Source organism: Macaca nemestrina, chromosome 15 (genome assembly GCF_043159975.1).
Source record: "Macaca nemestrina isolate mMacNem1 chromosome 15, mMacNem.hap1, whole genome shotgun sequence".
Classification (NCBI taxonomy): Eukaryota; Metazoa; Chordata; class Mammalia; order Primates; family Cercopithecidae; genus Macaca; species Macaca nemestrina.
In genome coordinates, this window is record NC_092139.1 from 64,678,577 (window position 1) to 64,750,665 (window position 72,089).

The 72,089-nt window shown below is 39.9% G+C and overlaps 1 protein-coding gene, 1 non-coding gene and 1 pseudogene across 2 annotated transcripts; 2 read left to right on the top strand and 1 right to left on the bottom strand.

Moving 5' to 3' along the window:
• Positions 1 to 21,905: 21,905 nt before the first annotated feature.
• Positions 21,906 to 22,652, bottom strand: LOC139358886 (cyclin-dependent kinase 2-associated protein 2 pseudogene; annotated as a pseudogene).
• Positions 22,653 to 26,527: 3,875 nt separating this feature from the next.
• LOC139358581 (POTE ankyrin domain family member G-like) lies at positions 26,528 to 56,705 on the top strand. Its single transcript, XM_071079812.1, has 11 exons — positions 26,528 to 27,336; positions 32,084 to 32,198; positions 32,358 to 32,531; positions 35,423 to 35,529; positions 36,859 to 36,996; positions 39,432 to 39,502; positions 45,364 to 45,434; positions 46,803 to 46,847; positions 47,870 to 48,036; positions 54,928 to 55,048; positions 55,704 to 56,705. The coding sequence occupies exons 1-11, from the start codon at positions 26,600 to 26,602 to the stop codon at positions 55,905 to 55,907; spliced, it is 1,950 nt and encodes a 649-aa protein (XP_070935913.1). The 5' UTR covers positions 26,528 to 26,599; the 3' UTR covers positions 55,908 to 56,705.
• LOC139358993 (U6 spliceosomal RNA) lies at positions 38,222 to 38,328 on the top strand. The gene has a single exon (XR_011614492.1). It is a non-coding gene; the product is annotated as a U6 spliceosomal RNA (small nuclear RNA).
• Positions 56,706 to 72,089: the final 15,384 nt, after the last annotated feature.

The following is a 72,089-nucleotide window of genomic DNA, read 5'->3' on the forward strand; positions in this document are numbered from 1 at the left end:
ATTTCTTGTTTTTCTCAGGTTTGTCAAAGATCAGATGGCTGTAGATGTGTGGTATTATTTCTGAGGACTCTGTTCTGTTCCATTGGTCTATATCTCTGTTTTGGTACCAGTACCATGCTGTTTTGGTTACTGTAGCCTTGTAGTATAGTTTGAAGTCAGGTAGCGTGATGCCTCCAGCTTTGTTCTTTTGACTTAGGATTGTCTTGGCAATGTGGGCTCTTTTTTGGTTCCATATGAACTTTAAAGCAGTTTTTTCCAATTCTGTGATGAAACTCATTGGTAGCTTGATGGGGATGGCATTGAATCTGTAAATTACCTTGGGCAGTATGGCCATTTTCACGATATTGATTCTTCCTATCCATGAGCATGGATTGTTCTTCCATTTGTTTGTGTCCTCTTATTTCACTGAGCAGTGGTTTGTAGTTCTCCTTGAAGAGGTCCTTTACATCCCTTGTAAGTTGGATTCCTAGGTATTTCATTCTCTTTGAAGCAATTGTGAATGGAAGTTCATTCATGATTTGGCTCTCTGTTTGTCTGTTACTGGTATATAAGAATGCTTGTGATTTTTGCACATTTATTTTGTATCCTGAGACTTTGCTGAAGTTTCTTATCAGCTTAAGGAGATTTTGGGCTGAGACAATGGGGTTTTCTAAATATACAATCATGTCATCTGCAAACAGGGACAATTTGACTTCTTTTTTTCCTAACTGAATACCCTCTATTTCTTTCTGTTTCCTGATTGCCCTAGCCAGAACTTCCAACACTATGTTGAATAGGAGTGGTGAGAGAGGGCATCCCTGTCTTGTGCCAGTTTTCAAAGGGAATTTTTCCAGTTTTTGCCCATTCAGTATGATATTGGCTGTGGGTTTGTCATAAATAGCTCTTATTATTTCGAGATACGTTCCATCAATAACGAGTACTTTTTTTAAATTTTGCTACATCATTGAACTTTGATACTTTGTCTTTTTAAATAAAACTTAGACTTGGCATAACAAACATTTTGCAATAATACTGTTCTTTATTTGCTTTTTGGTTTTCAACTTATAGCAATTTATTCTTAATATTTAGAGAATAAGTAGTAAAATAATTAACTTATTAAAAATGTTCTTCCTATAAAATATTACTGTACACATCCAATAAATTTTTATGTGCAATGATCTCACTCCCAGAGAGAAGATTTTCTAGTCCAATATCCAGGTCTAAGAAGGTTTCACGTATGCTCTACTTACTGCCTAATTCTCTGGAAGTATAAAGAATGAAGCATACAATATATTCTAAATTCCAAACTGCATTATCATCATATTTGTTTTACTTAAACTCTAATAATAAGTTTCACTTTTGATGCCTGAAATTATTACAATGGGCTTCCATCATGCCATCTCAACCTCTCAATATTTCTGGCATTTGCAGTATTTTTCTGAGATATTTGAGAAGAATCATCTGAATAGTATTTTGTTTATCAGAGCCTCAATTAATATATACATAAATTTTTGGTTAATACAGGCCCTTAATCTCTAAATACAAGTACTAAAGTATGTTTTTATTTTTTTGGCTCAACTTTTATAGTTCAGATAGCCCAGGATTGGAAAGACCTGTTGATGCTTATTACTGTTTTATTCTCTCAGTTCTTGCTTACTTGTTGTTTTTTTTTTTCTCCAAACTGAACCTATGTTCTAAAATTCTGAAATGAATTTTTTTCATGCTAGTATGAAGAGGGTTTAATTTGAACTTTTTTTTGCATCTGATTAGGATATGTAAATACACACTTAGAGTTTGTACATATAATCTCCAGCTAAAAATAAAAAATAAATATTAATAGTTTTAGTATTATTATGTTAAATTTTCTGAAAGTATATATATCATCAATGTCTTCTATAAATCCATGATTTTTTTATTTCCTCTTGTTTTTATTTCTATCAGCCACAATATATATTAGTAAGTTAGTCTATATCTCTAACCTATTATCATATTCTGTTTTCCTTTTCTCCAAATAAATCATTAGTAAGTATATTTTTGCTTGCTATTAAAAATGTTGGCCAGGCTCAGTGGCTCATGCCTATAATCCCAGCACTTAGGGAGGCCGAGGAGGACAGATCATGAGGTCAGGAGTTCGAGTCGAGACCAGCCTGACCAACATGGTGAAACACCGTCTCTACTAAAAATACAAAAATTAGCCGGGCATGGTGGCACCTGCCTGTAATCCCAGCTACTCAGGAGGCTGAGGCAGGAGAATCACTTGAACCCAGGAGGTAGTGGTTGCAGTGAGGCAAGATTGTGCCACTGCACTCCAGTCTGGGTGACAGAGCAAGACTTCATCTCAAAAAAATAAACAAACAAACAAAAAAGTAAATAGTTTATCAGTTGTCCATTTTTACAATATTTCCCACTCTATATGTTACCAGTAGAAGACATGTTTACAAGGATTTTAGAGAATCTTTTTATTTTAATTGTCAATTTGAGGTATTATTTATTGGCTTTTTTTTCAAGTGGTTATGGATTTTGTATTTGTCCATGTTTAATGAGCCTTACAACACTGGTATCAGAGAACATGAATTATTTAATTTTTCTTTTTATTTTTTACATTGACACCTAAAACATGTTTTTCTCATTTATAACATTATCAATATATATTCTTTTCATTTACTTTATTAATTTTATTACTGATAACTTTACAAATTCTTATTTATACATATTTTATAATATATATACAAACCTTTTCAGTTTTCCCAAAGTAAATATATATTGAATATATATTAACTATTACACCATTTTCTATTATTAAATAAATATTTTGGAAACAACTGAATAGTAAACACATTTTCATTCTAAATTATATATCTCAGTGTTACAAATAAACGAAATCAGGGCATTCTTAGATAGACATAAAGAACAGTACAGTGTTTACTACTATAGCAAACAAGGAGATATTTAAAAACAACAGGCCGGGCACGGTGCTCAAGCCTGTAATCCCAGCACTTTGGGAGGCCGAGACGGGCGGATCACGAGGTCAGGAGATCGAGACCATCCTGGCTGACACGGTGAAACCCCGTCTCTACTAAAAAATACAAAAAACTAGCCGGGCGTGGTGGCGGGCACCTGTAGTCCCAGCTACTTGGGAGGCTGAGGCAGGAGAATGGCGTGAACCCGGGAGGCGGAGCTTGCAGTGAGCTGAGATCCGGCCACTGCACTCCAGCCTGGGTGGCAGAGCGACACTCCGTCTAAAAAAAAAAAAAAAAAAAAAAAAAAAAATTTACATTAATTATAATATCAAAATATTTTTTAAAAGTATTTGCTTTAAGCAACAACTGTTGAAGATAAAACACAGTTTGTTACATATGTTATCAGGATGTTGTTGGACCATCTAATAATTGCTGCATTAATTTAAGAGTAGTCATTTTAGTTTTTAACCTTATAAATTGTATTCTTAATTCAAAATTTAGGTAAATATGTTTTCATGGAAATTACCTAGAAATTTTATGACAGATTATTTTCAAAATAGCATGGAATTGTTCTTCATTAAATGTATAAACTTTACATGTGTAATTGAAATTAGACCAGAGTTCAGTAAAAATCAGTGACAAATTATTAAAACATCAAGAATATTATTTTTAAAATTTCACTTTAAGATGAAATTAAACTACTGCCATAATTTTTAGGAATTAGTTTTTTATTTATTGTTTCTATAAGCATAGATTTGTTGGACATCAATTTGTAACATGAATACATTAAATGTTTCTTTCCACCTCTGCAAATTAAAGAGAAAATAATATAGATAAATTATGCCAATAAAGTTAAATTAATATGCTAGTTGAATTTTAAAGAATATAAGAAGGTGATTAAAATGTAAAATGAGATATATTATGTTAACATAAAAAATATAAGTGCAATGCATGAATACTATAGAATATTGATATACCAAAGTAAACACTAAGAAAGAGAGCTAAATTATTGATAACACTATAAAGTTATATTGGGCTCAAATATACAATGGAAAAATAATACTGTAATCAGTTATTGTGGAATTAAATGTCAGTGAAAACCATTAGATTGTAGCTTAATTTTTCTAGGTCATAATTCAAAACACAACCATTTTTCATATTAAGCCTACATAAATAACACTGTAGTTATTGGTCTGAAAATTATACTGTGTTACTAAATAGGTTTGATATTAAATTACCTACATAGAATGACCGCACAAAACTAATCTACCACAAAAACTCAAGTTGCTATGATTCAGAGAAACTGAAAGGAAAAAGGTACTTTTAAAGTCCTTTTTGGCTCATTTTACAAACAAAGGAATAAAAAATCCACAAAAATATTTGATTAACATATATTGTAACTTGTTTGTAAAGATAACCTGATTTCTGCTTTTGTCCCTATTCTGGGAAAAAAAAAAAAAAGACAAGATTTACTTATTATGCTGGTGCTCTCCAGTGAGGCCTCTTTTGTAAAAGTTTTACAACTTTTGGTCCTGATTTCCTCCCCTCAAAAAAGAAAGCAATGGGGCTAAACCTCCATTGCATGGAAATCCACACAAGAATGGCTAATCTAGTGAAAGTACCAGCCTGTGGCTCAGTATCTACCCTCTAATAATATTATTTAATTATTACTCCTATGTGAACAAGGCTAGTCCTTAATTTTTCTTCCACAAGAAAGCCTCAATGGAGAACATTAGCATAGGATGCAGCCATTCAGAGAAAGCAGACCATACAGTCTCTACGGATACAGAGAGATTACAAAGGTGTCCTGTTTGTGCTGTTATAACAAAATATCTGAGACCGGATAATTTATAAAAAGCAGAAATTAGTTTTCTTACAGTTCTGGAGGCTGCAAAGGTCAAATTCAAGGCACTGGCATGTTTGATTGTCTGGTCAGGACTGCTGTCTGATCCCAAGATGTTTGGTTGGTGCGTTCTTTGTAGGGAAAGGGTACTGTGTCCCCACAAAGCAGAGATAGAAGGACAAGAAAGCTGAGTGCAGAGTGAAGCCTCTTTCATAAGAACCTTCCCATTCACAAGGGTGAAGTGCCCAAGACTGAATTAAAAAATAAGGAGCATATTGAAGTTCAATTTAAAAATTATTTAAAAACATAGTGTTAAGTGTGAGTAAACATGCCTATTCCTGTACCAATAATAGAAAACCTAAGGCTTCATGCTTACAGAAATTCATCAGATGAGGCCGTGATCCTAGGTAAGAAAGATGAAGCTTAAAAATAAATGCCACCGAAAGGCCAAACGTATGTTTACAACTACCACAGAGAGAGTACAATGGGGTATTTTTTGTTTGTTTCTTTGTTTGTGTCTGTGTGTGTGTGTGTGTGTGTGTGTGTGTGTGTGTGTGTGTGTGTGTATTTTCTTACTGTCTAGTTCCTTGCTTTAAAAGTTTGGGTAGGGACAAGAGGGGAAAAAAAAGAAAAAAAGAAAGAAACTCAACTAAACATTTGTGGCAAAACCCTATGTTTAAGCAAACTTAGCAATTTACACTCACATTATATCTTTGATTCAGCAGCTTCAACCTAGAATATGTGTATGAACTGATAATATCTCTGGTTCACCTAGTAGAACTGAAACAAAAATAAACGTAGAATATAGAGACAATGTCTCGTATCATTTCAAAAATTCATTTTTTTTTTTTAGGATCCATTGCTAGAGAATTACTGTGTTTCTTTTGAAGATGTCATAACATTTTGCTTTTTCATAGTTCTAGTATTATTACACTGATTTCTTCACACCTGAAGAAGCAGTCACTTCTTATTTTTCAATTTACTTTTATTGGGGCAGGACTTTTTTTTTCAGGCTGTGAATAGGACGTACGTTGATGGAGGTCATTTGGCTTCGCCTCTGGGGTGCTTCAGTGGCGAATATTCAGTGTGGTTTTCTTGATGATAAATAGCCTTAGGGCCACGGCATTCTCAAATGCCAGTTGTAGTAGTCGAGTACTGGGCAGGTGAGGGGGCTCACAGCTTCCTGTGTAGCTGGGATGATGTGGGTGATGATAGTAGCAGGGAGCAGAGGTAGTAAGAAGCTTGTCTTTTTCCCAGGCACTGTGCACTTCTGTCAACAGATGTGATGGACTGTGCAGGCTGACTTCCAGGCCTGTAGGTAGCACTTGCAGGTGACAGCCAACTGCAGCAGTGACAGTGAGTTTATGCTTGACCTTTGTTAACCAGGTGGGGTACTTGGGTGTCCCAGGTGATAGGTTGACCCATGGAATACTCAGTGGTTCAGAGGTCCTATGCTCAGCCTGTGAAGTGTAGGGCAAGGGTGGGAATCAATGAAGCTGGCAGGGCTAAGCCAGACAAGCTTGCACTTGGAACCTGCGATAACAGAAGCAAGTGCCAACCCAGAGGGGTGTGAGGCTCCACAGGCAAGTGAGCAAGAGTTGGACCCATTTGACTCTCACACTCTGGAGCAAGTGAAGCTCCCTTCCACAGCACAACCGCAAAATTCATGTCAAACCTCACTCAGTTAGCACGGATAATAGTGCTCTAAAGATAAATAAATCATCCCAAGTCAGAACACAGGAAAAGCTTATCCTCAGTAAATAAGACTGCCAACACAATCAACAGCCAAATTATTCACAGTAACACATTTCAAATTAAAGTAGTTTAGACAGGTTAAAAAATAAATATATATGCATACATAAAAAATCCATTATGGGGGCCACATTATGAACAAAAGCATTGAAACATTTAGAAATAAGAAAAATAGAACTTAAATAACATAATTTTATATCCGTATATATTTATGTTGAGTAGATTAGCCATTGAGATTAAAATGAAATGGCTATATAAAGTAGAAAGTTAGGTTAATCTATAAATAATTAGTAAAAAGAAAGATATGAAGAAGTCATTCATAATAAAGCACCAAGTGATTAAACAGCTGCAATATATAAAACAGAGGTAATTCAAAATAGAATCCAAAATGATACAGGTCAACATATTTCAGATTTCCCAGAAAATGATACTGCTTTGGGAACACAATATTCAAACGAACAACGACCATTTTCTGGAATTGCAAATGGGCAGAAATGCTCAATTCAGGGAGCATAAGAAAGATAATTCACTCAGAGATTTTACAGCACCCCAGCAAATGCAAATTAGTACATCTGTAGATAAAACATATCTAAAATGTAGATTTCTCAGCCTCTGTTTCAGTCATGGGTGTTTATGTGATTAGATTTCAGTTTAATTCGACGTAAGCATATCTGATGTGGTCACTTTTCAGAGTATCTGGAAATTAAAGAAAAGCTGCTTGCTCATGAGTTCTTCTTTGCTCCCTTTCTATGGTCTGCAGTGTGTTTGCGGCAGTGAGTACCTTTCACCTTGAATGCAGAAATTAGAGTAAAAATGAGATCAATGTCCTAGGGGATAACACAGCAACAAGAAAATAGGGACCAAGGTCCCTGCATAACCAAATAGAACAGAGCTTTCCTATTAGCCTGGGTGAGCGTGGAAACAGATTACCACACATAAGCCAAAACTGTGAGATCTTTTTGTAATAACATCTTGGTATTTACTATCATGCAGATATTTAGGTACTCATATTGTTTCATCATTTGAGGAGAAAACAATAGCGAAAGGCAGAGAAAGAGAGAGAGGGTAATGAGTGGGTAAAGTCATAGGAGAGGGGAGAGATAAAAGTTTAGACTTTGTAAAATTGTCTCATGAAATTGTTTTATTTATAATAAAAAATAAAGTGAGAGAATATCAGCTTAGGGAATCCAAATACATTGCAGCTATGTGAAATTTATAAGTTACTCCCAGAAAACTTAAAGACTAAAAACATTAAAATTAAAGGTTGGAAAAATACACAACCAACAAGCAAAATTACTGCTAGCCAAAAAAAAAATTGTGAAAATGATATGAAAAAAATTGGCTGAAACAAGCAAACCTAAATGGCTAGCAAACATAAAAAGTGTCAAATTTGCTAGTAGTTATTGGGAAATAAAATTGACATATATGTATATGTGTGTGTATTATATATATGCATAAATGTATATATTCATAGATGTATATATCAACTTTTAATAATTAAACTAGTAGAAATCTTAAGAAGAGAAAGCCTTGGCAAATAAACATTTATAGTACATATTGTTACAAACATTATAGAAAGAAATCTGCCAGTGTCTATTTAAATAAAAGTCTATAAACATACTAACCCAACAACTCCACTATTAAAGCTTAGCTGTGTAGAAATATCCATATAGCAAAATAATAAATGTGTCTTGTTAAAAAACAGGATTCAGGTACATAAGTTGCTAGGGCTGCCATAACAAATATCACAGACTGAGTGGCTTAAAGAATGGTCTTTTAGCCGATAGCGGTGTCTCACGCGTGTAATCCTAGCACTTTGGGAGGCCAAGGTGGGCAGATCATGAGGTCAGGAGATCAAGACCATGCTGGCCAATATGTTGAAATTCCATCTCTACTAAAAATACAGAAAAATTAGCTGGGCGTGGTGGCGTGTGCCTGTAGTCCTAGCTACTCAGGGAGGCTGAGGCAGAAGAATTTCCTGAACCTGGGAGGCAGGGCTGCAGTGAGCCGAGATCACGCCACTGCACTCCAGCCGGGTGACAGAGCAAGACAACGTCTCAAAATAAAATAATAAATAATTAAAAAATGAATAAAAAATAAAAAGAATGGCCTTTTATTTTCTCACAGTTCAGGAGGCTACAAGATCAAGATGTCAGCAGAGCTGGTTTCTTTTTGAGACTTCTGTCCTTGGCTGGTAGATGGCTCTCATTTTACGTGGTCTGCCCTGTGTACACAACTGTGTCCTAATCTTTCCTTTGTATCAGGATACCAGTCATTAAATTAGAACTCACTCGAATGACTTCATTTAACTTAATTACTCTTTGAAAAGCTCTTTCTCCAACTACAGTCACATCTTGAGGTAGTGAGGGTAAGAACTCCAACACATAAACTTTGAGGGGACATAATTTAATGCATAACAATATAGCTGGCTATTCTACTGTATTTTTAGTAATAAAAATGCAGAAAAATTCTGAATTACCATTAATAGAGAAATCATTGTGTAATATTGTAAGTCATCTATAATATAATAATTATACAAATTTAAAATATGATTTTATTAATTTATATTAATGTGTATGGATATTCATAATATGGTATGCTATGGTTTGGATATTTTTGCCCTCCAAATCTTATGTTGGAATGGAATATCCAGTTTTGGAGGTGGCTTGATGGGAGGTGATTGGATCATGGGGCAGTTTCTCATGGTTTAACACCATCCCCCTTGGTGTTGTCAGGGAGAAAGTGAGTTCTTGTGAGATGTGGTGGTTTGAAATTGTGTGGCACCTCCTCCCTTTCTTCCTTGTTCCGACTCTCACTATGTGACGTGCTGGCTTTCCCATTTCCCTCTCCCATCATTAGAGGACTTTTCCAGAAGTAGATGCTGACACTGTGCTTCCTGTTTAGCCTGCAGAGCTTTGAGCCAATTAAGCCTCTTTTTCTTCTTTTTTAATAAATTGGCCAGTCTCAAGTTTTTCTTTACAGCAATTCAAAATTGGCCTAATATATCTGGTCAGGAGTAGAATGTAATGATGCTATTTTCCTAGAAGGGGACATTTTTCCATTTTGCTTGCTAGAACTTAATTTGATTATTTCTTTTTTTTTTTTTTTGCTATTGAGTTGAGTTCCTTTTATACTTTGGGTATTACCTCCTTCTTAGATGCATATTTTGCAAATGCTTTTCTAGAAGGGGAATCTGTGGATTGTCTATTATGTCAATTGAACTTTTTGATGTACAGAAGCTTCTCAGTTTGATGCAATCTCCTTTATCCTTTTTTTTTTTTTTAATTTGGTTACCTGTGGTTTTGGGGACATAGTGAAAGAAAAAAGTCATTACTTGGTCTAGTGTCGTAAAGCTTTTTTCCCTATGTTTTCATCCAGCAGTTTTACTGTTTCAGGTTCTACATTTAAGTTTTTATTCCTGTTTGACTTAATTTTTTTGTATAGAGTAAGATAAGGGTATACTTTTAATCCTCTGCATGTAGACATTCAGTTTTTCCAACACCATTTATTGAAGAGACTATGTTTTTCCTATTGTGTGCTCTTGCCTTTGTTTGAGGAAAATTAGTTGACCTTAAATGCATGGATTTATTTCTGGGTTGTCTATCCTGTTCTGTTGGCTGATATGTCGGTTTTTATGCCAGTATCATGCTATTTTGATTACTATAGTTTTGTAACATACTTTAAAATCATTTATTGTAATGCCTCTAGCTTTGCTTTTTAAAGAGTTAAAATTATCACAGGATTTAGTTATTGAAGATCAAAGAACTGTGATGAAATTGACAATGGCATATAGTTATACTGTGGTATAAATGTATCTAACTTAAGGCATGAAGAAACAAAGCATAGTGCATGTCTTCTTGGAAATAAGGTCCTGTAGTGGGAGGAAAGAAAATGAAAACAACATCCAAGGCAAGAGTGAACTACTCACGGTCAGTATCTTATTGAAAACTCACCAATTAGGTAAATGTTTATATATCAACTATTACATCATGAGTGAGGACAAAGTAGAAGCCAGGATTCTCAGGCAGTGAGATTCTGCCAAAAATTAAGGTAACATCAGGAGTAAAAAAGAGGTAATCACTTTCATCAACATTTACTTATGAAAGATCATGAATCAAGAGTCATTTATGAGATTTATGTGCATGTGAACATATCTGCATTATTGAAGAATAGCACATTTTAAAATATAGTAATATCAAATATTTGAATACTCAATTGAATGCATTCTTCTTGATTTTAGATATATATTCTATATTTTGGATCAATATTTTCTGTCACTTTAGGTATAGTTATAGAAAGCTACACTCTTTGGAAATATAGAGCAATCAATATCATTCTATGCTAACAAAACAGTTATGAAAAAGCTTAAGGATGTTTTGAAATGATAATAAACTAAAAAGTAATGCTACAAGAAAATAAAAGCATCGCGTATAGGGCAAAATCATTGATTTTCACTAGTTTTTTTCAGGTTCTTTTATCTACTACAATTCAGGGTAGTATAATTTTAATACTTAATAAATCATCTATATTAATATCAAGAAAATAAAGTTAAGCAACCATGTTAAATTTTTTCTGCATTTTTTTTTTAATTTGTAAGATTTTATTTTTCAATACACCAACCACTTTCTGTTGATTCCAGTAGTGGTAACTTGAGGCAAATTATTATATTAGCAGACTAACAAAATAGTTATATTGAAGTTCCAAGACACATGCTTTTTTTTTTCTTAATGTGCTACTAGCTAAATCTATGAATTTTGAAAACGTACAGAATATCCTTGTTTAGACGATGTTTGATGAATTATTAATTTATCCTCCTTCTTCTTTTTGTATGTACATATCAATTTGAAAATGCCAATTCTCAATATCTCAGGATTCCTGTAAATTAGAACTCATCATGTGAGAAGTAAGGAAAGGTCTCTTGGAAACCTTTGAGAACATTATGTTTTCCTTGATAAAAGTGGTTGGCAAAGCTTCTTTCCTGATATTGCCTAGACTTTAAAGACTGAAGTGATGACAGACATCTTGTTACAATGAGAAAAATGCTAAGAATGTTTCAGAGAAAATGGCTTTGCTCTAGTTATTTTATTATGTGACACAAATGAATTTCCTTTAAATTTGCTTTTCGGCCATCTGTTGGGATTTTCCATTACTTATAATCAAAGCCATTTCTGATTTACATATAAAGCTTCATTTTTCATTTGAAGCATGTATAGGAAGTACAATAAAAGAGAAGAAAGATTTTTAAGATTTAGCATAATATAAATTATGGTATATGGGTTTTATTGTCTCAGTTATTCATATTAAACTGATTTTCATAAATTTCTAAAAAAAGTGTTTATAACAAAACAAACCATTGCATATTTCCTACAGCTATTACTGAATAAATGCTCAAGAAAAGATAAATCCTGGAATCTAAATCTTCTAGGCATGACAACAAAAAATTTTGAAAGATACATAAAGGATACATTTTTTAGCATGTGTCTACAGTTCCTTTAATTTTCTTATTATAGAATAGCATTGTGTGTCCAAAATGTGTTCTTCATCTTGAAGGATCTTTCTTGAAACAAAAACAGAGACTGAACAATACTAAGCCAAGCAAGTTACAACTTATTGATTACTCTTCATCCTCCCTATCAATCAATTAAAAATTAATTTTCTCTCTCATTTCTTTTCTTCTATATAAAATTTTTGCAATCTAGGAGACAGAATATAGATACATACCCTGATGATGGTTAGAAAATTAGGAATATAGCTACATAGATATTATAAAGTATCACTTAATGCTACCAGTTCTTATTATAGTTCAAACAGGGTTTCACACTCATATTTTTTCTATGTTCTTTCTTAATATCAATATATTATTAATATTAAGTTGGTCATTAAAAAAATACCTATTGGGTAGATACATTTTCTAGCTATTTGAATGACTTAAGATGTAAATATCATGTTAAGAAACATTTATAGGTGTTTAATGTATGTCTTGAGCTGTACAAATCATCATCTTATTTCACAAAACCTCTATGTAAGAACATTTGCTATACTAATTTTTTCAATGAGTAATTGAGGCACAAATAGCATAATAATTTATTTAAGTTCACACAATAATTGACACAGATAAGACTTGAACTCAGACGATCTCACTTCAGAAATTAACTTTATCCTATAAAGTTTTACTTTTTTTTTTTTAAATGTTAAAGTCTAAAGCAAGTACCCTTTTTAATACTGACATTCTTGCTTAGAAATAAAAAATTATTTGAAGTTTTTCTGGTCAACAAAATAAAGTATTTCTGTACTTCTGCTTTTATTTTTTGGCAGGGCATTTTTAGAGTTTTCTGTCATTATAACACATGAACAATATGTTGTAAATAAGATGTCATTTTAATATAACACACATTGTTTTACATTTTAATAACAATTATGTTACATGGATCAGTAAAGGAAAACAGACTTTTTTTTTCCTGAGACAAAGTCTTGCTCTATTGCCTAGACTGGAGTGCAGTGATGTTATTATGGTTGACTGCAGCCTAGACCTTCTGGGCTCGAGCAATCCTCCTCCTTCAGCCTCCTGAGTAGCTGGGACTACAGGCGTGTGCCACCACATCTGGCTAATTTTTTGTTATTTTATTTTAATTTTTCTAAAAACAAAGTCTTCTTATGTTGCCCAAGCTGGTCTTCAACTACTGGGCTCAAGGGATCCTCCCAACTTTGCCGCCGTAAGTGCTGCAATTACAAGCATGAGCCACCATGCCTGGCCCTAAAAAATACTTTTAAAGTTTTTATGAAACTTAATTTCAGGCTACAACTGAAATCTCAAAATTAGTGTGTAAAGTTGATCATATTTTCTGAAAAGTATTTTAGTTTATACTGGGTTTATAAGCAAATATACTAGTTACTTAGTCTAGTATTCTTTATAAAAAATGCACTAATGTAATGAGCTTAAAATATAATAAACATTAAATAATAATAAATTAGTACATAGAAAAGAGTCAAATGACAGTGTATAAAACTTATTTATGCCAAAGAGAAGCTGGAAAAACTGAAATTAATGTCTATTTTATTTTTTATTTTATTTTATTTTTTTTTTTTTGAGACGGAGTCTCGCTCTGTCGCCCAGGCTGGAGTGCAGTGGCGCAATCTCGGCTCACTGCAAGCTCCGCCTCCCGGGTTCACGCCATTCTCCTGCCTCAGCCTCCCGAGTAGCTGGGACTACAGGCGCCCGCCCCTGCGCCCGGCTAATTTTTTCTATTTTTAGTAGAGACGGGGTTTCACCATGGTCTCGATCTCCTGACCTTGTGATCCGCCCACCTCGGCCTCCCAAAGTGCTGGGATTACAGGCGTGAGCCACCACGCCCGGCATGTCTATTTTAAATTAGAAAATTTTTAAAAAATTTGAAAGTTACCTAATTTTAAAATTACTTTTGGAATGCAAATACATATAATTCATAATCCATATAAATTAATGATTTATTTCAATATTTTAAAAATGGAGCCTTCTATACCAATGGAAAAGAAAAAAACAGGTGTTTTAAGTATATCTTTTCATAATTGTCTCCAACATGATTGATAATTGATTAGCTATAAATTTTCAATGACTAAAATTAAGATTTATCTGTCTGTATGAATGTTCCATTTCCTTTTCATAGCCTGTTGGAACATTAGTGTTCAAATGTTAACATAGTATTTTATACTTTTTATACTCTTAATCATAATGTCAACCAAAGTTTTGTAAACTGAATATCTGTGATTTGAACTGTGGGGACCTTTATATAGTAGAAGGATCTTTAGGAGTAAGTGGTTGATTGTTTTTGGCTGTCCCAGTAACCAACTAAAACCATTATACTTTTGACCACCATTCTCAGTTTTCCTAAGGTGTTCTACCAAAGCAAAAACAAAATCGGAATAAATTTACAATAGAATTACTTCTGAAATAAAATGAGTTGAAAATGTACAGAAAAACAATGGTACAGTAGCCCTCCTTATCCCAGTTTCACTTTCCACAGTTTTCAATTACCAGTTGTCAACTGCAGTTTGAAATTATTCAATGGAAAATTCCAAGAATAAACAGTTTCTAAGTTGTGAATTGCACACAGTTCTGAATAGCACGATGAGATTTTTATCCCATCCCAGGTGGAACTGAATGTGAATCATCCCTTTGTCCCACAAATGCATGCTGTCTGCGCTTCCTGTGGGTGAATCACTAAGGAGCTAGCTGGGTTATCAGATCAACTGTTGGTATCACAGTGCTTGTGTTCAAGTCACCCTTATTGTATTTCATAAGTGCAAGAGCAGTGATGTGCAGCAATTTGGATATGTCAAAGAGAAGTTGTAAAGTGCTTCCTTAAAGTGAAAAGGTCAAAATTCTCAGTAGGGAAAGAAAAAAATATATATACCCTGAGGTTGCTAAGATCTATAGTACAATAGAAAATGTTAAGAGAGGCCGGGCATGGTGGCTCACACCCACTTACTCCCAGCACTTTGGGAGGCCAAGGAGGGCGGATCATGAGGTCAGGAGATCGAGACCATCCTGGCTAACATGGTGAAACCGCATCTCTACTAAAAGTACAAAAAATTAGCCATGCGTGTTGGCACCCGCCTATAGTCCCAGGTACTCAAGAGACTGAGGCAGGAGATTCACCTGAACCCAGGAGGTGAAGGTTGCAGTGAGCCAAGATCGCACCAGTGCACTCCAGCCTGGGTGACAGAGCAAGATTCCATTTCAAAAAAGAAAGAAAAAAAAAGAAAAAGAAATGTTAAGAGAGAGGGACCATATTCACATAACTTTTATTGGAGTATATTGTTATAATTGGTAAATTTTATATTAAATAATGTTGTTAATCTCTTTCTGTGGCTAATCTATAAACTTTATCATAGGTATGTATAAGAAAAATCATAGTACAGGTATATATTAGCTTTCAGTACTATCCATGGTTTCAGGCATCCACAGAGGGTCTTGGAACATATTCTCCATGGATAAGTGGAGACTACTACTGTCCTGAAATCTTAGAACATATAATCTATTAATAAAACAAAAACAAAAACTGGTTACTGGTGACATAGGGTATATTTTTGGAAAGCAGATATTTACTATATGATAAAAAGTATGGAAGTTCTTCATATAAAGATACTATATTTCCCTCTTCACATATAGGAGCAGGTTTAGAAACTATAATACATCACATTATATATCATACTTTCTATGTATTTGGAGGGTAAGGAAGGAAGTATCTAAATAGTTGCATCACTTTGGATATATTTGCAATACTTGTCATTTAAAATGCTTAAATTCTTTAATGTTTATAAAACTACAATATGAAACTTTCAGCCAAATCTAATATTGTTAATATAAAGACAGAAAAAATATATACACAGACAGACTGCACAGTCCTTGTAAACTATAAATCTAAATTTGTGTCTTAATGATGGCCTTGAGTGTAACATACTTTTTATGGTTGAAAAATAATGTATTCCTAACATATCCTTGCTACATAAATGATTAATCTAGGAAGAAATAAAGGAATAGAGAGGATTTTTACTAATACAGTTTCTCTTGACCTACCTGTGACAAAGACTTTCCTTTGAGTAAATTTTTAGTCAGGTATTTGAGTCCTTCTTGACTAGTCCTGACCTCAGACTTTTCTCTGTCCTTGTAGAACCCAGTTGAACAAGAATCTTGCTAAGTCAGTGAAGGAGTTGAAAAGATTCCACCACAAAATATGCTACTCTGGCATACTGACTATTTTCAATGAAAACAAAGCCCCCCCCAAAAAAAAAAACAAAACCAAAAAAACAAACAAACAAAAAAAACAAGCAAACAAAAAAACTCAAGGCAGGTTCAAGATCACTCTTACTTTAACTCTGTTTTTTTTTTTAAAACAAGAGATGAAATTACCATGTGTAATACATATTCTCTATACCAAAAGTAGTAGCGTTCTTGCCATTAATGATTGGAAGGTAAAGCTGAGGAAAATCTGCACAAATAAATCTTGTTAAACTAACCTTTTTCTTCCTAGTCACTTCTCTAACCAATAAATTACTGTAACCCAAGCCCCTTGGACTCACCACATTTCACAACCACTCATGTTTAATTCAATAAATAACGAGGTGGACTCTTAACCGCCTCTTTGGGTCTTCATTTCCTCATAAAGGCTTTTATGCTGAGTAAGATATATACAGTTGACCCTTGAATAATGCGGATATTAGGGGCATTGACACTCCACACAGTTCAGAATACATGCATAACTTTTGATTCCCCCAAAATTAACTACTAATAGCCTACTGCTGACTGGAAACCTTACTGATAACATAAATAGGCAATTAACACATACACACATACTTCATACATTGTATGCATTATATACTGTGTATATAATCAAGTGGCCAGTGGTAAAGAAAGTTGGTGAAACTAACGAACGACATTTTAGATTAAAAATGACTTTTATGTAACACAATTATTCTTACCCTATGCTCACAAAGTTGAATTTAAGGTAGTTCGATGCAGATGGTCACTCCATTCCAAAGCCTGGGTCCAAATACCCTGTTTCCAGGAGGAGCCAGCATTCTTCAGAAGGTGGCAAGAGCATTGCAAATACTGAGGAAAACTTTTTTTGCAGTGTCTTTTTTCATCATTCCATATTTTGCTCTTTATAATTGCAACTTCTCTCCTTATACATGTCTCTTTTGAGACTTCTCACTTCTCTAAGGTGCTATTTTCCCTCCTCATCTATTTTTTTATATGTAGCATATCCCTCCTTATTGTGCTGAAGAGGCTTCAGACTTGCTGTTCTTGCCAGGAAACATTTCTGCAGTGCGTATGGGAGTGGAACGACTTACAGAGTGTCAGGGCAAGTCCTTACATTTGTTTTATGCTTAGGACACAACACAGAAGATAATTTTCTAAGTTAAAGATTGTATGATTTTGTCTTGACTTCAGAAACTGGTCATACTTTTTACTTTAGTTTCTAAGAACCTCAGAGCTGAGCTTGAAACAACTTGAATAATTCCAATGAGACATTTGTTATTTAACCTTTTTAAAAAATACTTCTCTAATTTAAATCATATTATTATTGCTCTAAATTTGCCAGGTTCATTTTAGAGTTTTATAAACTGTTTTAAAACTAGTTTATGGCCTGGAGCGGTGGCTCACGCCTGTAATCCCAGCACTTCGGGAGGCCGAGGTGGGAGGATCACGAGATCAGATCAAGACCATCCTGGCTAACACGGTGAAACCCTGTCTCTACTAAAAATTACAAACAATTAGCAGGGCGTGGTGGCAGGCGCCTGTGGTCCCAGCAACTCAGGAGGCTGAGGCAGAAGAATGGTGTGAACACCAGAGGCAGAGCCTGCAGTGAGCCGAGATGCGCCACTGCACTCCAGCCTGGGCAAGATCCAGACTCCATCTCAATAAATAAATAAATAAATAAACAAACTAGTTTACATTAAGTTGGAATAAAGTTAACCAAATTAATACAAACATGTTTTATTGCACTTCTCTTTATTCATAGATATGGCCTTTTTTTCTTTTATTTACTAATGAAATGTTTGTGACAACCCAGGTGAAACAAGTCTATTGGTACCATTTAATAAACAGCCTGTGCTCACTTTGTGTCTTGGTTTCACATTTTGGTAATCCTCACAATTTTTTAAATATTTCATTATTATTATATTTGTTATGGTGATCTTTGATCAGTGATCATTAATGTTATGGGAGGTGGAGTTTGCAGTGAGCAGAGATCACTCCATTGCACTCCAACCTGGGCAACAGAGTGAGACTCCATCTCAAAAAAAAAAAAAAAAAGTTTTTATATGTAGGGTACAAAATAATATCTGACCTTAAGGTGTGTGCAAAGTTTTCTGAATTAATTAAGACTTAAATATTAACACGAGTGATTGTTTTTGTTACAATCACCAGGTTCGATACTTTCCCCAGAAGAAAGCATATACAAAATTTTCACATAATTTAAAAACATCCACAGATATGTAGCTATGGATTCAGTTTATGAATCAATAATTCAGCTCTTCAGAAGTAAAAGATGACATGAGAAAATATCTGATATTGAGGTGGCAAGGAATAATAATGTTGAATTGTACCTTGTTAAAAACTGCAGACAGTTGTGGCTGTCTAAGTAAGACATTGTGTGTTACTGAGATGCATCCATGTGCCGAGTGAGAAGACTTGTAAGAATCCGTTTGGGAATAATGAGAACATGAGCATTCCCTTCCCTACATCCACTACTCCCCTCCTGCCATTTGAATGTTGTGAATTTACCAAACATGGTGATTTAGGTCACTTTTATTATTTCAGAAATTCCAGATACTTTACTACTCATATTAAATAGGCCTCGAAGGGACGTTTGCCATTAATTAATGTCTAATACGAAGAAAAGACAAATGTATGTGATCTGTAGTAAATAGTAATAATACAATCTGAATAATACATTTAAAATTTTACTCCACTTTCCAAGTAATAAAGCATTGATTCTAAATATATTCTCTATTTGTCAAAACAAATAGAAATTATTTAGTGTTTCATTTAGAAAAGAAATTAATTAATGATGTCTCTAAGTTAATTTTTTACTTCTTTCCCCCATATCATTTTTGTATTATATAAGAGAGCTTATTTTTCTACTGTATCTTGGAATTAATTAGCAAAACATAAAGTATGATATTTAACCCATGGCTACCACATTTTATTCAGTGTATTTAGTAGGTTCTTATATATCTGGAAAAGAAAACTTAAGATATAAACATAACCAAACTAGAATAACATCTTTTTTTCTTCTATTTACTTTACTTCTTGAATCCAATGATATAATATGGCTTCCTCTACCTCTGAGAATACACTTAAAACTACAGAAGCAAATTAACATTCTCCCGATTCACAGGTAGTGCAATATTGAAGATTTCATCTCGTTGAACACATGTTGGATCAAATTTACAATACTAAAGCGCTCTTCTAAATACTGCAGTGTGTAGATGGAAGACAAGCTAGTCAGGTGGCAGAGTGAACATCATGCTGGTAGGCCTTTTCAAGCTGTCACTTGCAAGATGTTTGACTGCTGAGAATGTTAGCCATAATTAATCGCAGAGATAGGAGGCTGCAAATGGGCGAGGTAATATCCAACCCCTGGAATGAACACTAGTCATGGTAAAAGATAATAGATGTGGCCACATTGCTTTGAGAAAATTTAGAGAATATTTTGGGTCACACGGATACATTTCTGCCTTATTTGTGAAACGTATTCAATGAAGTTACATCACACATGTAGACTTCCAGATCCTCTGTCTAACCTACTTTCCTTGGCTTTGTGGGAGAACACATATTCTAATGAAGCTCATTTTAAGGCAAATACTTTTTGAAAATACAAAACTGATAGATATATGTATGCAGGATTCCTTCTTATATGTTTTTTATAAACAGTGAGGTTGTATTTCTCCTTCAGTGTTTAATGTGTTTCATCACATAATGTCCTAGAAGTTTTATCAAATTTTTCTCTCCAGCTTTTGAAGGTGTGTGAGAGCGAAAAAAATGCAGTCTGCTGCTTCACTAATAAAACTAGGACAAAGGCCATTCCGACTGAAATATGTGAAACACTCACTTTTATTCATTTCAAGCATTTTAAACCTCTAAATTTGGACTTGAATAAAGACATTTCATAGAAAAACAATTATTTTTTATTTATTTTTTAATCTTGATAACTTTTAATAGTTTACAGCCACAGTGGCAGCTTTTATATGTGTACATGCATTTAAATACAGTTTCATACCATAAATAGCCATGTGGAAAAATATCTGCCTCTAGGCAAAAAACAAAAAAAATTCTTTGCCACTACATAAATACCTTTAAGTAATACTGAAAATAGACGTGAGGTAATTTTTTTATCTAAAGTGACCGTAGCCTATATTAAGACATATTCACTGTAACAATTCAAGTTTTAAAATCCTTGTTTTATAACTCGAAAATGTGTCTTTTTTGAAAAACATCTTTACATTTATCACTATTGTACATTTATTTGGTAGGAAACAGGGGTGTTTAATGGCTTGCAACAGGGATATTTGATGTCTTGCAACGATAAAATGATCATATTCAATAGAAAATTATCTCACATTCTGCATAACTTCTGAACATTCTATAAGACAATTACAGAAGTGAAAAACCAATTTGTAGATAACTGAATGAGTACTACCATTTAATATATGTGAATAAAGGCATTTCAGAACATTTTAATGTACACTACACTTTCCGATAGTAAGATTTTAGGTTGAAATAAGATTATACTTTAAAAAGTTGACCATTTTGAAAAAATCATATCACTGTTGGCAATGCCATTTTCATACTTGAGATGCTAGTCCAACATATTGCTTATCCATTTGATTCTGTTTGATTTTATTGTTATTACATTCATGATAATGCTAAAATACACACACACACAATTACTTGGGGGGTTTTTTGTTTTGTTTTGTTTTTAATAAAAAGCCCAAAGAAAAATGCTGACAACGTTCAGTTGAAATTTTGAAACTGGGTTTTATAATTCTGCCCACACAGCAAAAGCTGAAATGGTCTATGAAGATGTAGTTTTTGAACTAATGAAGCAAGTAGTAAAACTGACAAAACCAAGTGAAAATTATACAAGGAAACACAATAATAAGTTAACAAATGAATTATATATAATACAGTTTTTCTTCATGTTGACAAGACGTCATTTAATCCTTTCTAATATTTTCCCTTCTCTTATAAATAAATAAGCTTATTTGTTAATACTTTGTCTAACTCTAACTTTTATTCTGTTACCAATGTCAGTAATACTTTATTTTTCATTATTTCTCTTATAAAGTGAGTTTTGAACTTGCTAGTTTGTTTAAACTATCACAAGGTCAGAAAACCAAACACTGCATGTTCTCACTCACAGGTGGGAATTAAACAATGAGAACACTTGGACACAGGGCGGGGAACATCACACACAGGGGCCTGTCATGGGGTGGGGGGCGTGAGGAGGGATAGCATTAGGAGAAATACCTAATGTAAATGAGGAGTTAATGGGTGCAGCAAACTAACAGGGCACATGTATACATATGTAACAAACCTGCACGTTGTGCACATGTACCCTAGAACTTAAAGTATACTAAAAATAAATACGTAAATAAAATAAAAAAATAAATACAAACATATTAATCATAAGTAAATGAAATATCTGATTATCTCATTATGTCTGGTAGTAATGTCATCTAAATATTTAAATATTCATCGATATATTCCTTTGCTAAATTTTCTTTTATTTCTCTTTTATATTAAACTTTTTTTAGAGAGCACAACTCCAAATCATCTTTTATTAATGTAGAAAGGTCATATTTAGCAAAAGACACAAGGCAGGGAAGTGTCAGGCCTGAGGCCTGAGACGTGCTGAGGGAGAAGGAGGCTGGGGGCACGTGGGAGAAGTGCTGGGAAGGGCTGAGTGGTGGGGCCCACAGAAAGTTCCAGTGGGCAACACTGTGGGTAGGTCATGGGTGGGACTCAGGGGACCTCGCTGCTAACTCTTGTTGCTTTGGCGGAGTGGGGTGGGGGGAAGGGAGGATCGTTAGTGCTGCCACCTGCAGTGAGAGCCACCCCTTGGTTCCTGAGGGCACCATCAAGGGACACAGGACCCAGGAAGCCCAGGATGGTTAGTGCAACTAGGGATGAGGGCCAGGGAGAAGCAGGTGCTCTGGAGTGGCCGGGAAAAGTCCAGACACAGAGGCTTAGGAGCTTCCTGTTAAGTGTGTGGGTTCCGCTCTGTCTCCGCCAGGCACTCTGACTAGGGATGGATGATCCCTCTCTTCAGGCGCTCCGTGGTGCTCTTGCTGCCAGCGAAGGTGGTCCGGATCCCTTTGCCCATCTCCCCTGTGACCGACAGCAGTTCCGTGTGGGTGCTCTGGCAGCCCTGGGCGCCAGGTGGTTTCATGGCCTGCACGCAGCCCATGGAAGGCGGTCCAAAGTCGTTAAACAGCGGTCTGAAAGGGACAGCGGCTCCTGGCACTGAACCCGACGGCGACAGGACGCTTCCTGTAGGGACCGGGGTGCCCAGCCCAGGGGTGCTGGAGCCGGGGGTGCTGCTGGGGGCAGGCATGATGGATCTGTAGAACATCCTCAACTTCTGGGCACTGCGGAGCCAGCAGGCCGCTCCTCCGGGGTTGGCTGCCTGGCCGCTCAGCCGAGATCTGATTTGCAAGCTGGCTGCACACCCCGTACTAAATCTATGTTAAATTTTTTAACTGCCGTTTTTATTAATCTAAATACAGTTCAGATATTCTCGATGAAAATTTCACATTTGAGTTGAGACGTACTAAAATGTAAAATACACAATGGATTTCAAAGATTTCATAAGAAAAAAGAATGCAAACTATCTCTAGTAATTTTTACATTGATTACATGTTGCCACAGTATTTTGGATTTATTGAGTTAAAATATGCATTATTTTTTTAAGAAATCTATGCTACACTTTTGTTAAAAAAATTTAAATAAACTATGAAATTACTTCTTGGGATAGAAAAGGGGACATTATTAAATATTTACCTAAATTTTTTTCAAAAATGTATCTTTAACAAAAACATTATCAAACAAAACAAAAGTATTTTAATTTTGAATAGGTAAAATAAACTTATTCCTGCTGAAATTCAATCCTGGTATGATTTCTTTTTTACGCATTTGAGGACTCTGTTTATAACCCAGATAAAACATAAAGCTTATGAAACTCCTCTGAGAATGTCGAACACAAATTACCTGTATAGATATCAGGGTGCAGATGATGCTGAGGCCGGGCTGGCTGAAGAAGAGCAGGATGAAGATGCTGTACTGGCACAGGGGCTGGCCCCAGGTCACCCGCCCTTCATGTACATGGCGATGGTCACCTGGCTCACCAGCAAAGTGAACAACAGGTCGTTGGTGGCCAGCCGCATACCAGTGTGTAGAAGGCGGTCTCCTTCTGCTCCTCGCGCAACTTGCACAGCAGCACGATGGCCACCAGGTTGCCCACCACCCCGAAAATGGATGGTCCAAGGCTGTCCAGCAGATTGGGCTCCAGGTGAGGGACACATTGACCTGGGAAGGGGTTAACATGACGGTGGCTGGTGGTGTGCAGCCCTGGAGTGTGAAGCTGAGTCTGGGGTGATGGAAGAGAGACAAAGCCTCCATGAGTGAAATGACCACCTGCAGGATGTCAGAGCCGCGCCCAGGAAATGGGATGCTAACATGACAAGAGAGGATCTCAGTCCCACTCTCTGGATTGCAACCACTTACCAACTGCAGCCACCCAAATCTCCAGGCTCGCTCTGCTCCTGCCAGCGGCACACCATTGCTGATCTTAATATGTGTAAACTGAGCCTCACATTCCTCTTCCTCCCCCTTACCCCCCCCCCCACACCTATCTCACTACTCTGACAAGAGCCATCTTCAGGGAAAGGTAACTCCCTAGTATTATTCCTGACAGATTCTGAGTTAATAAAATGCTCATGGAAACCCTGGAAGACAATTTGGAGAGTGTTCTCTTTCCTCCCTGGCTCCACTGGCAGTGCCCCATCTCCACGCCTTCTACCCAATGGCCCAAATCCCATGTCACGTGTAGCGGCCCCAGTGGTGGCCTCTGCATGACCCCCTATGGTCAGCCCTCAGCTGTCTTGGACCAGCCTCCAGTCTGCCTTCACCTCCTCCTGCTCAGCCTGGAAAGTGCCAGGGCTTTGGCTTCTGAGAGCCAGGTCTCAGTGGCTGCGATTTAGGGATCTGAGGTCAGAGTAGCCAGTTTTCAAAAACGTGGGAAACAAGAGGGCCAGCGGGATGGATCTGGAAAGAACAGTGCTGGGTTACGCGTTCAATTTTTTTCCTTCCTTCAAACATGAGTCCCAGCTTTGCTGTGCCCCCCGGTGTAGGCTGTGGGAGGACAGCTTCCAGGTGTGCGCCGCACGCACAGGTGGCAGGAAGCCTGGGTTCCGGCTCTGGCCGCTGTCCTCCCCAGTCGCTAGCAGTGTCAGCAGCTACTGATGTTGGCGGCTGCCACTCACTGGCATTTATAAAGTACTCCACCCTTGGCTGGGTGCGGAGGCTCAGGCCTGTAATCCCACCACTTTGGGAGGCCAAGGCAGGTGCATCACCTGAGGTCAGGAGTTGGAGACCAGCCTGGCCAATATGGCAAAACCCTGCCTCTACTAAAAATACTAGAATTAGCCGGGTGTGGTGGCGGGTGCTTGTAATCCCAGCTACTGGGGAGGTTTAGGCAGGAGAATCGCTTGAACCCGGGAGGCGAAAGTTACAGTGAGCCGAGATCAGGCCATTGCATTCCACCCTGGGCAAAATGAGTGACACTCTGCCTCAAAAAAACAAAACAAAACGAAACAACAAAAACCCCTGCTCCTCCACCCCCTAACATCAGAATACAGCAGAACATTTAGGTACCCACAGAACATAAACCAAGATGGTCTGTGTCCTGCATTTTAACAAACATTAGAGTTTTAAAAGAACTGAAATCATGTAGAATGTATCCTCCAGCCAAAATGGCATCCAATTCAAAATAAAAAAGTAAGATAACAGCAAAATCTTAAATACTTGAAAGATAAACAGCACACATTTTAGTTTTGTTGGTTTTTTTCTTTTTTACATTTTTATTTATTTTATTTTAAGTTCTGGGGTACATGTGCAGGATGTGCAGGTTTGTTACACAGGTAAATTTGTGCCATGGTGGTTTGCTATACATATCAACCCATTGCCTTGGCATTAAACCCAGCACGCATTAACTATTTTTCCTGATTCTCTCCCTCTCCCGCCCCCATCCAGGGGCCCCATTGTGTGTTGTTTCCTTCCCTGTGTCCATGTGCTCTCATTGTTCAGGTCCTACTATAAGGGAGAACATTAGGTGTTTCGCTTTCTGTTTCTGCATTAGTTTCCTGAGGATAATGGCTTCCTGTTCCATCCATGTCCCTGCAAAGGACATCATCTCATTCTTGTTTTATGGCTGCATAGTATTCCATGTTGTATGTGTACCACATTTTCTTCATCCAGTCTATCATTGATGGACATTTGGATTGATTCCATGTCTTTGCTATTGTGAATAGCGCTAAACAGCAAGCACACTCCTAAGGGAAACGTCTCAAGGGAAACTATTAAATATATTAAACTGAATAAAAATACGACATATCACACTTGATTCAACACAGGTAAAGCCAGTGCTGGCAGGAAAATGTGTTTCACTAAATGTGTATGACGGAAAAGTAGAAATTTCTCAAATAAAATTTCAGCTATCACATCAAGAAAGTAGAAAATAGTAGCAAAATAAAACCAAAACAAATATAAGAAAGAAGCCCGAGCTCTGAGCGGCAGCCGTGGCCACCGGCAACAGCACCGCCACGAGTGTCTTGCGGGCTTTCCTCAGAGGAGCCTGTCAGCATCCTCCAGTTCCAGGCGCTCTAGCCCCTGTCCTGCTTCAAGAGGCTTTTTCCAACCAGAGGCTTCTCCTCCATAGCCTGAAGGCTCGGCCAATTCCCACGAAGTTTGCCGGGAACGCAAGGCTGTCACTGATATTCGTGGCACCAAGACTTGTGCGCAGGTTGCACACATTGGCCACTGTCTGTGCCACGTGCAATGACGCCACCTGAGGCGCGCACACCGCACGCGCACCCGCGTAACGGCTTGGCTAGCCTGTAACGGCTAGGCCTGGCTCTGCGTTCCTGGCTTGGCTTGGCGTTCCTCGCTTTGCTCGGCGTTAATCGCTTTGCCCGGTGTTTCTCGCTTGGATTGACGTTTCCTCCATCGCGTTCTTTTGCTGGGCTTGACCTTTTCGCTGCTGGGCTTGGCATTCCCTTGGCTGGGTTGGGTGTTTCCTTTGGGCGGGGCGGGGCGGGGGTTGGCCCTTCCTGGGGGGGGGGGGGCGTGGGATCACCCCGGGTGGGCGTGGGCTTTCCCCGGCTGGGTGTGGGTTTTCCCGGGTGGGGTGGGCTGGGCTCCCCTGCTGGGGTTGGCAGGTTTTGGCTGGGATTGACCTTTCTCTTCAAACAGATCGGAAACCCAGAATTTCCTGCTGGTTGGTGAAACTGGTTGGTAGACGCGATGTGCTCGCGACTACCGGCCTCCCCTGGCTGTTCAAAGCAGATGGTGGCTGAGGTTTCTTCAATACCCGCTGCCTCCGCTGTGAAGAAGCCATTTGGTCTCAGGAGCAAGATGGGCAAGTGGTGCCACCACTGCTTCCCCTGCTGCAGGGCGAGCGGCAAGAGCAACGTGGGTGCTTCTGGAGACCAGGACGACTCCGCTATGAAGACACTTAGAAGCAAGATGGCCAAGTGGTGCTGCCACTGCTTCCCCTGCTGCAGGAGGAGCGGCAAGAGCAACGTGGGCACTTCTGGGGACCACCATGCCTCTGCTATGAAGACACTTAGGAGCAAGATGGCCAAGTGGTGCTGCCACTGCTTCCCCCGCTGCAAGGGGCGCGGGGAGAGCAACGTGGAAGCTTGGGAAGACTACGACGACAGCGCCTTCATGGAGCCCAGGTACCACGTCCCCAGCTGCAAGGGGCGCGGGGAGAGCAACGTGGAAGCTTGGGAAGACTACGACGACAGCGCCTTCATGGAGCCCAGGTACCACGTCCCCAGCTGCAAGGGGCGCGGGGAGAGCAACGTGGAAGCTTGGGAAGACTACGACGACAGCGCCTTCATGGAGCCCAGGTACCACGTCCGTGGAGAAGATCTGGACAAGCTCCACAGAGCTGCCTGGTGGGGTAAAGTCCCCAGAAAGGATCTCATCGTCATGCTCAGGGACACTGACGTGAACAAGACGGACAAACAAAAGAGGTAACCGGGCCTGGGCTGGGAGGAGGCGGGACGTGGGGGGATGATAGGGGCATACCCTCCTGGAGGGATCGGGGTCCTGGCTTTCTGTTCCTCCACAGGCCCCACACCACCCTGGGTGTGGAAACCTCAGAGAGGTCAGGGCACAGGCCCTTTATGAACAACAACACAGAAACAAAACTTTAGCTGATTTCCTATCCGATTATAATTTCCCTTATAGAACACTAATAGACTGTATGAAAGTGACTTAACTCGCAAAATCAAGTCGATGCAGCAGATTATTTTTAATGTACACATTTTAAAACAATGTTCTATACATTATAGAAAGGTGTATATTGAGAACTAAGTCCCATAATATATCAACTTCTGGGCTAAATATTTTTCAAATAAAATCCAATATGGATTTTATATCAATGTACCCTATGTAAATATGTCCTTTACTGAGGAACCTTACAAGGAAACTGAAATGAGAAGATGGTTTGTGTCCTTGAATAGGAAGATTCGTTTTTCTTAAGATGTGAGCTTTTTCTGTGTTTATCACTTTTACGTAAGCCAAATAAAAATAGCAAAGTTTTAGCATTTTTACACTGCACATCCTGTATTTTATTGCTGTAATAAGTTAATTTTTTGTAACAGAATGGAAAAAGACTTGCTTTTCCAGATATCAAAATGTGAATGTGTTATTTCCACAAATTGTTTACTAACAACTGAAAAAATATCAATGAATAGAACAGAATAGGAAATCCAGAAATACCCAAATATATGTAAGAATTTAGCACTTGATAATGGTGATGTTTCATATTGATAAAGCAAGATCAATCATTAATAAATGAAATGCATGCTGTTTGGAGAAAACTAGCTAGATTTTTATGTCACAAAAGTAAGTTCCTGGAGTATAGATTAAAATTTTTAAATATACAAAAGGAGAAAAATACCAGAAGAAAACACAAAAGCCTATTTATATATGCAACTATTTATTTATTTATTTATTTTTCTGGGACAGAATCTCACTCTGTTGCCCAGGCTGGAGTTCAGTGGCGCAATATCAGCTCACTACAACCTCCGCCTCCCGGGTTCGAGCAATTCTCTGCCTCAGCCTATTGAGTAGCTAGGATTACAGGTGCCCGCCACCACACCCGGCTAATTTTTTGTATTTTCAATAGAGGCAGAATTTCACCATCTTGGCCAGGTTGGTCTTGAACTCCTATCCTTGTGATCTACCCGCCTCAGCCTCCCAAAGTGCTGAGATTACAAGCCTGAGCCACTGAACCAAGCATATATATGCAGATATAATAAAATAAGCTCAATTTAAGATTGGGCAAGGTACTTTTTTGCATATCTACCAGTGACCTGTGCACATAGGAAAACGTAGTGTTCCTGGTAAGAGAAGGAACTTAAGTTAGAAGAGGAATGAAATACTGTTTTCTATTGAAGTTAGAAGAGGAATGAAAGGCCGGCCGCGGTGGCTCACGCCTGTAATCCCAGCACTTTGGAAGGCCAAGGCAGGTGGATAACGAGGTCAAGAATTTGAGACTAGCCTGGCCAGCATGGTGAAACCCCGTCTCTACTAAAAAATACAAAAAATTAGCCAGGCATGGTGGCATGCACCTGCAATCCCAGCTACTCAGGAGGCTGAGGCAGGAGAATTGCTTGAACCAGGGAGGTGGAGGTTGCAGTGAACTGAGATTGCACCACTACACTCCCGCCTGGATCATGGAATGAGACTTCATCTCAAAAATAAATAAATTAATTAATAATAAAAATAAATAAATAAAGGAATGAAATACTGTCTTCTATCCACCAAGTTTGTGAGGGTGAAGAACAGTGGTATTTATGTAGTTGCTGAAAGTTTAAGCTGCTGCAACTTTTCTAACACACTTCGATGATAAGAACCACATGTTAAAAATGTGTATGCCTTTTACCTATCAACTCTATTATACTGAAATATCTATATGAAATAGACACATATGTTTTTCTTAGTATTGCTTAAAATAGCAGTGTATTGAGAAGAGCTCACATAAAGATTTTATGAAAAACTTTCAGTGCATCCATAGGATGGAATAACATGTAACCATTGAAGGTGTCAGTAGATACAGAGATATGTTGTGCAAAGATGTGCTTTGCTATATCAAGTGAGGAAAAAATCAGTTTGTTATACACCTACACAAACAGAATCTGCTCTTGTGTTACCTGAAAACGTGTAGAAAACATAATCAAACTTATTTCTGGGGATTTGTAAGTGAAGTTCTTCCCTTTCTCTTATCTGTGATTTCTGCAATGAATATCTGAAAAGTTTTAGTTAAATTTCACTAGTAATGAAATAATCCTTGGGAAGAGAAGAAATATGCTACTTGCATAGATACAAATAATTTCTCACATTTTATTATTTATTTTTATTCCTGTGGATAGCTATCTTCTGTGAACTTTTACCCTCTTGAGAAGTAGAGGGTTTCTGTTTACCTGTTCCTGTAGATTTTATTGTATATACATTTTATTATAAAATTATCTTTTCATTATATATATAAACATGTGTAAAAGGTATGAATTAATTATTTTATTTTAGTTATATATTTATGAAAACTAAAATAGCAAATATAAATGACCATTACTATTGTAAATGTATTGCTCTACTCAACAGGAGCATTCTTTAAAAATATTGAACTCCCAAGCTGTGTTTATGCATTCTTTCAATCCGTTTAGTCATCAAACATAAGCCAGACACCTATTATGTGGAAGGCATATTCTACCATCTCTCAGGATCCTTCCGTCTTTGAAAACTTCATATTTACCTGCTGGGCCTGAGCAAGTTGAGAGATTTAAAATTGGGGCATTAGGAGGTAATCTCAATTGAAACTTTTCTTCCCTCCTTTCAAACAAAAGCGTTTCTGAAGGTAGACAATAGTAAAAGATAACCCTCAACTACCCTTCTGAAAATGTATAAGTCTTGAGTAAAGACTGTTTTAGTACTTTAAAGAACTAAAATGTGGTACACAAACAGCATGGAATACTATGCAGTCATAAAAGAAAGAACGAGAGCATGTCCTTTGCAGGGACATGGATGGTGTTGAAGGCCATTATCCTTAGCAAACTAATACAGGAACAGAAAACCAAATACCGCACGGTCTCACTTATAGGTGGGAGCTAAATGATGAGAACGCACGGACACCTAGAGGGAAGCGACACACACTGGGGCCTATCAGAGGGTGGAGGGTGGGAGGAGGGAAAGAAGCAGCAAATAGAACTAATGGGTACTGGGCTTAACACCTGGGTAATGAAATAATTTGTACAACCAACCCCCTTGACACGTTTTTACCTATGTAACAAACCTGCACATCCTGCACCTGTACCCCTGAAAGTAAACGTTGAAAAAAAGCTCCACAAATAGTTTCATAAATTCATTTTAAAAGGAGAAGAATTATAACAGTCTTAAATCCTAATATGAATGATTGGAAATATCTAATGTACATACATTGTATAAATCTAAGTGGTTTTTTTTGTTTTTGTTTTTGTTTTTGTTTTTTTTTGAGACGGAGTCTTGCTCTGTCACCCAGGCTGGAGTGCAGTGGCCAGATCTCAGCTCACTGCAAGCTCCGCCTCCCGGGTTTACACCATTCTCCTGCCTCAGCCTCCCGAGTAGCTGGAACTACAGGCGCCCGCCACCTCGCCCGGCTAGTTTTTTTTTTTTTTTTTTTTGTATTTTTTAGTAGAGACGGGGTTTCACCGTGTTAGCCGGGATGGTCTCTCGATCTCCTGACCTCGTGATCCGCCCGTCTCGGCCTCCCAAAGTGCTGGGATTACAGGCTTGAGCCACCGCGCCCAGCCAAATCTAAGTACTGATAAAAATGAGCCCATGTCATTCATTTGAATTTCAAGCTTTCTTTGGCTTAAAGTTTTTGAAAACCAAAGTAAGAAATAGATTATTTTAGAAATTTGTTTGTGTTTTCACCTCAGCCCTCTTATTGCATACTTCTTTTAAGAACTAAAATTTATCTAAATGCTAGTCATCTGACTGGAACCGCCCCAGACGTGTTATATTGTAACATATTCTACTTAATGTAAGGCACCAGGGATTGTATGATGCCCCATTATTGTATGTCTCAATAAGAGAATTATTTAAATGCTGCCAATTATAGTTATAGTAAATCATGAATTATAAGTGGTATTTTAGTGTGAGAAATGGTGAAACATAGAGACAATGATCATCTTAGAATCACTAAAATACATCGTTACCTGTAATCTTTAAAACATACCTGAAAGTGTAGGTATAATTGTATCATCTCACTGAATTCAAATGTTGTCTTTAGTGGTATTAGTAAAAATTATAATATCTTACAATTACTGAGCTGTTATTTGTGTTAGGAACTATTCTATATCTTTCGTGTAGAGTCTTATTTAAGCATTACTGTGGTTTCCTCTGAGAAATCGACTCTTTTCATTCCCATTTTATTGATGAGGAAATTGAGAGCCAAAAAAGGTAAGCAACAGCTGGGAAGCATCAGAGCTTCAAGTAGGACTCCAGCCCACGTTGAATGCCATTCAAGGGCTCTGCTCTTCCTATTCAAATAGGCTGCTCTTTCATTCATACAGTGAGTCATGAGGTAATAAGTAGTGTGCTTTCTTCAAAGGGAAATTAAGTTTGTTTTGAAGGCAGAGTAATAGCAGGCTATTCTGTGTTTGCTATTGCATGAATCATTGATGTAGCTGTAGATCGTGCACTACAATTTCCTAAAAAGTCTTCTCACTCTCATAGGACTGCTCTACATCTGGCCTCTGCCAATGGGAATTCAGAAATAGTAAAACTCCTGCTGGACAGACGATGTCAACTTGATGTCCTTGACAACAAAAAGAGGACAGCTCTGATCAAGGTATGCAGTAGTCAACTATATCAGCATGAGATGGCTTTGATTTCAATACATAGCATAAAAATGAGTTTTCTCATTTAAGTGGAACTAGTTGGTGAAAGCTGTGGAATGTTAGTTTTAATTCTCAGGACTTATAATTTATTTTTGGTCTAATACTGACAGGCTGTACAATGCCAAGAAGATGAATGTGCATTAATGTTGCTGGAACATGGCACTGATCCAAATATTCCAGATGAGTATGGAAATACTGCTCTACACTATGCTATCTACAATGAAGATAAATTAATGGCGAAAGCACTGCTCTTATACGGTGCTGATATTGAATCAAAAAACAAGGTATAGGTCTACCAATTTCATCTTCAAAATACTAAAATGCATTCATTTTAACATTGACCTGGGTAAGGGCCAGGCATTCATTTTAACGTTGACCTGGGTAAGGGCCAGTTTTCCATATTTGGAAGCTCAAGCATAACCTGAATGAAAATATTTTGAAATGAGTTAATTATCTAAGACTTTGTTTTAAATATTGTTACTTTTAAAGAAGCATTCGAGGGTACAGTTTTTTTTTAAATGCTCTTGTGGTTTATGTTTTTTTAAAAAACACTGAATTTGTAAAAGGTAATACTTTGTTTTTTTTCATGCCAGGTTTTTTTTCCCCTAATAAATGTAAAATGACAAAATTTGCCCTGGAAATAGGTTTTACATTAAAACTCCAAGAAAACTCAAACAGAGTTCAGTGAATAGTAATCCTGCCCTTTGGCAAGTTCCCCCCCCCCCCCCCGCAAACAAAACAAAACAAAACAAAAAACAGTAATAGATATGAGGTGATGGATTTCTCAGTGACAAGTCTTTTTCTCAGTGACAAGTCTTAAGATATTTCTGATTGCACATGAGGCAGAAGCAGAAAGGGAAAAAGACAGCAATCAGAAATATCAAGGCCAATTTGGAAATTAGGTAATGGAGGGAAAGACCATGAAGAGGTTTTCTGTGTGTGTGTGTGTCTCTGCACGTGTGTGTGTGTGTTGCTGTTGATCATTCATTTGTTTCCTTTGTATGGTGAGACAAGGTTCTTTTCAATTTTAGAGAATGACAGTTTTCAGTTTGGGAGAGGGAGTTAGTGGGTTGTAAACTGCTTAGAGATCAATTTCAGGAAGCCTCTGAGGATCCAGATTGGCAGTGAATAGGTGGTAATGTAGTGGGAAACACTTGAGCAGAGGGAACGACAAGTAATTAACTGACTTAGTGTCCTATTCTGGTAAAAATGGCCAATTGGAGTCTCAACTCTGCTTTCAACTCTAGAATATCTTGATGGGAAGGTGGGTGATAAGGGGCTTATAAGGAACAAGATCAGGTTGGATTTTGAGTTTACTAGACCTTGTTCTACTCTTACCGGGGAAAATTATGTGATATTTTCAGCAAATGAGTGTCTCTCCTACTCTTTCCTCTTTTTGGCCAAATCCTCAAATGATAAAGGGAATTGGTTATGTGGATGAGCGCTGAGACTGAAGTAATCATCTATTGCACTAGCTTCCAGCTAGAGTTGTGCATTCCAGTTACCTCAGGAAAATTTTTAAATAATCCACAAGTCTAGGCTTTCCCCTGAAGATTTTGATAGAGTAAGTCTAATATGTACACTTAAAAATGTTTCCTTGAAGCCAGGCATGGTGTTGCATGGCTGTAGTCCCAGCTGCTGGGGAGTCTGAGGTGGGAGGATTGCTTGAGCTCAGGAGTTCGAGTCTAGCCTGGTCAACATAATGAGACCCTGTCTCTAACAACAACAACAACAAATTTCTCAAAATCTGGATACACTTCTGCTTAAGAACCATGAATACATAAGTGTAATATGTAAATTCTTATGTCTCAGAAACTTAAGATATTTCTAGAAGAGTTGGAGTTGGATATGTGCTAATTCCTTTAAATCTTTCCTTTCCAATAACATTAATCTAACTTTTTTTTGGTTGGTTTTTGAGATGGGGTCTCAATCTGTTCCCCAGGCTGTAGTGCAGTGGTGTGATCACAGCTTACCACAGCCTTGACCTCCCCAAGCTCAGGTGGTTCTCCAATCTCAGTTTTTTGTTGTTGTTGTTGTTTTTTGTTTGTTTGTTTTTTAGTAGAGACGAGGTTAATGCCATGTTTTTCAGGCTGACCTTGAACTCCTGGGCTCAAGTGAATCACCCACCTCAGCCTCCCAAAATGCTAGGATTACAGGTGTGAGCCCCATTCCTGGCCAAGTCTGACTTTTATATGTGGATGAGACATTAAAATGAATATTATTGGCACTATCAGCTTACGGAATAATACCTTTTCCTTTATACCTTCAGTTATTCCCTGCCATTCAGAAGGTCTTTAGAAATTTGCAGTGAGTAGTCTTTCATTAAGTAGAGAATGGCCCTCTCAGGATTTTGTGTCTCTTTGTTCAGTTATTCAAGTGCTTAGGTCAGTAAGTCATTGTTAAGAGCAGAGTTTTCTCAATTAGAATTGTAGCAAATTCTAAACCTTTTTTTTAATCAATTGAAGCTGTATTGTGGACTATCCATTATGTCTCTTATGTTTGCAGAGCTTTGACATAATCAAGATGGCAGGTTTAAACACTAAAAACCATGGAGTTATTAAGAATACAGACGGGAATTCTGTTAGTTTCAGTAATCCTATGAACTGATGATTTAGTTAACAATCTGGAAAAAGTAAATACAAATAGATTTTAAATGAATGAATGGAAAAATTCTTCAAATGGGCAGTAGGAGTATTAATAGCAATTTTTATTGCACATTGGAGCTTGAACTTTTGGTAAAACATGTGAAACTAAAGAAATATTTTACATTCAAATTCTTGCTTTATACACAAGAATTTTGTCTTAGGGTTGGATAATATAGAGATAAAAGATACATCCCCTGTCCTCAAGAAGCTCTTTGTTTAAATGGAAAAAAAATCGTCATCCAAAAGTGCCATGCCAAATGCTGGGTTAGAAGCAAAGAGTCTTAGAAGCAGTAAATGTTGAAAGTGAGTTTTTGAGATGATCAGAGTTGATGTGGTCAGGCAGCGAAGGGGTGTTTCCAAGGGAAGCAGCAGCATGTGGGAAAGCACAGAAGAGTAAGATGGAAGCAGCTACATTTGATTTACTTTCTATGAGTGTAAGTCCACGGGATCTTATATAAAGTTTCCAGTTCAGCTGAGAAATAGGTAATTTTTTGAATTACATATTGTTTTTGTTTTATATTGTTTTACAGCATGGCCTCACACCACTTTTGCTTGGTGTACATGGACAAAAACAGCAAGTGGTGAAATTTTTAATCAAGAAAAAAGCTAATTTAAGTGCACGTGACAGATGTGGAAGGTATAGTTATTTCTTTTAATCTGTGTGTTGTTCGAGATTGATAGCAGTCACTCAAGTCATAAATAATAAATTAGTAAGATTAAATTATACTTATTGGGACATAGTGATGAGTATCAACACAAATCAGTTAAGTAGAAAAACAATTATTTGGACTGGGCAACATGAAGAACAGTTTTAGTAGGATTCATCTTCTCTTATTGTATTGACTGATGTTATTTGTTGTATGATGTTTTTGGTTAGATGAGATTATGTTAGTTAAAGGGATTTCATGTTAATTTTATGAAATGTGAACTTTAGCTTTTAGTTTACTTTATGACCCAGTATTGAACTTCTTAACCTTTTCTAGTAGTTTTTAACCTCTGTGTCTTATATGCTTTTCTGCTAAATATGCTGCATGAAACATAAATAGGAGTTGAAAATCCTTTTTTCTATTCAATGAGTCTGCTTTAAGTTGCCTTGTTTGAAGAATATTAATGTTAGCTTATCCCTACTTGACAATTAATTGCTATTCCCACATACTGTGGGTCCAACAGCTTTTCCTTTTTTATTTCCAGTGTATTTTGATGGTTTTATTTTTAATTGGTATGGAGAGAGGGAGTGAAGATAGTTTTAAGTGGATACACTTTTCCTTTAATGAAGGCAAGCCTAGGTGGGTGATAAAGAGAAAAGAGCTAGGCTTTGGATTCACACAAGACTGGGTTTAATCCCTAGCTTTCTTACTTGGTAAGTGTGTGACCTTGGGAATCTTATTTACCACCAAACGTGTTGTCATATATGAAAAGTAGGAGAATATATCCTTCAAATTGATTGTGCATAAGTAAGGAAGATATATATGGCATTTAATTCAGTGCCTAGCACATGCTTCTTGGCATCATTAACTGAAACTCCTATGACTATTCTTACCATTATTATTAATATTACTGCTTTCAGCAAGCAGAGAGGTCTTACTTATCTTACCCTCTAGCTGATTTTCTATTACAGCATATCAATCTAGGGAAGCTGTAAGGAAATCTTCACTTATAACTTTGTCCACTTCAGATAAGTGGCCCTAGCATTGTTTTTTGCCCATTGAAAGACTTTAAATTAATGTCTTCTACTTTCCAATACCTCACCGAGATAAGAGGTTTCCTTGTTGTCCCTTCCTTTAAACCTTGTTGGTATTTTACAAAGATGAACACTTAAGCACCCAAGTGCTTGTGTGTTTTAGTGCATGTAAATCTTTAATTCTGTATGGACAGGTAAGATGTTAAGTTGATAAAGTATATCAAATTAGCTTTTAAAATAAGTTTATTACAGTTCCTAAGGGAGAAATTATCTCTGTCATTTTAGAAATGCTCTCATACTTGCTGTACGTTGTGGATCAGCAAGTATAGTCAGCCTTCTACTCGAGCAAAATATTGATGTCTCTTCTAAAGATCTATCTGAACAGACGGCCAGAGACTATGCTGTTTCTAGTCATCATAATGTGTAAGTGTTTACATTAAAAGGCGAGTTAATGCTAAATTGAGGTTTAAAATAATTATAACAATAACATCTTACATATCAGGTGAGATGTCATAGTGCCGTTCAGCTAGTTTTAGAGTGGCAGTCAGTTAGTCCCCTGCATCAGCCAGAAATCAGAAAAAAAGCAAGACAATTTAGAAGTACCAATGGATACAGGATTCTTTATCTCAGGACTTTTAAGACCTTGATACTTTGAGATCCCAATATTGTTCATTTCATCCAAGTATAACACCTATGGATGGGATTAAAAAACAGTGTCATATCTTTCATTTTTCTGATTAGTTATTTGGGTCTTGAAATGTCCAGCTTAACAAAAAACCTTGTACTGTCTTCTGGAGACTATTTCCTACATACTCCTTGAATTTTTCAATAACTGAAGGGATTCACTAAATCCAAGGAAGACAGTCCCTTTTTTCAAGTCAAAAGGAGCAGAACAAAAAGGACATTCCAGTCATTTTGATGTTTCCCTTGTTTCTGTTGCTGCGTTGTTGCCACTCAAACTGGTCCTGTTGCCTGGTAATGGTTGACCTTTGACACCAAGATGCCCTTACTGATTCAGATCCCTCAAGTCTTTAAGTTCCCATATCTATGCTTCTATGCTTAGCCATTGTTCCCAAAGCACCAGCACCCTGCTCTGGCAGCTGGGTATCCTGACTTGATCTGCAGACAAAGTGAGCAAATTGACACTTGCCCCCATATTCAGAACCTAATGTGGAAACCACATCTTAGCCAAGAATTAGCTGAGACCTTCATGGTACAAAATCCTTTGAGGCCGTTGTTGGTCTTTTCTCTGGCAGATATTAATTAGGCTTGTTCTAAAGGGTCAGAGGGGTTCAAATAATGTGACAGAAAGAGATCAGTGTTTGTTTCTTCTTCTTTGCTATCAGATCTGTACTGTGAGGCACCTTTATATTCTCTATAGAACCTTAGGCAGTAGAAAGTCCCATATGAACCTTCTCCAAGCAGTGACTCCCAGTTGTGGTCGGCCCTTGAGTGATCTGTTTTACATGATAATGAAAATCGTCCAAGCTACTTTCATCTGTAACTCAAGATTTTAAAATATTTTCAAATTCTACCTCACAGGGAGCCATTGAAGAGAATTCTCAGAATCTCAAGTAGGTTATTTGGACTTAACAGAACCAAGCCCTGTGCATGACTCATCACTAATCATGTGTAAAAGTAGGGCTTTGTGCTTGCTTCTGCAGCACATATCCTAAAATGGGAACAATACAGAGAAAATTAGCATGGCTTCTGCATAAGGAAGCAGCACAAATTTTTGAAGCATTCCATAGTTTGGTCAGTCACTGGAAGGTCATTTGACTATTTGCTGACTAGCTCTAAGGAAACAGTGTGAATCAAAGCAAAAAATGGGTGCCACCAAAATATTGAAATTGTGATTTGCACTAAAAAAATAGTCATGTAAGATGGTCTATGAGGTGATCCAGAGCTGAATAATGTGTTTGGTGCAAAATATGTTGTTAGTGTGTATGTCAAAAATTAGAGAATGTCAACTTACAACTTCTTCATGGAAACTAAAAAACATATAGGTAGACTTTTGGTCTCCATGTCAGCTGGAATTGAACATCAATATCAACTATTATCCTAAGAAACATCTGCTGGCTCAGAGTTGGAGTCGGTAGAGAAGGATCACTGGTCCAAGCCAGGTCTTAACATCCATTGGTTTTTCTGCCCTTGGTGTGATTGGTCAACTCCATAATAGTGGACACTCACATTATCTACTTTAATGAGATATTTATGAGTAAATTTAGTTACAAACTAAGACGTAGTTGAGATGCCCAGAATTATAAGCCCTAAGGAGCAGGAAAACTAAGAAGCAAAATTAAGACTTAATAACATTTGCTGAAAACTATAACATTTGCATATTAGAACCTATGAACAAAATATGCATTGGGTTTTATTTGGGATTCCAAGATAATTTTAGTTATAATGTTTGGGAACAGATTATTCCTTTGCTTTACTATTTCTCTGAGCATTTAAAAAATGTTATCTTGTTAAATCTTTGTAACAACCTAGTGAAAGAAGGCAGCAAAGTCCTCACTTTGTTGAAGAAGATAAGCAAGTCATCCAAGAACAAATAGCAGCTGTTCATTATGGAGCTAGGACTTAAGCAGAGTTGGAACACTTTCTATTATGTCATGCTAATGCAAGCTAATTTACTGGGTCACACTGCTCTCAATTTATGAGCATTTCACCCTACATTTTTGTCTTCTTAGAAGCTTCAAGAGAAGTTTGTAGAATGTACTCATAAGTGGATGGGATAATACTGTTAAGTTCTGATATTATGATATTGTTTGAAATACTCTAAGAATTTTATATTTGGTAAGTGTTTTACATCAGTATTAAAATAGTAATTTGGTTTATTACATTTTTATACATAGAATTTGCCAATTACTTTCTGACTACAAAGAAAAACAGATGCTAAAAATCTCTTCTGAAAACAGTAATCCAGGTAACACTTGTGATAGTGAATTACTTTAGGTCAGTTGTCCCCGATCTTTTTGGTACCAGGGACCGGTTTTGTGGAAGACAGTCTTTCTATGGGCTGGGGGAAGGTGGGGATAGTTTCAGGATTATTCAGTCATGTTACATTTATTGTGCTACTTTATTTATATTATTATTACATTGTAATATATAATGAAATAATTATACAACTTACCATCATGTAGAATCTGTGGAAGCTCTGAGCTTGTTTTTCTGCAACTAGATGGTCTCATCTGGGGGCAACATGAGACAGTGACAGATCATCAGGCATTAGATTCTCATAGGAAGCACACAACCTAGATCCCTTGGGTGGGCAGTTCACAACAGGATTCATGCTCCAATGAGTACCTAGTGCTATCACTGATCTAGGAAGGGGCAGAGTTCAGGCAATAATATGAGCCATTATTATTGGTTGGCTGTAAGTACAGGTGAAGCTTCCCTGGTTTGCTTGCTGCTCACCTCTTCCTGTGTGGTGTGGTTCATAATAATCCATGGACTGCTACCGGTCTGTAGCATGGGAGTTGAGGACCCCTGCTCTGGGTGGTCCTACCATAGATAAAAAAGTAAAAGTAAGGAACTTTTGATCTCAAAAGAATGCTGAAGCAAAGTTATGTTACATATGCTTGTCCCAAAAAGGTCTCACTATTACTGACTTCATTCCTCCTCATTTGAAGTTGGAAAGAGACACATTTACTTTGTTGGAGCAAGATGTGCTCTTCTACCTGCTGGTTAGTTGTCATGATAACAGCAATTTTGTTAGAACAAATGCTCTGCTACCATTTGCCAAAAGATTGTCATAATAAATATACAAATTTCTCAACTCTAGGCTCAGGAGATTATAATAAAATTAGAAAAATGTTTCACAATAACAAAAATGCTAGTATGCTACCTGGTTGTGGACACCTAATACATTGTATAACCCAAACGGTATGAGGACACCTTTAATTTAGCCATCAATTTATCAAAGAACTTTTATAAGTTTGGTTTTATAAGTTGCAGGAGATAAAGACGGAGCAGATGTAGTTTTGATCCTTAAGGTTCTCATAATAGAGCTGTCTCTATTTCATTTCTGTGCTTTTTCAATAGAATTTACAAAGAAAATATTTCCATTTATGTTTTCACTTCACTTAACAAATAACTATCAAATGTCTTTTAGATACTAACCATTTTTCTAATGCAACAGAACACAATTAAAAATACAGACAGGAGTTTGTTATTATCATTGCCATTATTTTTTTATTTCACTACTTTATTCAGTTCTTACTGTGTGCTAGATGCCCACTGGAAGCTTTTAATTTATTATATATTGATTATGTGCCAGACATATGTGATGAGGAATGAAAGTTTTGGTTAAAAAAAAAAAAAAAAAGTAGGTATGATTCAAGGGAAGCATGCAGAGTGAGAAGAATTTTTCTAGGTAAAAAAGCAGAAGAATAATGTTTGACAGAAGGAACATGCAACAAGATTGTGTGTTGGCCAGAAGGAACATCTAAGGAGATTGCCTGTTTGGCAGGAAGGGCAGCAAGTGCAAAAGACAAGATGCTTGAGTGAACTTTGCAGGGTTTCTGAGCAGTTCACTTTTGCTAGCACCAAAAGTGTGAGATACCAGAGGTTGGGAATGAGGTGAATACTTGGGTAAGGCAAGTTTATGACAGACTTTTTAATACTACAGAAATGAGTAGATTTTATCCTGTGGGCCATGGGAAGTTTACCAGGTAGAATGCTTTGGACTGCAAATACTGATGAACAGTTGTGAAAACAGTAGGAACCAGAGTTGTTTTGTTTGTTCAGTGATATCCTAGGAGATCCTCTTGTCCCTCTTTCTGTGCTGTCGACAGTGTTTTATTCATGTCTCCTTTCATGGTCGGGTAATCTGCAACAGCTCCAAACATCTTGTTCTCACAACACAACATCTCAAGGGCTTCTTTTCTTCACCTCTGTTTTCTAAACAGGGAGAAAACTTAGAAGCACACAAGGGGCTTCCTGTAACATTTCATTGGCTGTGTTACACTACCTGCTCATTCCCAAACCAGGCACTGGGAATGCAAATACGTGATTAGCTTAGAATTAACGTTTCTCTTTCTGAGGCTGAGGAGGGAGATTGGGATAATAAACATCCCAATAGACTTGTGTTTCTTCTGCAAGAAAGAATAAGGAATGGCTATTGGTAGGGAGTCGACAATGTTTGCTGCAGGGGCTCATTGGAGACATGGGAGCAGGGGAGTCACAAGATTAAATTTGAGTATTAAGGCATTCTGATTATGGTGTAAAATGGGTTAGCAAGCTTTTCCTGTAAAGGACCAGGCGGGAAATATTTTAGACTATGTGGTCTCTGTCATAACTACTTACCCCTGCTGTTGTCTGCTGTTGTAGAGTGAAAGCCACCATGATTCTATGTAAGCAAACAGGCATGACTGAGCTCCTATAAAACTTTATTTACAAACCATAAGGCAGATTTAATTTGGACTGTGGCCTATAGTTTCCTGGGATTGGTGGAAGGTTACCATGGAAAGAAACCAGGAGACAAAGGAAGCTTTTGCAATAGTCAGCTATAGTTTCCGTCACACATCCTTGGACTAGTATCAATGTATTATAAGGTTTTCACCCATCCATGGTGGAATAAAATTAGGAATCTCAGTTACTCATTTTAATAAGTTGGTCTTTGTTTTTATGGTGTTATGCCTTTTTATTTGTTTTGCTTAATTTTTTCATGTAAGAACTAACATTAGTAGTTGACGGTTTTCTTTTAAATAGAAGCCATTTTGTAAAGTTTATGTTCCCAGTGGCAGTGGAAATATAAAGCAGAGGCAGAAGAGAGGTATAGTCCATATGATTTAGTGATAATTGAATGAGAAAGGCTTGGGGGACCGAGAGAAATGTCAGATGATTTACAGGTTTCCAGGTCGTACACTAGTATTTAACCTGGACATGAGGAAGGAGTAGGAAATTTTCTGGTGAATACAGAAGAGCAAAGAGCTGCAGGTCAGCAGAAATGACCATTTTTTTTCCTATGCATGTTTAATGGAATATTCATGTAGTATATTTTGAGTAGGTAATTGGATAACCAGCATTTATAACTCACATCCTACTACTTTGACTCTCAGTAACAAGACTTATCAAAGATCAAAGAATCTGAAAGTTGATGAAAATGTCATCATTTTCATCATCCATGTGTATCACCATCAGTGACCGAAAGTCGGCATCTACAGAACACAGAATTGGGATAGGTGAACTTAATAGATAAAGATGAATATCAGAATTGTGTTCCTCTTAGGGAATGATAGTCTCCATGACCTGTGTGAGTCACGGCTGCCAGAAAAGAAAGAGAGCAAGGAGTGTATTAAAGAAGCACAGCAAATTCAGTCCTAGAGTGCCCTGCTTGACTTCATGTCATAGTTCTGATTTCTAAAATACTATTTTCTGCAAAATATGCTTTCTGTTTTTCCCTTCTTGTAGCCTGCAACCAAACAGAATCCCTTCAGTGGGGCATTTTTGTGTTCTTCCTTTAATAACAGCAACATATAAATAACAAAAAGAAGTAAGAGAAAGAGTGTTTTTTTATAGGCTAGTATTTAACATAAACTTGAGAGTGAGTACCAAGATTATACTTAGAATTTACAGACCGGGTAGGAAGACGAGATAGAAATCTGAAGATTACTGACTCAAACACAGTGTAGTTTCATTGCTTTATTGTCACATCTCTGAATTCGCAACTAGGAATTATATTCGTATGCACTATAACTTTAGAAAGCACCTTCCCAAACCAAATATTAAGTGATTTATTGTAATTTCTTTGACTTATTATAGAATTGACTTTCCAAGTGCTCATGAGAATTATTGAGAATTTGCTACATAGTAACATCTCAGCTGTGTCCACAAGAGCTATCTGTCACCTTGTCTTAATGACTATTGGCTCACTAGGAATATTGGTTTTGGCATTAAAATGATATTTTTCTAAATGCAGATAGGACCAGGGATCACTCTTGAACATTAATGTCCAAGCATCTTAAAATTACACATCAGGTTTCATAATCTGACTTCTGCCCCACTCTCCATCTTTAGCCCTTTTCCCTGTGTGCCCTTTCTCTGGCATTACTGAGCTGCTGGTAATGTCCTACTCACTCGTTCACTCTTTCAGGCCTCACTCCTGCTCTTGCTGCTGTGTGGAATGCTGTTACCCTTTCCTTCCCTCTACCGCTTTTAATCTGGCTAGCCTCAATATTTCAGTCTGTGCTTGGGCATGTGTTCTAGAAAAGCCATCCCTGATATGCTTTATTTTCATTGTTTTTAAACCCTAATGCCTAGCATGTATGTAGCAGGACTCAATAAGAAATTTCTGAGTAAAATGAAGACTGTTTTTACAAAGATGATGTGCAGGACTGTTCTCTGCAGTCTTGGAGCAGAGGGGACAGACATGTGGGGGAATAATGTACAGTTCAGGTGGTAAAGATGTGGTAGAAAAATCAGTGAAGTCAGAAGGCAGCCTCAAGAAGGAGGTACCTTTTTATCTGGGGAAAGACATGCAGAATCAAGGAAGACTTCACATATCATTGTTTTAAAAGATGAAAATAAGGCCAGTTGTTGTGTCTCACAACTGTAATCCCAGCATTTTGGGGGGCTGGAGGAGGTGGATCACAAGGTCAAAAGATCAAGAACATCCTGGCCAATCATGAAACACCATCTCTACTACAAATATGAAAATTAGCTGGGCATGATGGTGCATGCCTGTAATCCCATCTTCTTGGGAGACTGAGACAGGAGAATCGCTTGAACCAGGGAGTCAGAGGTTGCAGTGAGCTGAGATTGTGCCACTGCACTCCAGCCTGGTGACAGAGAAAGACCCTGGCTCAAAAAAAAAAAAAAAAAAAAAAAAAAAAAAAAAAAAAAAAAGAAGAAGAAGAAGAAAAAAAAAAGAAAAAAAAATAAATTTGTCAGAATAGTAGAGGGAAATATTTTAGATATTAGGAAGACATTGTGCACTAATAAAAGTGTCAGTAGTAGTTTTGGAAATCATTTATAAGGTACTATTGTTGCAGAAAACAGGAGGCAGGAGAGACCCAGTGGGTGAAACAGGAGGATTTTATTTAGGTGCACACCAGTTCAGTGGATTTGCATCCAAATGCTGAGTCCTGAACAAAGACAGAGCCTGGCTTATAAAGGCAAGCTTACAGAAGCAGAACAAAGGCAGTTAATCATATAGTGACAGTTTTGCAACCTCAGCATAGCTTGTGACTTTGCAACTACATTGAAGGAAAAGAGGAACTTGCAAAATATAAATATTTTTACAAAGAGCTATGAGTAAATGCTGAGGGGAAGGGGAGACGGTAAAGGAATTTGTTTTCTTAACCTTGCTCTGGGATGTCTGGACCCATACCTGTGGGCTCTGGCTTCTTGGACAGGGTCAACATGACCTTACCTGGGCCCTGCCTGTTACTATCCTTAGAGTCAGAGTAGCTAAGTGCAGGAAAACTTGTTTCTCTTTAAAACTAAATTTCCTTTTCATTACGTTTACTGCTTCATGATTAGGAAGTGGAGAACAACATACTGTGTTACCTTATATGTTTCTACTGTATTTTAAAGTTGTGTTTCTGGTGGTTTTGTTCATTTATGTTGGGTGGATGAATTTGTGAGTGAATCTCATCAGGCGTCTCCCCAAGTGGTTTGTTGAAGTCTTAGAGAATGATTTCCTAAGTAACTATTTCATGAAACACTAAACACTCAATTTATGAGATAAAATAAAATGTTGTCTTAAATCTATTTTTATAAAGGCAATAGTTTTTAACTGTTCTAAGTGGTTCATTTTAACTGAATATATGGATTTCTCAACAGAACAAGACTTAAAGCTGACATCAGAGGAAGAATCACAAAGGCTTAAAGGCAGTGAAAATAGCCAGCCAGAGGCATGGAAAATTTTACATTTAAATGTTTGATTTAATGTTGTTTTCTTTGCTTTAATAATATTAGGTAGTCCAAATGAAATTATCTTTCAGACTAGGTTTTGAGAATCAATAGATTCTTTTTTCTAAGAACTTTTTAATAGATTCATAAAATTTAATAAATTCAGCAATCTCATTAACAGAAGAATCAATAGATTCTAAGTTAGCATTTGAAACTTAACTTAAAAAACATAACCACTATAAACTTTAAAATACTCTTACTTTACAATATTCTTATTTAAAATATTCTTATCTGCCTTTTTGATTAGCTTATAGGTAATCTTTCCTTTTGGAATAGAGGCAAAAGAAATTCCAGAACTTTGTTCTTTTATTCTTACAACACCCTGACATGATAAAGAAAGTAACATCAATTATTGGATTATGTTATTAAGCAATAGAATTATGAGCAATGTAACACTGATGGTCCCTGAGCTGGATTCGTGGTTGAAGAGTAATCATGGCCAGTGATTGAAAATCTGCAGTTTTATATTGCAGTCACTGATAGCAAGGTGAAAGATATATTCTGCCTTGTGATCTCTCATTGACCTCAGCGTTTCTCTTCAGGGAGGGAACCAGGTCATAAAAGCAACCCAAATGCCTATTACAAGAATCGTATCTTGCAGAATGGGACCTTTGGTGTTAGTGCAGAAACACAATAACATTTGAACTTACTGCAGTTGCAGAAAATCAGTACAGATTATTAAAATTTTTATCCACTGTCGTTAGTACACATTAGAATATATTAGAACTGGACTTAAGCAGATAAACTAGATACATAACACTATCATATTACAACATATAATCTCAATTAAAATTTAAGAATTTGCATTTCTTTCTGTTTGGTGTTGATTTCAGCTCCTAATAATTGAAAGCATGCCTACAATCCAGTTAGTAATCTGTAGAGGCTCACTGGTTAGGGTTTGGTGAGGTAAACTCTTTTCAAGTGAGGAAGACTTTGCAACACTACAAATCATCCGCCGATGCATTTTTGGCAGATTTAACACGTAACAAATTAAGTGGAGTCCAAACAAATGGTGACAAAGTTAAGTTTGCTGGTTCATGTTGATCTTCTCCCGTTTACTAAGGTGAATTATTTTTCCCATGTTAGTCAGAAGCCAGTGATGTGGCAGTAGCTGAACGTAGATTAAAAAGTTAATTTTTAATTTTAATTAATTATTTATTTTAACAGTTAAATTTTAATTTTAATTATTTTCTAATTTTTCATTGTCTATACTTGATTACTTAAAATAAACTTATTTTTAAAACATGCATTCCAAAAGAGGAAACATCACAGAAATACAACAAATTAACCTTCTATTTTTGCATTTGCAGGAAATGTCTCAAGAACCAGAAATAAACAAGGATTGTGATAGAGAGGTATACCATTATATTCAAACGTTTCTGTTGAATTAGATGTTTACATTATGTTGTTTAATAAAGTGTTGTAAGTATAGGCATACATGATCCTATCATGTAAGTAGCATAAATCATCAGTGAAAAATTTAATATTTAACTCAGAAAGAATTCTGTAGATTGAGTTTTAAAGAGATACAAACCCCAGAAATATTCTTTCATTATTATGGAATAATCCTGAATGGTGCCGTAAAGTGCTAGGTCATGCGACTTTAGGAGCTTTGGATCAACCATTTTATCTTTCTTGGTTTTAGTCTGATTATCAATAGTTAATGTGGCTAAAGAAGATAATTTCTTATTCTGTGTATCTTCCAGCTAGAAAATCGTATGGCTATGGAATGTGAAATTTGGGGAGCATCTTATTTTCTGGGCATCCACGCTTGTACCTCAGCAGTTTCACTCTGCTCCTTGTGTTGTGGCGAACTTTGGTTCCCATGTTTCAGTGAGAACCATCATGTTTTTGATATCCCAGGGACCAAATGAAAAAAAATGATCAAAGGCAGTGGGGGAGAAGAATATCTCAGTGCAGAAAAGGGCAATCTTCCTTTCTATTCCTGAAGCCCCACAGTGTCTCATCCTCTAAATCTGACTGCTTAATGTGAGATCTAGGTGGTAAAGACAGAAGAAGACACATTTTGCATCTTTGTCTTTTTATTTGTGTGTTTCCACGAGTCAAATGGGATAAATACATATATAAGATTCTGAAGAGTCATTGGGAATAAAAGCACAAAATGAAGGAGGGCCCTTTTTGAATTTTGAAAAATTCTGTTTTATTCAGTCAAGCAGAAATGAAGCAAACTTTACAATGATATGATAATTACATCTTAAAATTAGAGGGTAATTGTTCTGTATATATGATCAAACTTAAGTGTGAAATATTTTTAATGACTACAATAATGACAAACTGAGTCAATTGATAAAATCAATCAAAAAGGTTCTTTTTATTCAATAAAGTGAATATCCTTAATATCAAACTTCCACTCAAGGCTGAAGAAGACATGAAGAAGCACGGAAGTAATAATATGGGATTACCAGAAAACCTGACTAATGATGCCACTGCTGGCAATGGTGATGATGGATTAATTCCACAAAGCAAGAGCAGAACACCTGAAAGTCAGCAATTTCCTGACACTGAGAATGAAGAGTATCACAGGTAAGCCTATGACAACATTTAATAGGAGACAGCCATATGCTGTCAAACTAATCCTAATTTGGGCTAATATTCATGATTAAAAATTTTTTATTTTTCCTAGGATATTCAGCCTTGCCTAGTAATCAGAAAAATGAAAATCAGCAAAAAATGAGTTACCATTTTTTCCAGTCATTAATTTATTTGAAAAATAACGAGTATTGGCAAATGTGAGGGGAAAGGAATTTCTTTACATTTTAGTGAACTTTTATTTTAGCTTCAGAGGTACATGTGCAGTTTGTTATATAGGTAAACTGTATCATGGAAGTTTGGGCTACAGATTATTTCATCAGCCACATAATAAGCAAAATATCCAAAAGGTAGTTTTTTGGTCGTCTCCCTCCAGCCATGCTCCACCCTCAAGTAGACCCTTTTGCCTGTTATTCTCCTCTTTGTGTCCATGAGTTCTCATTGTTTAGTTTCCACTAAATGAGTAAGAATATGTGGCATTTGATTTTCTGTTTCTGCATTAGTTTGCTTAGAATAGTGGCCGCCAGCTCCATCTGTGTTGCTGCAAAGGAAATGGTCTCATTGAAAAAGACATGTCGTACACTGTTGGTAAATGCATTTTGAACATTAATTGAGTAGCATATTCACACACACATATATAACATAGTAAGGTTATATATGTATGTTAAGAATACTTGTATAGATTAGTTACGTATATACTTACATATAAGAACATTTATTACAGCATCATTATATCAAAAGATGGATCCTTATCAGTAGGAATTTATCATTATTAAAAGTAAATCCTTACCAATAGGAAATAGCTCAATTTTCATTCCCAGAAAATAATGTAGTATGGAACCATTTTTTACAAATGAGGTTAGAGCTAGAGTATACGGATTATTTCACAATTAAAATGTATTTAAAACCTTTACTTTGATAACACATCTTAAGATAATTTTGTTAGAATTCTTGTAATATCTGCTGTGTTGCAAATGGAAGCTGCATGCTCCATTGACACTGTACCTTGATTGCTAGTTATTAAATTTTTGTTGTCAGTGCCTGAGTGCTGAAATATTGGATCTTCAATCTGAATATTGCCAAGGGATTGTATGGGAATCTATATTTAATATAAACATTTCAGTATATTGGGTAAAACTTTTATTAAAATGTATCAAAGGATCTTTCATCTACTAAACCAGGATTTGGTCAGATTTTTCTGCAAAGAGTCAGTTAGTAAATATTTTAGGCTTTGCAGACTGTATATATAATTTTGAGACAGGGTCTCTGTTGCCCAGGCTGGAGTGCGGTTTTGTGATCATGGCTCACTGCAGCCTCAACTTTCTGGGCTCTAGTGATCCTCCCACCTCAGCCTCTCTGCTAGCTGGGACCACAGGTGTGCAACATCACACCCAGCTAATTGACTCTGTGAACTGTAGAGTGAATAAGCGTGGCTGGGTTCCAAGATACTTGACTTACAAAAACAGGCAGTGGGATTTGGCCCACAGGTGCTAATGTGCTGACCTTGTGCTAAAAGGAAGGTGCTACTAATGCAGTAACTCTTATTCATAAAAGTGTCCGGCATGTGTGACATTATCCTTCCTTTTAGAAAAGGATATATTTCAGTATTCACCACACCACATTTTTCCACAGTGACTTCATATAATTTTTAAAATTTCATTTATAACATAAGACTATTTTCTGCATTTCTGCCACTTTATTCCTGTTAATAGAACTCAGTAGTTTACTGTGATCAATTACTTTGTATATTTGATGAGTATCAACTGTTCTAGAATTGGCTGATTTTTATCAAGCCAGAAATACTCTCCTTGAAACGTTTAGTGTTTCTTGGTCTTTATGTATAAGCATGAACAAAGTGATATTCAGCTTATGGAATCTAGAATTGTTTAAGGTGACTTTTAGTTCTATACTTTTAAGAATTTAACACCTCAGTCTGGCATTTTTAATGCCACATGTGTATAATTTTATAACTTTTAAAATATATAATTGTTATGTAAAATTTGAAGACTACACCTGTTATATAAAATTTGAAATTAATTGTCTATTATTTTCCATGACTGTGGAAGAAAATAACAACATTCTCAGCCATGACTTCTAAGTATGATGTCCTTAAAAGAACATGTCTACACTCATGAACTCAATTTTCTTTTCATTCACTCTTGATCTCACACCAGTAAGTCTTCAGTTTCAGTACTCCTCCAACGTTGTTTTTCCTCAAGATTATCACTAATTTTTTTCTGTAATAAATCTAGGCATTTTTCGTACACTTCATTTTATTTAATCTGTTAGCAGAATTTGAGCCAATGGAGGACATCTCCTCTCTAACAGCGTCTTCAACTTGGCTTTCAGGACCTCAGTCCCTCAGGCTTTTCCTCCTGCCTTTCTAATCCATTCATCATGGCCTCTTTTGCTTGCTCCTCCTCATCTTTCTCCATTTGGACATTGTTTTTTCCGAGGGCTCAGTCCTCAATCTTCTCTCTCATGACTTTTTCTTTTTTTGAGACAGAGTTTCACTCTGTCACCCAGGCTGGAGTTCAGTGGTGTGATCTCGGCTCACTGCAACCTCCACCTCCTGGGTTCAAGTGATTCTCCTGCCTCAGTCTCCTGAGTAGCTGGCATTACAGGTTCGTGCCACCATGCTCGGCTAATTTTTGTATTTTTAGTAGAGACAGCATTTCCCTATGTTGGCCAGCCTGGTCTCAAACTCCTGACCTCAGGTGATCTCTCTGCCTTGGCCTCACAAAGTGTTGGGGTTGCAAGTATGAGCCACTGCACCCAGCCCCTCGTGACTTTTTCTACCGTGTATATGCTAGTGATTTCCAAATGTATGTCTCTGGCTCAGATCTCTCTCCCTAATTCCAGATTTCCATATGAGCCTGCCTACTTGATATCTCTATTTGGTTAGCTATTGGGTATCACACACTTGTCAGACCCAAAATTGGGCTACTAATGGCCTTTCTGAAATCTACCCCTCATGTATTCTTTCCTACTTTGGTTAAGGGCAACTCTTCCAGTTGCTCTGCCAAAAATCTCGTTGTCATTCTTGACTCATCTCTCTCTCCGTCTCTCACACCTTACATCTATTCTCTCAGTAAATCTTGTCAGGTCTATCTGAAGAATATGTCCAGAAGCCAGTCATATCTTCTACATCTGAGCCACCCTCATCTGCAGTCTACATGAGTGTCATAGACTGGTAATTGATAGTCCTGGCTTTTAAAAACTTCCCTTTTCATCAATTCTTAACTCAGTGGATGTACCTAAAATATAAGTCAAATTGTGTCAGTCCTGTGCCCCAGCCCTTCTGATTGCCTCCCATTTCACTCTGAGTATGTATCAAATTTCCTCCTAATTATCTCCCTTGCTCTGCTTTAGCCACACTGAACTTCTTGCCATCCCTTCTCTACCCCTAGTGCTTAAAGACTCCAAGCACACCTCTGTAGTTGGCAGTTCCCTGTGTCCGGAATGCTTTTTCCACGGATATCCTCCTAGCTTACTCTTTCCATTCCTTCAGTTCTTTATTTAAAACCTCCTTTCTGCTAAGAAGTAGAAAAAGGGTAAAAAGAAACACATTATGGAACAACCACTTTCTGAGGAAGAACCATGTACTACCCAGATGCATCATGCTTAAGATTCAACTGGGAGTGTACCAGGGAGGCTCTCTAATGTAACCAAGGGAAGGTTCAATGAAACAAAGTGATTTATCATCTCTAACTTCAAATCCATTTGTATCTTGACATCAACACTCTTAACCTTATATCATCATTTCTTAGAGTCTTTGATATACAAATAAAAGGTTTTTTGTATTAGAAAGAAAGAAATCCCCTTTCTCAGCAGAGACTTTTCTGACCATCCCAACTTTCCTACCACCCTCCCCATCAAACACATAAACGTTTCATTTTCCTGCTTTAGTTTTTCTCCTCTAACATACTGTATCTTTTGTCTTCTCTGTCTGTTGTTATTGTGTGTTTATCTCACTCTCATGAATAAGGATTTTATTTTTCACTACTGTATCCTCACTGCCTAGAAAAAGGCCTAGCGTATTGGATGTAGCTACCTAATAAATCGTTATTAAATGAGTGAATGGAGTTTATCCTGGGTATGTTGTTTGATTGATTCTCACTTTAAAATTTTGACATGGGTCATTCTATTAGTTTTGTCTGGTAATTATATGCATTTTAATTATTGTTTTGGCTTTTTATAATAAGCTACATTCTTTATATTAATTTTTTTATTTAGGGAGAAAAGCCCAATATTGTGGTTATTCATTATTTATTCTTTTATTTGTAATCATAATTGTAATTATGGTAAACTGAGTCAGAGGAATTGCAAACTTTACTAGTATTTTATTTGATTTGATTTTTGAGATAGAGTCTCACTCTATCACCCAGGCTGGAGTGCAGTGGTGGGGTCTCAGTTCACTGCACCCTCCGCCTCCTGGGTTCATGTATTTCTCCTGCCTTAGTCTCCTGAGGAGCTGGGATTACAGCGGCATGCCACCACACCTGGCTAATTTGTGTATTTTTAGTAGAGACTACTAATTTCACCTTGTTGGGCAGGCTGGTCTCGAACTCTTTACCTCAGGTGATCCACCCACTTTGGCCCTTCAAAGTGCTAGGATTACAGGCATGAGCCACTGCACCTGGCCACCTGCTTTAAAAAAAAAAAAATTGGGGTGGCACATTTAATGAACTTACAAATTCTTTTCAAGGGATTATGAACCTTTGGTATTTGAAATAAAATGAGAGAGTTGGAAATTTTTTGCTTCCTATAGTAAGAGGAATACTGCTCCGGCACTGGCTATTCTGATGGAGCAGGTGCTGCTGCTTGGCTGTATTTCAGAAGCAAGCTGCTCACATCTGTATTGGTTGGTGAGCAAGACCAGTGGTCATTGATTGGTTGATTAGATTTCAAACTGGCTCTGGGTGGCTTCTTGTTACCATTGGTACAGGTCATTTCTTTCCTAAGTTATACTCAACTTTAACTAACATTTTCTGTTTAAAAGTTGCCTTCAATTAACTATGTTCAAAATGAAACTATTTTGTATTCCAGAATTTTAGACCTCATTTTAAAATTGTGGTCACGATGAATTGGTTAATAATAGCTCTCAGGAAGATCTATTTACATTTTTTAAAATACATATTTCTTTGCATAATTTATTCCTTAAAATTAATTGCCTTGTTTCTGTTATTGGTATTTCTAGAAGCTTTTGTTCAAGTCCTAACATAAACTCCAGTAGGAGATTTTAGTCTCTTTGTCAGTTAATATATGTATATGGTAGTGATATTCTCTTTTTAAATTCCTTTTCTTGTTCACTGTCTTCTCTGTACAATAACAGTAATATTCTTATGCATTTTTACCTCATTAAAAATAATTACAGTTTTCAGGTCATGTGATGCCAACATGTTTGTTCCTTTTGCTTGGTGTGTGTGCTGCTATTCAGGCTCTGTTGTGGTTCTACATGAATGGCAGCTTTTTAAAATAACTCTGTGAAGAATGACATTGGTACTTGGATAGAAATTGTATTGGATCTGTAGACTTCTTTGGGCACTATGATCATTTTCACAATATCAATGCTTTCAGTCCAGGAACATAGGATGTATGTTCATTTATTTGTGTCATCTCTGATTTTCTTCATTGGTGTTTTCCAGTTATCCTTTTATAGTTGACTCACCTCCTTCGTTACGTATTTTCCTAGGTATTTTACTCTTTTGCAGCCATTGTCAAAGGGACTGGGTTCTTGACGTGACTCGCAACTTGGTTGTAGGTAGTGTATAGTGGTACTACTCATTGGTATTTGTACATTTTGTAGCCTCTGAGACTTTACTGAATTCATTTATCAAGTCTAGGAGTGTTTTGTAGGAGTCTTTAGGGTTTTCTAGGGATAAGATCATATCATTGGTGAAGAGATAATTTGACTTTCTTTTTTCCAATTTGGATGTCCTTTATTTCTCTTGCCCAATTGCTCTGCCTAGGACTTCCCAGTTTTATTCTTAACATGCATGAAATAAAAGTAAAATCAAAAGTGATTAATGATTACTTTATTTCACATCTCTGTCACATACACAGATAAAATTAATTCAAAGTTGTATGTTAAAAACACAATATTAGACCCTGTCTTGTTCCAAAAGGAATTTCTGAGTTGTCTATAAAATACAGAGGAATCAAGAATATAAGTGGAAAGTGTTTCCCAAAAATAAATATAAAAAGTATGGGTTAACACAGGGCTTCCCAATCCCCAGGCCATGGACCAGTACCAGTCCCTGGACTGTTAGGACCTGGACCACAGAGCAGGAGGCTAGTGGCAGGTGAGCAAGCAAAGTTACATCTGTTTAAAGCCACTCTCTGTCACTCATTACTGCCTGAGCTCCTCTTCCTGTCAGATCAGTGGTGGCATTGGATTGTCATAGTAGTGTGACTCAAACCCTGTTGTAAGCTGCTTACACAGGGTATCTAGGTTGTTCACTCCTTATGAGAATCTAATGCTTTATGATCTGTCACCATCTACTGTCACCCCCAGATGGGACCATCTAGTTGCAGGAAAACAAGCTGAGGCTCCCACTGATTCTACATTATGGTGAGCTATGTAATTATTTCATTATATATAAGTAATAATAGAAATAATATGCACAATGAATGTTATGTGCTTGAATCATCCTGCAACCATCCCCCAACTCAGGTCTACAGAAAAATTACCTTCCACAAAACCAGTCCCTGGTGCCAACATGGTTGGGGAGAGCTGGGGTAAGAGATGTGAGACCCCTTTGCCTTGTCTTGGATTAATGTGCAGATATGCATTGTGTGAATGACATCTGATGGCACCATGTTGCCCTGTAGATCATTTTAGGGACACCTCCAGTATTTCATGAAAATCAAAATTTCTTCTAGTGATGAACAAAATGATACCCAGAAGCAAGTTTCGGAAGAACAGAATGCTGGAATATCACAAGAGATTCTGACTGGTAAACAAGAGCAGATGGAAGTGGCTGAAAAGAAAATGAATTCTGAGGTATTTTCTTTAGTCATTTTCAAATGTTTTAATATGTGTATTTATTTAAAAGACAACTTTATGTATTTTGGAAAGCACACAGGATTTTTAAAACAGAAGTGCAATGTTTAGATGCCTACATGTACATTGTGGAAGGGTACAATGCTTAAACAGTTATGAATAAATGCAATTCTTATAACTGACTGTAAAAATATTAGAAAAGTAGTATATTGATAAAACTTTCTTCAGAAAAAGGAACTTAAAGAACTTTAAGAAATTGCTTCTGTCCAAATATATGCATAGCTAAGGTTCTTACAATGGTGTGGTTGATAGATTAGATATCAGAGAATAAACCCAATTTAAAAAATATACTCAAGCTTATTAATCTTATATTTTATGCATTTGTGTTTTTTATAATTCAGAGAAAGGCTTTTCCAATTCTGAAATTCTAAAAATCCTCTAGTGACTTATTTTTCATGGTCTTTAAATAAGTATTTCAACTTTTTGGAATTTACACATTTTTAGATTTGAAGTTTTGTCCAACTTTTTTCCAGTTAAATATCCACTATGGGAATTCTTTCCTTATACAAATATAAATGTCATACTTTAATTTCAGAAGAAATCATGATATTTCATTCTCTTGAGTGCTAATTAAAAGTTCCCTTTGTTTACTTAGGTTTCTCTTACCAATAAGAAAGAAAAAGATCTCTTGCATGAAAATCGCATGTTGCAGGAAGAAATTGCCATGCTGAGACTGAAAGTAGACAAAATAAAAGAGCAGAGCCAGCTAAGGGAAAAGAAACTTTTGGAGGAAATTCAAAGTGTGAAAGCAAAGAATGATAAACTTCTAAAGGCTGTAAAATTAAGGGAGGATCATTAACAAAAGTCAGCATTTAAGTACAGTGGACAGCTTAGCATTTTGACAACTGAGAATAATGATAAACTTCTTAAGGCTGTAAAATTGAATGAGGAAGCATGAGTAAAAATCAGTATTTCAGTAGAGTGGACAGCTTAGCATTTTGACCACTGAGAATGCTCAGTTCTGAACTGCAGAATGTAAGACACAGCTAGGAAACACTGGAAATGGAAATCCTATCATGTCGTTTTAGACTGACTACTGCCCTACATGACTGTGATCAATGTCAAATAGATGAAAGAGACTTCTTTACAGAGAACAAACATGAACAGGTTTATTTACAGGAAAAAAATGAATTCTCATATATCTAACCTAAAAGATAACAGTGAGATTCTTTCTGAACAACTCTAATGTTGACAGCAAAATTAACAGCCTAAACATTAAGCTGCATCACACAGGATAAACTCTGAGAGACAAGATGGGGCAGGCCCCCATCTTTCCTGTTCAGACAACTTAGTCATTCTAGTGTGTGGGCTTTGGAGACTACAAACCCATCAAGGGCAGAAGAGATCCTGTGGCACGGCACAGCTGCTTTACCAAATCATGGCCAGACTGCTTCTGTAAGCAGGCCCTGATCCTGTTCCTCATCACTGGACAGGACCTCCCACCTGAGGCCTCTAGCTACCCCCACTAGTGTTCCCTGGCCAACGGAGATTTGAAACCTTCCTGGGACAGAGTTCCCAGAGAGAGGGGAGGGCCACCACCTTTGCTGTTTGGGTACCTAGCCGTTCTGGCCCATGGGCTTTGGAGAGCCCAAGCTGACCAGGGATGAAAGTGGTGTCTCAGTGCAGCACAGCCACCCTCCAAAAATGTGGCCAGACTCGTGTTTAAGTCAGTCTCCGACCACATTTGTAAACACTGGGTGCAGGCTTTCAACCAGGGTCTCCAGCCACCTTCACTGCTGTTCTCTGGCTGACAGAGGTTTCAGACCTCCCTGAGTCAGAGCTCCAGGGGAAGGACCAGACTGTCATCTTTGCCGTTTGGACAACTTAGCCATTTCAGTCTTCAAGTTTCAGAGTGTCTGAGGCAACCAGGGACTGAAGTGAACCCCCAGCACAGCATAGCCACTCTACAAAAATGTGACCAGACTTCTTTTTTAAGCAAGTCCCTGTTCCTGTTCCTCCTGACTGTTCAGGACTTCTCAAGTTGCCTCCAGCCACATCCTATAGGTGTGTACAGATTGGCAACTGGTTCATACCTCCGAGGTGCAGAGCTCCCAGAGGAAGGGGCAGGCTATCATCTTTGCCTTTTTGCAGACTTCACTGCTGATACCTTCAGGCACTGGAAAATAGGAGGCCATTGGGGACTGGAGTGGACCCCCAGCATACCACAGCAGCCCCACAGAAAAGTGGCCAGACTGTTATGTGGGTGCCCATTTCCATATCTCCTCAATGGGTAGGCCCTCCTGGCAGGGTCTCCAGCCAGCCCCCCACTGGAACTATCAAGCCTGTAGCAACTTGGCAATTCCCTGGACTGAGCTTCCAGGAGCAACTGAAATCCTCTCTGCCGCTGCCTCTGCAGTGGAACTGCCCTTGCTTCCCTCAGAATATCAAGGGAGCAAAGACCCTAAGTGCCATATCGACACCTCCAACAAGCAGCAGTTGACCCAAGGAACACACCAGTCCATTTCCCACAGGTACCACACACCCTGCACTGTTCATCACCAGACAGGGAACCCTGACTTGGGCTCACAGCACAGACCCTCCATCCTGGGGTGATTACATTAAGTAACTGCTAACTTACATCTCTCTCGGGTGGAGCCTCCAGGAGACAAGGAAAGTTGTAGAGCAACAAGTCAGATGATATGCAGCCCAGAGGGCAGGGACAGCTATCTCTCTAGCTCTGCTTGCTCTTATGAGACACTTTATCCAGCACTTAAGGAGTGCTGCGGTCAGACCAGCCCTGTCTCATGTGCAAGATTGCCCAGCACAGATCAGGTCTAAGAGTTACCTTCTTTAAAAAGGGGAGTTGCTTAAAAAAGAAGTCTGGCCATGTTTGTGTAGAGCAGTTGTGCTGTGCTGGGGTTCACTTTTGAGAGAGTTCTCTGAGACCTGATCTCTGCTAGGCAGTTTTGCACATCAGGTGAGGCTGGTCTGACCTCAGCACCCCTTAGTCAGCTTGCCTCTCCCAGGACCCCAGCCAGGCCACACCTGCTTACAGGACACTCTCGGGTGCACACACCATAGCTTCTGTACCAGTGGACCGTGCCTGATTAGTGGAGAGCTGCAGCAAGGTGGCCCCTACAGCCATGCACCAGCCTGCACATCACCTCTCCATACTGCAGCCCTTTATATGGAAACTTCTCACATCCCTTTGCTGTGTGTGTTTACACAGGTGGGTTTTTCTGTACTTGCCCTGATAGCACATGGGAGTGCAGCACACACCCCAACCCACACCAACTGCCACTGAAGACGAAGCTGTGGTTGGAACAGAGCCAAAAACCCCATCCCTGTCAACATCAGGATATGGGTAGGAATAAAGTTCACTGAGTGAAAGAAGTACATTGTCATCCAATACAAGGAAGCTAAAAATCATTGTACAACACTGCAGGAGATGACAGACAAAATAGGCAGTACAGAGAAAAACATAACTGACCTGATAGAGCTGTAAATCACACTACAAGAATTTTCATAATGCAGTTACATGGTGATTGTGTGTGATGGCATTATGAAAATTATTGTAGTGTGTGTGAGCACCCGAGAGTGCCCTGTAAGCAAGTGTGCCCAAGCTGGAGTCCTGGGAGAGGCAAACAGACTAAGGACGGCAGAGGTCTGACCAGCTCCATCTCATGTGCAAAACCACCCAGCAGAACAGACGAAGCAGAGGAAAGAATCTCAGGTCTTGAAAACTGGCTTTCTGAAATAAAACAGGCAGACAAGAATGGGGAAAAAAAAAGAATGAAAATCAATGAACAAAATATCCGAGAAATATGGGATGATATAAATGACCAAATCTGTGACGAATTAATGTACCTGAAAGGGATGAGGAGAATGGAACCAACTTGGAAAACGTACTTCAGAATATCATTCGTGAGAATATCCCCAACCTAACCAGACAGCCAACAATCAAATTCAGGAAATCCAGAGAACCTCAGTAAGATATGTCACGGGAAGATCATCCCCAAGACACACAGTCATCAGATTTTCCAAGGTCAAAATGAAAAAAATAGTACGTTAAAGGCAGCTGAGGAGAAAGGCAAGGTCACCTACAAAGGGAATTCCATCAGACTTAGCAGACCTCTCAGCTGAAACCTGACAAACCAGAAAAGATATTCAACTTCTTAAAGAAAAGAAATTTCAACCCAGAATTTCATGTCCAGTAAAATGAAGCATCATAAGTGAAGGAGAAATAAGATCCTTTTCAGACAAACAAATGCTGAGGGAATTCATTATCACCAGATCTATCTTACAAGAGCTCCTGAAGGAAGCACTAAATATGGAAAGAAAAAACCATCACCATCCAGTACAAAAACGCACTGAAGTACACAGTCCAGTGATGCCAAAAACCAACCACATACACAAGTCTGCAAAATAACCAGCTGACAGCATGACGACAGGATCAAATCCACACATACCATGATTAACCTTAAATGGAAATGGGCTAAATGCTCCACTTGAAAGACACGGGGGCAAGCTGGATAAAGAACCAAGACCCATTTGAGTATGCTGTCTTCAAGAAACCCATCTTGCATGCAGTGCCATACATAAGCTCAAAATAAAAGAATGGAGAAAAATATTTCAAGCAAATGGAAAACAGAAAAAAGCAAGTGTTGCACTCCTAGTTCCTGACCAAACGGACTATAGCAATAAAGATAAAAAAAGACAGAGGGCCGGGCGCAGTGGCTCACGCCTGTAATCCCAGCACTTTGGGAGGCCGAAGTGGGCAGATCTCGAGGTCAGGAGATCGAGACCATCCTGGCTAAGACGGTGAAACCCCGTCTCTACTAAAAATACAAAAAATTAGCCAGGCACGGTGGCGGGTGCCTGTAGTCCCAGCTACTCGGGAGGCTGAGGCAGGCGAATGGCATGAACCTGGGAGTTGGAGCTTGCAGTGAGCTGGGATCGCGCCACTGCAGTCCAGCCTGGGTGACTGAGCGAGACTCCGTCTCAAAGAAAAGAAAAAAAAGAAGGAGATTACAAAGGTGGTCCTGACCTTTGATAAATCTCATTATTGATTGATACCAACCTGGGCTATCTTTATTGCCCAAACCAATAGGATAATTTGCTGAGGTTGGGGAGTTCTCCCCTGCAGAGAGTTCCTGATCTCCCAAAATTTGGTTGAGATCTAAAGTTGATTTTGCTGTACAAGTCCTTTTCTGAAGTTTTACTAATTTCCAACAACGAAGGCAAGTTTTCCTGCTTCCATGGCGATGGAGAGCAGGCACCTCCTTTCCTGAGTTTCGGCTTGCTTCTGACAGGAAAGGTGAGTGTCAGTTTTTTCCAGCTTCTCAGATGGCAGAGAACGATCACCAGCCTGAGCCTTATTTCCAGGTAAGTAACTGAATGAGACTTTTGTCTTAAAATTTTTTCTAATGACTAAAATTTAAGATTATCCACCAGCTACTTTTAATTTCTCCTTACCATGAGAACACTCAGTAATCATATAAATGGTGCATTTGTTTGTTTTGCTCAATTCTTTGTGTTTGTGTTTGGGGTTTTATTGTTGTTGTTTCACTTTTCTCCCATCTCTTCCTGACTTGGTCAAATCCAAGGGAATGTTCCAAATTGTGCAGAGCAAGGCATCTGAATTGGCTAAAAGCCCTGTGGCTGCAAAAATGAAAAAAAAAATTCCAGTTATCAGAAAATATTTTTTATTTTTATTTTTTTTTGTTTGTACATAAGCGGGCTCACCTACATAACAAGGCCATCTTTTGCTAGCCAAGGCCAGGCTGAAGGAGTAGTCTTGGTGACCCAGTGTTAAGATTCTGCTTGTTAACTACGGAAACCTGAGTTTGATTCCTAAGTCTAGTTGTTTCTGTTTGATGTTTGTGTTACTTTTGAAATATCAGCAGTTTGTCCAAGCTATGATGTGGTAGTAAAAGATTCAAAAGGATTTTTTTTTTAAAGTTCTATGATTAAAAGTTTACTTAAAAGCAAATTTCCTTTTTTTAAAATTATACTTTAAGTTCTGTGGTATATGTGCAGAACATGCAGGATTGTTTTATGGGTATACACATGCCATGCTGGCTTGCTGCATCCATCAGTCCGTGATCTACATTATGAATTTCTGGTAATGCTATCCCTCTCCTAGCTCCCCACCCTGACAGGCACTGGTGTGTGGTGTTCCCCTTCCTGTGTCCATGTGTTCCCATTGTTCAACTCCCACTTATGAGTGAGAAGGTGTGGTGTTTGGTTTTCTGTTTTTTGTGTTAGTTTGCTGAGAATGATGGTTTCCAGCTTCATCCATGTCCCTGCAAAGGATATGAACTCATCCATTATTGTGGCTGCATAGTACACCATGGTGCATATATGCCACATTTTCTTTATCAAATCTATCCTTGATGGGAATTTGGGTTGGTTCCAGTCTGTGCTGTTGTCAACAGTGCCTCAATAAACATACGTGTGCATGTGTCTTTATATTAGAATGATTTATATTTTGGGGGGTATATACCCAGTAATGGGATTGCTGGGTCAAATGCTATTTCTAGTTATAGATCCTTGAGGAATCATCACACTGTCTTCCACAATTGTTGAACTAATTTATACTCCCACCAACAGTGTAAAAGTGTTCCTCTTTCTCCACATCCTCTCCAACATCTATTGCTTCCCGATTTTTTAATGATGGCCATTCCAACTGGCATGAGATTGTATCTCATTGTGATTTTACTTTCCATTTCTCTAACGACCAGTGGTAATGTGCTTTGCTTCACATGTTCGTTGGTTGCATAAATGTCTTCTTTGGGAAGTGTCTGTTCATATCTTTGCCCACTTTTTGATGGGGTTCTTTGTATTTCTCTTGTAAATTTGTTTAAGTACTTTGTAGATTATGTATATTAGCCCTTGGTCAGATGGAGAGATTGCAATAAATTTCTCTCATCCTGTGGGTTGCCTGTTCACTCTGATGATTGTTTCTTTTGCTCTGCAGACACTGTAGTTTAATTAGATCCCATTTGTCAATTTTGGCTTTGGTTGCCATTGCTTTTGGTGTTCTAGTGATGAAGACTTTGTCCATGCCTATGTCCTGAATGGTATTGCCCTACTCAAGGGCATTTCTGTGCCTGAGTGCCATACCACCTAAAGTAATTTATAGATTCAGTGCTATTCCCATCACGCTACCACTGACTTTCTTCAAAGAATTAGAAAAACTGCTTTAAATTTCATATGGAACCAGCAAAGAGCCCACACAGCCAACAGAATCCTAAGCAAAAAGCACAAAGCTGGAGGCATCACAGTACCTGACTTCAAACTATTCTACAAGGCTACAGTAACCAAAAGAGCATGGTACTCATACCAATCCAGATATATGGACCAATGGAACAGAACAGAGACCTCAGAAATGACACCACACAACTAAAACTGTCTGATCTTTAACAAACCTGACAAAAACAAGCAAAGGGAAAGGATTCCCTATCAATAAATGGTGTTGGGAAAACTGGCTAGCCGTATGCAGAAAACTGAAACTGGGCTATTCCCTTATGCTTAATACAAAAATTATATTAAGATGGATTAAAGAGTTAAATGCAAGACCTAAAACCATAAAAAACCTATGGAAGAAAACCTAGGTCACCAACTGCAGAGAAAGGTACTTGCAGTGAAATGCATGGTACAACATGCATTCCCGGCTTCCCTGAGTGGGTCCGGTTGACGAGTGGTCCACCTGCTCTGGGCGGATCCCTGCAGACATGGCTGGTTGCTCTTTGAGCCAGGTTGGCCTTGCCTGGCATGCACAAGCCGCAGTGCAACAACTGTGCTTCAAATGGAGCCACACAGAGAAAAGCAGCAGCAGGATCAGGAGCAGGGTGTGCGCTGCCTTCAGGGTTCCAGTCCATTCCTCAGGGCTCAGATGGCACTGTGGGCTTCTTCGTTTCAAAGAGGGAGACCACAGGCCATCTTGAGGAGGACTTTATGTTCAAGTGCAGAAAGCAGGCAGGAGTTCCACCCAGTGGACTCGGCCTTCTGTGCCCCTGGCCAGATTTAGAATTTGACCCGAGGCAGGACAAGCTCACTCAGAGTAGCATGGTGGTAGCTGCGGTCTATGCATGCCAGGCAAAGCCAAACTGGCTCAAGGAGCAAGCAGCCACGTCTGCAAAGGTGAGCTGGAACAGGTGGAACAGCCACTGACCTCACCCACTCAAGGAAGCAGAGATGGTTTCAACAGCCAGACTGGCTGCCACCTGATGGCTGATGGAGCTGAGGCCTGAGGAGAAGCAGATGGCACTGGGGCCCTACGTCTAGGGTAGAACTGATGTACTATAAGCGGCAGTGAGTGAGGTTGGTGGCTGGTCCACCAGCTCCTGGCACACCCTTGCAGAGGTGGTTGGTTGCTTTTTGAGCCAGCTTGGCCTTGCCTGGCATGCACAAGCCTCAGTGCAACAACTGTCTTACACATGGAGCCACATAGAGGAAAGGAGCAGCAGGCTCAGGAGCAGGGTGTGCGCTGCCTTTGGGATCCAGTCAATTCCTCAGGGCTCATATGGCACTGTGGGCTTCTTTGTTGCCAAGAGAGAGACCACAGGCTGTCTTGAGAAGGACTTTCTTCTCAAGATCAGAAAGCAGCCAGGATTTCCACCCAGGGGCCTAGGCCTTCTGTTACCCTGGCCAGACGTAGAATTTGGCCCTAAGCAGGACAAGCTCACTCGGAGCAGTACTTTGGTACCTGTGGTCTGTGCATGCCAGACAAGGCCAAGCTGCCTCAAAGAGCAACCAGCCACCTCTGCAAGGGTGCGCCCAGAGCAGGTGTAGCAGCCACCAACCTCACCCACTCAAGGAAGCAGGGATGGCCAGTTTCCAACAGACTGAGTGACTGCCACCTGATGTCTGGTTGAACAGAGGCATAAGGAAAAGCAGATGGCTCTGGGGCCTTACCTCTAGGGTAGAACTGATGTACCATGAGCGGCATCGAGTAAGGTTGGTGGCTGGTCCACCGGCTCCTGGCACACCCTTACAGAGGTGGCTGGGTGCTCTTTCAGCCAGTTTGGCCTTGCCTGGCATGCACAAGCCTCAGTGCAACAATTGTCTTACACATGGAGCCTTATAGAGGAAATGAGCAGCAGGCTCAGGAACAGGGTGTGCGCTGCCTTTAGGGTTCCAGTCAAATCTTCATGGCACAGATGTCACTGAGGGCTTCTTGGTTGCAAATAGGGAGACCACAGGCCATCTTGAGGAACACTTTATGTTCAAGTGCAGAAAGCAGCCAGGATTTGAACCCAAAAGACTCGGTCTTCTGTGGCCCTAGCCAGACTTAGAATTTGGCCCAAGGCAGTACAAGCTCACTCGGAGCAGAATGTCCGTAGCTGGGGTCTGTGAATGCCAAGCGAGGCCAAGCTGACTCAAAGAGCAACCAGCCACCTCTGCAAGGGTGCGCCTGTAGCAGTTGGACCAGCCTTCAACGTCACCCATTTAAGGAAGCAGGGATGGCCAGACTTAGAAATTGGACCCATGCAGGACAAGCTCACATGCAGCAGTGTCTGTTTCTGGGGCCTGTGCATGCCAGGCAAGGCCAAGCTGGCTCAAAGAGCAGCCAGCCAACTCTGCAAGGGTGCGCTCAGAGCAGGTGGAGCACCCACCAATCTCACCCACTCAAGGAAGCACGGATGGCCAGATTCCAACATACTGAGTGGCTGCCACCTGATGGCTGATGGAGCAGAGGCCTGAGCAAAAGTAGATGGCACTGGGGCCCTAACTCTAGGGTAGAACTGATGTACCATGAGCGATAGTGAGTGAAGTTGGTGGCTGCTCCAACTGCTCCAGAGGCACTCTTGCAGAGGTGGCTGGTTGCTCTTTGAGCCAGCTTGGCCTTGCCTGGCATGCACAAGCCTCAGTGCAACAATTGTCTTACAAATGGCGTCATATTGAGGAAAAGAGCAGCAGGCTCAGGAGCCGCGTGTGGGCTGCCTTTAGGCTCCAGTCAATTCCTCAGGGCTCAGATGGCACTGCGGGCTTCTTCATTGCCAAGAGGCAGACCAGAGGCCGTCTTGAGGAGGACTTTATGTTCAAGTGCAGAAAGCAGCCAGGATTTCCGCCCAGGTTCCTAGGGTTTCTGTGGCCCTGGCCAGGCTTAGAATTTGGCCTCAGGCAGGACAAACTCACTCAGAGCAGCACTTTGTTACCTGAGTTCTGTGCATGCCAGGCAAGGCCAAGTTTGCTCAAAGAGCAACCAGGCCCCTCTGCAAGGGTGCCCCTGGAGCAGGTGGAGCAGCCACCAACCTCACTCACTCAAGGAAGCAGGGATGGCCAGATTCCAACAGACTGTGTGGCTGCCACCTGATGGCTGATGGAGCAGAGGCCTGAGGAAAAGCAGATGGCACTGGGGCCCTACATCTAGGGTAGAACTGATGTATCATGAGCGGCAGTGAATGAGGTTGGTTGCTCGTCCACTGGCTCCTGGCACAGCCTTGCAGAGGTGGCTGGTTACTTTGAGCCAGCTTGGCCTTGCCTGGTATGCACAAACCTCAGTGCAACAATTGGCTTACAAATGGAGCCATATAGAGCAAACGAGTAGCAAGCTCAGGAGCAGGGTGTGGGCTGCCTTTAGGGCTCCAGTCAATTCCTCAGGGCTCAGATGGCACTGCAGGCTTCTTGATTGCAAATAGGGAGACCGCAGGCCCTCTTGAGGAGGACTTTATGTTGAAGTGAAGAAAGCTGCCAGGATTTCCACCCAGGGGACTCGGCTTTCTGTGGCCTTGGCCAGACTTTCAATTTGGCCCCATGCAGGACTAGCTCACTCAGAGCAGAATGTCAGTAGCTGGGGTCTGTGCATGCCAGGCAAGGCCAAGCTGGCTCAAAGGGCAAACAACCACCTCTGCAAGGGTGCACCTGGACCAGTGGACCAGCCACCAACCTCACCTACTGAAGGAAGCAGGGATGGCCAGATTCCAACAGCCTGAGTGGCTGCCGCCTGATGGCTGATGGAGCAGAGGCCCGAGGAAAAGCAGATGGCACTGAGGCCTTACTTCTCAGGTAGAAGAAGTGATGTACCCTGACCGGCAGCGAGTGAGATTGGTGGCTGGTCCACCGGCTCCTGGCACACACTTGCAGACGTGGCTGGTTGCCCTTTGAGCCAGCTTGACCTTGCCTGGCATGCACAAGCCTCAGTGCAACAACTGTCTTACACATGGAGCCACATAGAGGAAATGAGCAGCAGGCTCAGGATCGGGGTATGCACTGCCTTTAGGGTTCCAGTCAATTCCTCAGGGTTCAGATGGCACTTCTTTGTTGCCAAGAGGCAGACTACAGGCCGTCTTAAGAAGGACTTTATGTTCAAGTGCAGAAAGCAGCCAGGATTTAAACCCAAGAGACTCGGTCTTCTGTGGCCCTGGCCAGACTTAGAATTTGGCCCAAGGCAGGTCAAGCTCACTCGGAGCAACATGTCGGTAACTGGAATCTGTGCATGCCAGGCAAGGCCAAGCTGGCTCAAAGGGCCACCTGCCACCTCTGCAAAGGAGCTCCTGTAGCAGTTGGACCAGCCTTCAACCCTACCCACTGAAGGAAGCAGGGATGGCCAGACTTAGAATTTGGCCCCACGCAGGACAAGCTCACATGGATCAGTGTTGGATTCTTGGGCCTGTGCCTGCCAGGGAAGTCCAAGCTGGCTCAAAGAGCAACCAGCCACCTCTGCAAGGGAGTGCCCGGAGCAGGTGGAGCAGCCACCAACCGCACCCACTCAAGAAAGCAGGGAAGGCCAGATTTCAACAGACTGAGTGGCTGCCACCTGATGGCTGATGGAGCAGAGGCCTGAGGCTCCTGGCACACCCTTGTAGAGTTGGCTGGTTGCTTTTGAGCCAGCTTGTCCTTGCCAGGCATGCACAAGCCTCACTGCAACAATTGTCTTACAAATGGAGCCATTTAGAGGAAATGAGCAGCAAGCTGTAGAGCGGGGTGTGTGCTGCCTTTAAGACTCCAGTCAATTCCTCAGGGCTCAGATGGCACTGTGGGCTTCTTTGTTGCCAAGAGGCAGTCCACGGGCCATTTTGAGGAGGACTTTATGTTCAAGTGCAGAAAGCAGCCAGGATTGCAATCCACGGGACTAGGAATTCTGTGGCCCTGACCAGACTGTGAATATGACCACAGGCAGAACAAGCTGACTCAGAGCAGCACGTTGGTACCTACGGTCTGTGCATGCCAGGCAAGGCCAAGCTGGCTCAAAGAGCATCCACCCACCTCTGCAAGGGTGCACCCGGAGCAGGTGCTGATGGAGCAGAGACTTGAGGACTGTGCCTTCTGTGGCCCTGGGCAGATTTAAAATTTGGCCTCAGGCAGGACAAGATCACTTGGAGCAGCTGGGGCATGTGCATGCAATGCAAGGCCATGCTGGCTCAAAGAGCAACCAGCCACCTCTGCAAGGGTGCGCCTGGAGTAGTTGCACCAGCCACCAACCTCACCCACTCAAGGAAGTAGGGATAACCGGATCCCAACAGCCTGAGTGACTGCCACCTGATGACTGATTTAGCAGAGGCTTGAGGAAAAACAGATGACACTGAGGCCTTACCTCTAGGGTAGAAGAAATGAGGTACAGGAGCGGCAGTGAGTGAGGTTGGTGGCTGGTCTACCTGCTCCTGGCACACTCTTGCAGAGGTGGCTGGTTGCTCTTTGAGCCAGCTTGGCCTTGCCTGGCATGCACAAGCCTCAGTGCTACAATTGTCTTACAAATGGAGTCATATTAAGAAAAAGAGCAACAGGCTCAGGAGCAGGATATGCGCTGATTTTAGGGCTCCAGTCAATTCCTCAGTGCTCAGATGGCACTGTGGGCTTCTTCTTTGCCAAGAGGCAGACCACAGGCCTCTTGTGGAGGACTTTGTATTCAAGTGCAGAAAGCAGAAAGGATTTCCACCCAGGGGCCTAGGCCTTCTGTGGCCCTGACCAGAGTTAGAATTTGGCCTCAGGCAGGACAAGCTCACTCAGAGCAGCACTTTGGTACCTGAGGTCTGTACATGCCAGGCAAGGCCAAGTTGGCTCAAAGAGCAACCAGCCACCTCTGCAAGGGTTCCCCTGGAGCAGGTGGAGCAGCCACCAACCTCACCCGCTCAAGGAAGCAGGGATGGCCAGATTCCAACAGCCTGAGTGGCTGCCCCCTGATGGCTGAAGGAGCAGAGGTCTGAGGAAAAGCAGATGGTACTGGGGCCCTACCTCTAGGGTAGAACTGATGTACAATGAGCGGCAGTGAGTGAGGTTGGTGGCCTGTGCTTTATGTTCAAGTGAAGAAAGTAGCCAGGATTGAAACCCAAGGGACTTGGCCTTCTGTGGCCCTGGCCAGACTTAAAATTTGGCCCCAGGCAGGACAAGGTCACTCAGAGCAGCATGTCCATAGCTGGGGTATGTGCATGCCAGGTAAAGCCAACCTGGTTCAAAGGGGAACGAGCCATCTCTGCAATGGTGCGTCTGTAGCAGTTGGACCAGCCTTCAATGTCACCCACTGAAGGAAGCAGCGATGGCCATGTTTCCCCAGCCTGAGTGGCTGTCTCCTGATGGCTGATGTGGCAGAGGCCTAAGGAAAAGCAGATGACACTGAGGCCTTAACTCTAGGGTAGAGGAAATGATATATCCTGACCAGCAGCGAGTGTGATTGGTCGCTTGTCCACCGGCTCCTGGCACATTCTTGCAGAGGTGTCTGATTGCTCTTTGAGCCAGCTTGGCCTTGCCCGGCGTGCACAAGCCTCAGTGCAATAATTGTCTTACAAATGGAGACATATAGAGGAAATGAGCAGCAATCTCAGGAGCAGGGCGTATGCTGCCTTTAAAACACCAGTCAATCCCTCAGGGCTCAGATGGTACTGCGGGCTTCCTCGTTGCCAAGAGGCAGACCACAGGCTGTCTTGAGGAGGACTTTATGTTCAAGTGCAGAAAGCATCCAGGATTGCAATCCAGGGACTAGGCATTCTGTGGCCCTGGCCAGACTTTGAATGTGGCCACAGGCAGGACAAGCTCACTCAGAGCAGCACATCGGTACCTGCGGTCTGTGCATGCCAGGCAAGGCCAAGTTGGCTCAAAGAGCAACCAGCCACCTCTGCAAGGGTGCACCTGGAGCAGGTGCTGTTGGAGCAGAGGCCTGAGGACCCTGCCTTCTGTGGTCCTGGGCAGATTTAAAATTTGGCCCCAGGCAGGACAAGATCACTTGGAGCAGCTGGGGCATGTTCATGCCAGGCAAGACCATGGTGGCTCAAAGAGCAGCCAGCCACCTCTGCAACGGTGCGCCTGGAGCAGTTGCACCAGCGTACAACCTCACCCACTCAGGGAAGCAGGGATGGCCAGGTCCCAAAAGCCGGACTGGCTGCCACCTGATGGCTGATGGAGCAGAGGCCTGTGGAAAAGCAGACGGCACTGAGGCCTTACCTCTAGTGTAGAAGAAATGAGGTACACGAGCGACAGTGAGTGAGGTTGGAGGCTGGTCCACTGGCTCCTGGCACACCTTTGCAGAGTTGGCTGGTTGCAAGCCAGCTTGGCCTTGCCCTGCATGCACAAGCCTCAGTGCAACAACTGTCTTACAAATGGAGTCATATAGAGGAAATGAGCAGCAGGCTCAGGAGCAGGGTGTGGGCTGCCTTTAGGGCTCCAGTCAATTCCTCAGGGCTCAGATGGCACTGTGGGCTTCTTCATTGTGAAGAGGCAGACCACAGGCTGTCTTGAGGAGGACTTTATATTCAAGTGCAGAAAGCAGCCAGGATTTCCACCCAGGGGCCTAGGCCTTCTGTGTCCCTGGCCAGACTTAGAATTTGGCCTCAGGAAGGACAAGCTCACTCAGAGCAGCACTTTGGTACCTGCGTTCTGTGCATACCAGGCAAGGCCAAGCTGGCTCAAAGAGCAACCAGCCACCTCTGCAAGGGTACCCCTGGAGCAGGTGGAGCAGCCAACCTCACCCACTTAAGGAAGCAGGGATGGCCAGATTCCAACAGCCTGAGTGGCTGCCACCTGATGGCGGATGGAGCCCGAGGAAAAGCAGATGACACTGAGGCCTTGACGCTAGGGTAGAAGAAATTACATACCTTGACCGGCAGCGAGTGAGGTTGGTGGCTGATGCACCGGCTCCTGGCACACCCTTGCAGAGTTGGCTGGTTGCTCTTTGAGCCAGCTTGGCCTTGCCTGGCATGCACAAGCCTCAGTGCAACAATTGTCTTACAAATGGAGCCACACAGAGAAAAGGAGCAGGAGGCTCAGGAGCAGGGTGTGCGTTGCCTTTAGGGCTCAGGTCAATTCCTCAGGGCTCAGATGGCACTGCGGGCTTCTTCATTGCCAAGAGGCAGATCACAGGCCGTCTTGAGGAGGACTTTATGTTCAAGTGCAGAAAGCAGCCAGGATTTCCACCCAAGTTCCTAGGGTTTCTGTGGCCCTGGCCAGGCGTAAAATTTGGACCCAGTCAGGACAAGTTCACTCAGAGCAGAATGTCCATACCTAGAGTCTGTGCATGCCAGGCAAGGCCAAGCTGCCTCAAAGAGCAACCAGCCACCTCTGCAAGGGTGCGCCCAGAGCAGATGGAGAAGCCACCAACCTCACCCACTCAAGGAAGCAGGGATGGCCAGATTCCAACAGACTGAGTGACTGCCACCTGATGACTGGTGGAGCAGAGGCCTGAGGAAAAGTAGACGGCACTGGGGCCCTAACTCTAGGGTAGAACTGATGTATCATGAATGGCAGTAAGTGAGGTTGGTGGCTGGTCCACTGGCTCCTGGCACACACTTGAAGAGGTGGCTGGTTGCTCTTTGAGGCAGCTTGGCCTTGCCTGGCATGAACAAGCCTCAGTGCAACAATTGTCTTACAAATGGCGTCATATTGAGGAAAAGAGCAGCAGGCTCAGGAGCCGCGTGTGGGCTGCCTTTAGGCTCCAGTCAATTCCTCAGGGCTCAGATGGCACTGCGGGCTTCTTCATTGCCAAGAGGCAGACCAGAGGCCATCCTGAGGACTTTATGTTCAAGTGCAGAAAGCAGAAAGGATTTCCACCCAGGGGCCTAGGCCTTCTGTGGCCCTGGGCAGACTTAGGATTTGGCCTCAGGCAGGACAAGCTCACTCAGAGCAGCACTTTGGTACCTGCGTTCTGTGCATACCAGGCAAGGCCAAGCTGGCTCAAAGAGCAGCCAGCCACCTCTGCAAGGGTGCGCCCAGAGCAGCAGGAACAGCCACCAACCTCACCCACTCAAGGAAGCAGGGATGGCCAGATTCCAACAGACTGAGTGACTGCCACCTGATGGCTGAAGGAGCAGAGGCCTGAGGAAAAGCAGATGGCACTGAGGCTCTACCTCTAGGGTAGAACTGATGTACCATGAGGGGCAGCGAGTGAGGTTGGTGGCTGCTCCACCGGCTCCTGGCACACCCTTGTACAGGTGGCTGGTTGCTCTTTGAGCCAGCTTGGCCTTGCCTGGCATACGCAAGCCTCAGTGCAACAATTTTCTTACACATGGAGCCATATAGAGGAAAGGAGTAGCAGGCTCAGGAGCAGGGTGTGCACTCCCTTTAGGGCTCCAGTCAATTCCTCAGGGCTCAGATGGCACTGCGGGCTTCTTGTTGCAAATGAGGAGACCACAGGCCATTTTGAGGGGTACTTTATGTTCAAGTGCAGAACGCAGCCAGGATTTAAACCCAAGGGACTCAGCCTTCTGTGGCCCTGGCCAGAGTTAGAATTTGGGCCTAGGAAGGACAAGATCACTTGGAGCAGCTGGGACCCGTGCATGCAAGGCAAGGCCATCCTGGCTCAAAGACCAACCAGCCACCTCTGCAAGGTTGCACCTGGAGCAGTTGCACCAGCCACCAACCTCACCCACTCAAGGAAGTAGGGATAACCAGGTCCCAACAGTTGGACTGGCTGCCACCTGATGGCTGACAGAGCAGAGGCTTGAGGAAAAGTAGGTGGCACTGAGGCCTTACCTCTAGGGTAGAAGAAATGAGGTACACTGACCATCAGTGAGTGAGGTTGGTGGCTGGTCCACCGGCTCCTGGCACACCTTTGCAGAGTTGGCTGGTTGCAAGCCAGCTTGGCCTTGCCTGGCATACACAAGCCTCA

Excerpts from the sequence above, each read along its gene's own strand:
- LOC139358581 (XM_071079812.1), top strand. The coding sequence starts at position 26,600 with ATGTGCTCGCGACTACCGGCCTCCCCTGGCTGTTCAAAGCAGATGGTG. Across the intron at positions 45,435-46,802 it reads GTGAAAATAGCCAGCCAGAG|GAAATGTCTCAAGAACCAGA; the intron begins GCATGGAAAATT and ends TTGCATTTGCAG. Across the intron at positions 55,049-55,703 it reads AAAAGAAAATGAATTCTGAG|GTTTCTCTTACCAATAAGAA; the intron begins GTATTTTCTTTA and ends TTGTTTACTTAG.